The sequence below is a fragment of the Mytilus trossulus genome, chromosome 7 (assembly GCF_036588685.1).
Source record: "Mytilus trossulus isolate FHL-02 chromosome 7, PNRI_Mtr1.1.1.hap1, whole genome shotgun sequence".
Taxonomy (NCBI): domain Eukaryota; kingdom Metazoa; phylum Mollusca; class Bivalvia; order Mytilida; family Mytilidae; genus Mytilus; species Mytilus trossulus.
In genome coordinates, this window is record NC_086379.1 from 59,349,894 (window position 1) to 59,401,058 (window position 51,165).

At 31.6% G+C, this 51,165-nt stretch overlaps 3 protein-coding genes across 5 annotated transcripts; 2 read left to right on the forward strand and 1 right to left on the reverse strand.

Moving 5' to 3' along the window:
• Window positions 1-3,156: 3,156 nt before the first annotated feature.
• On the reverse strand, window positions 3,157-12,679 carry LOC134725429 (dynein regulatory complex subunit 3-like). The gene is made up of 11 exons (XM_063589236.1): window positions 12,543-12,679; window positions 10,279-10,478; window positions 9,600-9,716; window positions 8,970-9,136; window positions 7,920-8,066; window positions 7,305-7,424; window positions 6,493-6,605; window positions 5,945-6,119; window positions 5,418-5,549; window positions 4,570-4,764; window positions 3,157-3,728 (listed from the first exon to the last, which is right to left on the reverse strand). Exons 2-11 carry the CDS (start codon window positions 10,454-10,456, stop codon window positions 3,477-3,479), a joined length of 1,596 nt encoding a protein of 531 aa, XP_063445306.1. The 5' UTR covers window positions 10,457-10,478; window positions 12,543-12,679; the 3' UTR covers window positions 3,157-3,476.
• Window positions 12,680-12,759: 80 nt separating this feature from the next.
• LOC134725428 (TOM1-like protein 2) lies at window positions 12,760-35,114 on the forward strand. Of its 3 annotated transcripts, XM_063589233.1 has the most exons (18): window positions 12,760-12,901; window positions 15,047-15,131; window positions 16,548-16,632; window positions 18,039-18,185; window positions 19,686-19,820; window positions 20,411-20,467; window positions 23,126-23,155; window positions 24,447-24,632; window positions 25,700-25,778; window positions 26,160-26,311; window positions 26,889-27,000; window positions 28,609-28,705; window positions 29,026-29,098; window positions 29,955-29,978; window positions 31,251-31,283; window positions 32,875-32,940; window positions 33,821-33,863; window positions 34,471-35,113. In XM_063589233.1, the coding sequence occupies exons 1-18, from the start codon at window positions 12,844-12,846 to the stop codon at window positions 34,608-34,610; spliced, it is 1,602 nt and encodes a 533-aa protein (XP_063445303.1). In that variant the 5' UTR covers window positions 12,760-12,843; the 3' UTR covers window positions 34,611-35,113. The 3 variants fall into 3 exon arrangements, with proteins under 3 accessions (XP_063445303.1, XP_063445304.1, XP_063445305.1); XM_063589234.1 differs by lacking the exon at window positions 29,955-29,978 and having other exon boundaries at window positions 34,471-35,114; XM_063589235.1 differs by lacking the exon at window positions 23,126-23,155 and having other exon boundaries at window positions 34,471-35,112.
• Window positions 35,115-44,356: 9,242 nt separating this feature from the next.
• LOC134725430 (glutathione S-transferase 1-1-like) lies at window positions 44,357-48,652 on the forward strand. Its single transcript, XM_063589237.1, has 5 exons — window positions 44,357-44,545; window positions 45,257-45,427; window positions 46,143-46,201; window positions 46,620-46,764; window positions 47,865-48,652. Exons 1-5 carry the CDS (start codon window positions 44,489-44,491, stop codon window positions 48,147-48,149), a joined length of 717 nt encoding a protein of 238 aa, XP_063445307.1. The 5' UTR covers window positions 44,357-44,488; the 3' UTR covers window positions 48,150-48,652.
• Window positions 48,653-51,165: the final 2,513 nt, after the last annotated feature.

Here is a 51,165-nt window from a genome sequence, read left to right on the forward strand (position 1 = left end):
TTGGATGTATGGCTAAACTGTAACTTAAGGTCTGTGTTTTTCGTTAGATGTTTTCTGCTTTAAATCAATCTGATGAGTTAAGCCCTTTTCAACAGATTTTTGTGGAGCCTGCAACTTAAGTCGCAGATAGCTCGACATATATAGGGATAGTGATTCGTCAGTTGCTTTAGCTTTCTTCTTAAAAGCTTCACATTATATAATGAAGAAGGCCTGGATTTCTTTATACTTAGTATATATAGATGCCTTATGTTATGAAGTTCCCATCTTTTGTCTGTCACATGGCCATTATCCTTGACCTCATTTTCATGTTTCAGTGACTACTTGAAAAAAAAGTTAAGATGTTTTGTAAAATTAATTTCCCTCTTATTATGAGTAATAGGATAACTATATTTGGTATGTACATACCTTGAAAGATCCTCATGCCCGTCAGATAGTTTTCACTTGACCTCAACCTCATTTCATTGATCAGTGAACAAGGTTAAGTTTAAGTTTTAAGTCCATATCTCAGATACTATAAGGAATAGGTCTAGTATATTTGGTGCATGAAAGGATTGCCAGGTGTACATGTCCAACTGGCAAGTTTCATCTGACCTTGATCCCTTTTCATGGTTCAGTGGTTATAATAAAGTTTTTTGTGTTTTGGTCTGGGTTTTTGTCGAGCCTGCAACTTTTGTTGCAGAAAGCTCAACATAGGGATAGTGATCCGGCGGCAGCAGCTACAGCGGCAGCGGCGGCATTAGCTAACTTCTTAAAAGCTTTATATTTTAGAAGGTAGAAGACCTGGATGCTTCATACTTTGTATATAGATGCCTCATGTTACAAAGTTTCCGTCAGTCACATGTTCAATGTCCTTGACCTCATTTTCATGGTTCAGTGACTACTTGAAAAAAAAGTTAAGATTTTTTGTAATGTTAAATTCTCTCTTATTATAAGTAATTGGATAACAATATTTAGTATGTGCGTACCTTGCAAGGTCTTCATGCCTGTCAGACAGTTTTCACTTGACCTGGACCTCATTTCATGGATCAGTGAACAAGGTTAAGTTTTGGTGGTCAAGTCCATATCTCAGATACTATAAGCAATAGGTCTAGTATATTCGGTGTATGGAAGGACTGTAAGGTGTACATGTCCAACTGGCAGGTGTCATCTGACCTTGACCTCATTTTCATGGTTCAGTGGTTATAGTTAAGTTTTTGTGTTTTGGGCTATTTTTCTTATACTGTATGCAATAGGTCTACTATATTTGGTGTATGGAATGATTGTAAGGTGTTCATGTCTAGCTGACAGGTGTCATCTGACCTTGACCTCATTTTCATGGTTCAGTGGTCCAAGTTATTTTTTTGAGTTTTGGTCTATTTTTCTAATACTTTATGAATTACGTCAACTATATTTGGTGTATAGACATATTTTATCATCTATATGTCTGTTGCGCAGGTTTATTTGACCTTGACCTCATTTTCACGGTCCATTGCTTAGTGTTAAGTGTTTGTGTATTGGTCTGTTTTTCTTAATTTGTAAGCAATAAATCAACTATATTTGTTGTATTGAAGAACTATTAGCTGTACATGTCTGCCTGACATGCTTAATCTGACCTTGACCTCATTTTCATGGTTCATTGATCAATGTTTCGTTTTCTTGGTTCATGTTGAGTTTATGTGACAGTTGTAATAAAGCTTTATATCTAGGTCTATCTACATAATATCAATGATTAGTAAAGAAGGCGAGACATTTCAGCGTGTGCACTCTTGTTTATACTGTATGTGATAGGTCTACTATATTTGGTGTATGGAATGATTGTAAGGTGTACATGTCTAACTGGCAGTTGTAATCTGACTTTGATCTCATTTTCATGGTTCAGTGGTCAAAGTTAGGTTTTGAGTTTTTGGTCTATGTTTTCTATTACTATATGCAATAGGTCTACAATATTTGGTGTATGGAAATATTTAATGATGTACATGTCAGTCTTACAGGTTTTATTTGACCTTGACCTCATTTTCATAGTTTCTTGATGTGTTAAATTTTTCATGGTTCTACCCGTGACCATATTTTCTTGGTTTATGGTCAATTTTTCTTGGTTAAGTCTGATTCTTAAGAACTATAAGCAATAGGTCAAACATATTTAGTGTATTGCATGATTGAAGTGAACATGTATTTCTCGTTTGGTTTATATGACCTTGACCTCATTTTCTTGGATCATGTTTTGTTTATGTGATAGATGTAGTAAAGCTTTATACTTTATAGGACCATCATAATATCAATGGTTAGTAAGGAATGCAAGACATTTCAGTTTGTGCACTCTTGTTATTTGTTCATATGTGTACTGTTAAACCAGTCCTTGGTTAGGGAGACAGTTTGGTGTCAGCAAACTAGTTTCTCCCGCCACATTATTTATGTGACTTTCCCAAGTCAGGTGCCTGTATTTAAGTGGTTGATTCATGTGTGTTATACTGAGGATTAGTTTATATTCATGGATACCAATTTTTTATGGATTAGGAAAAAATGTGTTTTCATGGATACTTGATTTTGTGGTTTATTCTAAGTCTGCTTTCAATCCTATAAAAAACATGTATTTAGTTTAACATTTAAATTCATGGTTCAACATAACCAATGAAATCAATGAAAATTAGTATCCAACTAACAATAACAATTACACAATTTGTTTTTGATTTATATTGTATTCTCATTGTCTGTCCATCCTTCAAAAGCTCCTGAACAAAAGCATTTTACATTTTGTCAATAGTGATCTGTCAGACTCCATCTTGTATGCAGGCACTTTGAATTTTTCATTATAATGAATGGAATTTTTTTTGTCACACTTTCCTCAATTACTGATGAACAAAAATACTATTTTGTCAAGAGATTGACAATGATGAGTAATGTATGAGCGTTTTTCCAATATGTCCAACCACTACTTCCTGGTTTCTTATACATTAAAAATATGGCTGGCAGTATGCTAAGCAAGACAAAGCATGCATTTCTGTTTGTGAAGTTGTGGTATTTATGTACACAAAAAAAATGAATGAAAAACAAATATGATACACAGCAATAAAAGACAACCACTGAGTTACAGGCTCTTGACTTGGGACAGGCAACGGTGGACACACATCATTTTGGCCTGAAGAACTTATAAAAATTAGCAAAAAGAATAGCCTTAAATAAATATTGTATTGTAATTTATTTACAGAAATTAAAAATATACAATTTACAAATAATAACTTTATCACAGTTAGCTCTTGATCTTGTTCTCTGTTCATATTGTGTGAACAAAATGTTCCAGTTTTCCAGTAAGCCTGTATAAAATTCATCAGTTTAAGTTTCCGCAGACAGGATGTACTAAGAAAACATTTTTGCTTTTAAGCAAAAACAATTATTTTAAAATGATAAATGATGAAATAACTTTCAATGAAAAGAGATGAAAAAGAGGATGTGTAGACCTCTTCAGAGAAATAGTTTCATAGCAGTTTTAAAAATTCCGTTTAGTATCCTCCAGCATTTCCCACTTCCAGATTGTCTATTTCATCCCGTAAGTGGTCAATCAGATGATTTATTTCCACAACACGTAACCTATTTCTCTGAATTTCTTCTTCATCATGTATTTTTTCTAAGAGTCCTTTCATCCAATTGTTCAGTCTGGTCATCATATCTTCTTCTTTATTGTCTATTTTTAGTAAATGATAGTCATGTGACGTCGAAATAGCATTGATGATTGTGTCTTTGTCAACAAACAACTGAAATGAGAAAAGAAACTGGTTAAGTTGGTATAAATAATAATCTATTTTCATATAAATTTTATTCAATAAAAGGCAGGTATGTTTACATCTGTCTTCTTTTAACCAGTTTTCTTGTATTAAAGCAAATTCCAATTTTAAAATTGTCAACTGCATTAAAATTTGTATCAGGTTGGATGCTCAAGTGAAAACTAGGTGATCGAAATCATCTGATTTAAACTTTCATCTGAGCAGTATAGACCTTGTTTTAATAGTAGTTGATAAAATTTAGACTTAACTGTGGCAAGAAAATGGATTATCCCTTGCATGGTTTCTGCTATAAAATACAAATGGGCAACAAAATATTTTGTGAAGAAACTGGATATAATAATCAAAACAATTTTATACTGAGGCAGCAAATTTGACATTTTAAGACTGAGGAGAGTTTAATAAATAGGCTAGGATCAAAATAATTTCTCAGATTAAAAAAAAACATTGCTTGAGTTTTAGAAATAGGTGTTGGGTTGCTGTGTCATTAAAATGAACCTAACATCTCCTTTTATTCAAATATATTGCATGAAACAAGATTTGAATTCCAACTTCTGTTCTTTTTTTTTAACTTCCATATTTAAAATCAAGAGCATTTAATTGGTGTACTTTTTAAACAAAGAGCAAATAACTTTTCAACAATTACATTACCAGTTCTTAAGATTTTTTTGGATAAAATAATTGTCAAGATTAACCAAAACACATGAAGTTTTTGACTAATTTTATTTTAAAGGCAGTTGTTATAATCTGGTTGACTGTTTGATATGAATTCTGTACATAGTCATCTAAAAATGAAGTATAAAACAAATATTACCATTCTGACATCCTCTGAGATTTCATCATCCATTTCATTCTTAGCCAGTTTGTCTACAATAGGTAAGGCTATTTCACTAAGTTTTTCATGATGTGAGTTCTCCAGATCTCTGGCTGTTGACATGAAAGCCATTATACTCTCAATAAACATAGATACCATGTCCTGTAGGTTTCTCTCAAAATCTTTGACAACTTCCTGTAAAAGAATGTCATTCAATAAGTAAAATCACATTATTTTGAAAATGTTTGCATTTATTTTAAAATATGAACAAGGGTGATTTCCCCACATGTCATTTCTAGCAGAATCATGCTCCAAAGTTTTATTTTTGTAAGAAGCACTATATTCTTGACCCTAAGCAGCATAGCAAGATTTCTGAGAAATTGCCAAAAATCTAATGAGCTGCTTTGTGAATGAGGAATACAATTGCATGTACAGTATAGAGCTCTGTAACAGGAATATAAATCATTTATAATGTGTATTTCTAGCTTTTGCATTTATTGCTGTTATTCAATCAGCTAAACATGGTGTCACTGTGCTACAATTCAAAAAGAAATAAAAGTAGTAGAATCAAAATGATGGTATAACGTGGTCAATTACTCAAAACACCAAGATCCTGGTGCGGGAATTTCTCGCTACAATGAAGACCTATTGGTGACCATCAGCTGTTGTTTTTTCTATGGTCAGGTTGTTGTCTCTTTGATACATTCCCCATTTCCATTCTCAATTTTATTAGAGCTTTATGTAAAATGGTCTCTGACTGTTGTGATCATAAGCTGTGTTTGTGGCAGGATAGTAAAAAAATCAAAGTCCTTTCCTAATAATCTGCCCTTGTTTTAATATCATCTTACCTCTAACTGATCTACAAGTTGTAACTCGTATCCCATAAGTTTGTCCCATAGTTCTGCTATTACTTTGTTATAGTCTGATACTTGTTGTTCTAAAAGTCTTTGGTCACTTATCTGTGTAAGTTCTTGTAATACCTGTAAGTATATTAAATACCAAATTTACTCAAGATTAAAATAATTGTGACTGGTCATCATCTATATGTTCATGCTATCACATTGCTTCAAAATATTCTACTGTAGTGGAATTTGAAGAAGAGATATTTTGAAAAATTATTATTCGCTAAAAGGAAATTTCATAATTTTCAAATGTTTTAATACGTTATAGAAATGCAAATATATCTCTTTTAGAACTGTTACTCATTCACCACTTATGGCTCCCTGTCAGAGCTTCAATAATAGATTTTGACTAAGTTTTTTCCCTATGATCCCATGACTAAGTGTTGAAGACTATGTTTCCCCCTTTTGGATGATCACATGCCATATTTAAAATACAAAGATAAATGAGTTAATTTTATATCAAATATGCTTACTTTCTTCTTCATGACCATGAATTCATCAATTGCCTTCATTCCTAGAAGTTTGTTTTCATTCTTTGCCTCTTCAATACATTCCCAGAACTGGTTTACTTCTGCTTGACGTTTATCATGTTCTTTTATACCGTATTCAAAAATCTGGTAACAAACAGTCACAAACTTTTCTCTGAAGGTGAACACGGTTAAGGAAAAATAGAATGAAAAAATCTCCTTCTTAAAGGTAGGTCCTATTTCTTTTAAGCATTATAAGAAATATATCCAGATTTATTCATAGCTTTGAATACTTAAAAAAAAAAAAAACAAAAAAAACATTTAAATTTCTTTAATTTTGATTTAACTTAAACAAATATTAACCAATTTGATAAATTTTAATATTCCATATGTTGTTTAAATTGTTATGCATGATTTTCAAACTAATCTATTCTGATTATTATACTTCAATTTTGTATTAAAATAATTGTCATCACAGCAAAAAAGATGAAACCAAATACTCAACTATTAATAATTCTACTCTTGGAAATAAAATTTTGATTAAAAAAGGATATCTTTCAATGAGTTCAGAAATAGCAGGAAATTCTGCCAATTTCTTCCCTTCTGCATCTTCTGTGTACAAACTCTCAAACAAGCTGTCACTATCCATGTTCTCAACATAAGCAATCTGAAATATACAAATATTATGCTTTACTTATGCCCCTGACTATATTAAGTAACTTAGTTAGTGATTGTAATCCCACAAATACCGGTACCTGTTAATCATTATACATGTAATATCATATAATTGTATGGGCATCTGAAAATCTATATTTTTTCATTTATCTGTATAAATAAATTATTATTATTTTAACATGAATTCAAGCATCTCATAAATCCATGAAATCTTCCATTGTAAATAAAATTCAAAACAGATAAAGTCTATTAAAAAATATTACAGAGCTTAGTTGTGCTAATGACTATAACATGAAACAAGCACCAACAAGAACTTCGTTGTGCCTGTTTTTCTGAAAAGTGATACATGTACAAAATTCTATATTTCTCAAAATGCTTAAATTGAAAGAAAAATCAAGTCAATCGATAAACAAGAATGTGTCCATATTACTTAAATGCCCCACTCACACTATCACTTTCTATGTTCAGTGGTTTGGGCTGTGAAATTGGGGTCAAAACTCTTATTTGGCATTAAAATTAGAAAGATCATATCATAGGGAACATGTGAAAAGTTTCGAGTTCATTAAAAACTACCTTGACAGATGGACAATCAGATGGACAGACTGAAAACATATTGCCTAGGTGGGGTATAAAAAGAAAAAAAAGAAAAAATATTATCTGAATAAAGGAGAAATATTTGTTTGTATGTTACCTTATGTAATTCCACCTCTATCTTTCTCTTGTTATCTTCTTCTACTATAGCATTAGCCTGTTTCTCATTGTGTAACATTTCTTCTCTTGGAATCATATATTTCTCAATGGCAGCCTCTCTCTGAACATACAAAAAATAATAATAGTTAATATCATGCATTGAATACACTTTCTTTCACAATAGTAAATCTTGATTACAAAATTGAAAAAAACAGAAACTTAATTCAATAATCAAAATTATTAAATGAAAATAAACAATTAATCACTTAGTACATTTCATTTTTGTTCAAGTTTAATTGTTAAACAGGTTCAAAGACTCAAATCGCAGTCTTGCACAGAATGAATGTAAAATTATGGAAAAAGGTCTATAATGAACAGTACAATTGAGAAAAAAAAACCAATTAAATCCATTAAATAAGACTAACAACTTCTATACATGTGTCATCTTTGTATAATTTTGTAAGGATCTGGATTGAGATCAGAAGGAGGAGTCGATTATACAGAGTAGATACCACTTTTCCCCAATCCACCACCACACTTTACCATTAAAAGTTGAAAATTCCCTTTTTACTTCAGTCTAAAAGTTGATTTTTTTTCATCAAAGGATTAAACTTACCGCTTGTTGATGAACCAATTTATAATCCAGAAATCCTATGTCTGAAAGAAATGCTATCACATATTGTTTATAAGTGTCCTCTTCACAAAATGGATTCCCTTTCAGTGTTAATGTTTTAAGTTTCTTAAATTTCCTTAAATATATAACCTGAAAATAAAATAAAACTTGTTCAAGAAAACATAAGATCATTGAAAACCATGGAAATTTCATTGTCAGAAAGTCACATGTTAATGTATAAGCCAAGCTTTCAAAATATTAACTGATTGCCCCTACTATAGTCTTTAAAGTTTTAAAGATTATCCAATACTTATAGATTCTGGGTTTTGCATTTCCTTCAAGTTTGGAAAAAATGCAATTAATTGGCTTACAGTTACGATTTAGATTAGTTTTATTAAAGTAAAATTAAGAGTCAAAGCTACAAATTTTGACAGTGCTAGAATAATACATTGTATGATATGATATCATGCACTGTCAAAATTTGTTGATGTTTGTTTCATGTTACAGAAATTTGCACAACTAAGCTCTGTAATATTGTTTATTAGACTTAATCTGTTTTGAATTGATATCATATGTGCAGGTCCCTGCTCCACAAAAAAAAAACCTAAATAAATTATAGTGTCAGTCAAAATTTATGTCATTATCAACACAGCAGTATTGACTAATAAATATCAAACTTGTAGTAAACTTACAATATACAGAAAAATCACCAAGACAGAGTGGCAAAGCAAAATGCTGAGTTGCATTGCTATCAATTTTCCCACTTACTTCTGTTTAAACATAACAATTGAGGGCATGTGTAATATTAGGAAAAGTAATCAAGGGAAATAACTACATATGACATTTCATTTCTTTAATAGTTATTTGAAAAAAGGTTATTTGGCTGTCAAACTTAGACACTGTAGACACTTTTCATCAATGTACTGAGGAATAAATGTTAATTTCATTTATACTTACAATTAGAGTCATATAATTATCCTCTCAAAATGGAAAGATTATTTAAAGGAAAATAACTTCATTATTTCTTAAACCAAATACAATGCTGATACTTACATTTTCTAAATCTTTCAGGATATTGTTTCCAATGGAGAACACCTGTAAATTTACTAAATTATCCATATTTTCTATCTTTGATATTCTGTTACTGTATAAAGTAAGGTCTTCTAATTTAGTCAGATGACCCAATCCTTCTATTACTTCTATGTTGTTAAAAGACAAATCTGAAAAAAAAAAATTTGCTGTTAAAATTTAAAGTTAATAGTTATCTCCCCTTATACATAACAAGATTATAAATATATATGAACAATAGTTTAATTTCTATTGAATAAAAGTCATATTTCATTTTTAGAAGGGGGTCAATAATGATGCATGATAATGATTGACTTTTAAATGTATCTTTTAAATCAAATAATTTAAGTAAGTTAGTTACTTTGTTCTTTAAAGAATTTGTGTTAATGAGCTGATCTCTGAAATACTGTATTCAGAAGTCATCTAGACAATTTGTCATATGGTACAGAAACATGACAATTCAATTGTGCAACAGGCCATTATAATTTGTGGTTTATCAATGTTTCTGGTTGCAATCTCAGTTCTCTATACCCACATATGTTACTTCGTATTTTTCTAATCATGATAATTCTGTATTGAAAACACCTTCAGTGATTAACAAACTTAAATACTTACCCAACCAAATAAGATTTACAAGTGAGTCCAGTCCTTCTATTTTTTCTATGATATTGTTGTCCAACTGTAATTTTGTTAAAGCTGTAAATTCCCATAAGTTGTCAATTGTTAGAACATCTGGAAACATAAAAAAAAAAGGGACATTAGATAACTATTTCTTGTCACATAATATGAAAGAACAAAAGCAAAACAACAGATTAGACATATACAAAATGTATATATTAAATGACTGTACAAATAGTACAATGTACATGTATATGCAACAAAATAAAAGGGTAAATCTCTCAAAGATAATTTCTATTCTAAATAACTATACAATTATTGAGAAAAGTCAAAGAATTCACTTTAACAAATGAATTTTGATCGATAAGTTCAGTTTTTGCCAGAAGTGTACAACTTAAAAAAAACAATTTTTCTAAATGGAAAAAATACTCTATAAAATTCTTACCATAAAATACTAAAACAACCGAGAGATGACAACCCACAAGATACAATGTAGCAAAAGAACATTGGAATTTATTCATGTATATTTTTGTACAAATAAAAATATACATGTACTCGTATATGAAAATCTAATATTCTCCCACATTTTCATTTATATTCTCTTATAATTCAGATAGGACTATTAACATACATGTATCATCTTGATCAAACACAGCTTAATTATCTGTTTACTTACTTTTGAAGTCTAATCTCAAGGATGTTACATCACCAAAGTCTATTCCTTCAGCTTTGGCTATTTTACCAGCTTCTTCTTTGGGACCTTGTTCTTCAACAGCAGATCTGAGTAAATCTTCATCGATAACTGTTGGTTCTAAGTTATCGTACATACGAGACATAGAATTTACAGTACTCATTTTTGCTGCTTTATTGATGGATCTGAAATTATAAAGACCACAATATTTTAATACAAATGAAAAGAAACTAAAAGAAGATGATTGCCTTATTTTCAATTAATTATATTTGTGTTATTAAAAGTCTTAAAGCTATGAAAATTTAAAACAAATTACATAGGTCAAGTTCTTGTTTTGTTATCAAAATGGTAATACTATATAAAAAAACTGATTCAAATATTAAGTTTTATGACAAACTAAATGTACATGTACATTGATTATTAATCTGAAGGAACTCATGCATGCTGTTAAAAAATGAAAAAGGTCATGATATTATGCTAAATTCTATTGACTCTGAGCCACACTAACTTCAAATTACAAAATATTACAAGTCTTGGCAGAATTTTGTATCCATTGACATTAACACAATACACCTTATCGCTATTTGTCCGCCATTACTGGATATCACAAAGATTCCCCTAAAATATTGACGTCATAAAACAAAATTTCGGATGACACAATGGAAAAGTAATGGTTGTATGTGTCAAAAGTTCAAGCAGCAGGGTCAGCCGGGATAAGTGATATAAGGTGTATACTGCAAATCCCGGTCCGTTCGCTCTGATTGATGTTTGCCCAGGGTCCTGATTTTTATTTATTTTTTCTAATTGTTGTCTAGTTACATTATTTTAAGTATTTGAACATAATATGTTAAAGTTTGTTGAAAAATTGACAGAATATTTATATTGCCGCAATCAATTTATTATTTTCTCTTTGATTTGCAGAGTTGAATACTGGAATACAATGTCTTTATCTTTATTGACATTTGTTTACAAAATAATTGTATTCAGTCAATCACGAATGTATGCAGTATGACTAGGCTTAGAGTTTAAATAAATGAACTTGTAAATCCGTTTCAAAATTAACAGTTCGTACATCATTGTTTTAATTAATTTCAAGCTGAATATTTTATCAAAACAAAATGTTTGTTTTTATTATTTATCCATCAAAAGACAAGTATCACAATAATCAGTCATCCAAATTATTTGTCATTTAACAATTAATGATCCTAAACAAGCAATATACTTTTTAATTTTTCAATGTTTCCATAAATTTAAAGAATATACATGATATATATACGATAGAAATATCTGAATAAGTTTATTCAACGTCAATGCTCGAATATTCATATTTTTAAAGCAGGGCGAACAGACTCTATTGGCCAACATCTCAGAGCGAACGGACCTAGGGCAAACGGTCCCAATACCGTATACTGCGACCCTATCTTGATCCATTTAATGTTAAAGGGCATTACAGAATACAGCATACAGCGTCAATTTTTCATAGAAAAAGGGTATGGTGACTGAAAAAGAGGCATGGTGTCATGCCATAATTTATTGCTTAATATAAAACACTAGAAGCAATGAAGCAGTGCATACATACACCTTATCGCTATTTATCCGCCATTGCTGGACTTCACACAGGTTCCCGTAAAATGTTTGACGCCACAATGGAAAAGTGATTGTTGTTGAAAAGTTCAAGCGGCTGGGTCAGCCGGGATTAGCGATAAGGTGTATAGACGTATTTACACTTGTATGCAAATTTGTCCGCCATTACATAACATCACACATGTTCCCGTAAACTTTGACTTCATAATTCAAAACATATGACGTCACAACTAAAAAGTGATTGTTGCTTGACGTCAAAAGGTTATTTGGAGGTGATGTAAGGTCATTTGGAGGCAAGATACAGCTAAATACCAAAAGTGTAAATACGTTTATTGTGTACAATGTACATCAAATAGCCAAATTTAGATATCATAACGAGCTTGTCTGGCCAAACAAAAAACACCCCTTGACATCAAAGTTATCTCTGACAAAAATAGATGGATAGATGATAAAAGATTTCTTCTCTCTATAGATTGTAAAACACAAAACTACAGTATAGTGCAAATTGTGGTTGTACGAGATAGAAATTATAAATATATTGTCATTGATTATTTTGGTAGTGTTGAGTGCTTGTTTTTTTGTTTTAAATGTTAGTAAATGCGTGTGGCAATTGTTAATTATTAAAACCAAATCATCCATTGTGTTTTATTGAAGATGACATTAACCTTTTGAGTAGAAACGACTGTAAATTCAATGATTTATCACATTTGTCGATTTGAAAGCTTCAAATTTTGTGGGAAATGGCGTCCTGTTTCTATGTCGACTGCTATTTCCGGTTTACAAAATACTTCCGTTCCATTAAAATTTGTATTTTTATATGATTTTTGAATATGAGGGAAAAACAAGCATTTTGTAATTTGAAAGATAAATTATTATTTTAAAGTATTGATCGAAATTTAATGCCAGTCACAAGACTATTCTATAAATAGATCAAACAAATGACGTCACGCAATATTTACAAAAAAAATGGCTGCCCTCTTTGGACATGGGAATCCTCTGGCTACACCTGTAGGCCAGATGATTGGTAAGAGCTAATAGTGAGAAGAAAAACAGCTCATAATTAAAATGAGACATAATATACACTCCCTTTCATAACAACAAAACACAATGTCAATCAAATTTTAGAGAGAAAGGTAGAAAATAGAATGAAAAAGTCTGAATAAAAAAGAGACCATAAAATATATTTCAGACATTAATTAGTCAATACCCAAGTCCTTGAACACCTTTTTGCTCTAAACATTTTTTCTCAGATAAGTGAACATATTTGAAAATACTGTCATTAATGCACTTTCATTCCTGACTTCATTTCCAAACCTAACTTCCTTTCATGTTTGTAAAGATGGGGAGGGGTGACTGTTTGGCTTTCTCTATATATGTTTCACTATGTATGTATCTAAAGGTAAATCCCTCTGTTATCCGAAGAACCCCTCGAAAGCTGTGAGGGTACAGTGGCATCCATGTACACTCTTTATCGGGCTTAATGAATAACGTATTACAACTATTTTTTACAAGGACAATCAATCCCCACCAAACACAAGGGAGGGCTAGAACATAGGGAAGTCTGTTACTATTGTGAAGGTAGCCAAAATACCTTACCTGGAAGAAAAAGAAGAAACAGACAAACAAGAGAGATATACCAACCGAGGCCCCCAAAGTACCCATTCTAGTTAAACTCCAGTCTGGGTAACAGAGAAATATGTGGGAGGGTGAAAATCACCCTTGAGATGTACAATGTACTAAAATTTTAAGGGCCCTTAGTCAAAATCGAACCCGGGATGTTAGCACTGTAGCCATTGGTCTTAACCACTAGACCATGAACCCACACTATTTCAAAATCAGCATAATATGATCCAATCTATCGAAATATTTTAAATTTTGATGTTAAGAAAAATCACTTGCATTGTGACGTCAGAAATTTTCTGGAATTAAAGTGTGTCTGTGCACATACACTAGACATTCAATAATCCCATTGTCATGATTGTCAATAGACTGACTAGTGCCTGTGGTCTGTGCTATCCAATAAAGATGTACACGTATCTTTCATGTGATTAATGATTACAGATGTATTTATGTAACCACACAAATGCTTGTCTCTTCAATATTACCATTGAGCAAAAAATTAATTTCGTTTGAACATAATAATGTTGCATTGGTTATGTTTAAAGAGGTTTAAACTGTTGCAAGATACGCTAATAAATTTGATAATAACTTAATCAGCACTCAAGGTGACTTCATTGAAGTTGCAAAATGTCAACAATAGAAAAGAACTTAAGTAAGATTGTCGTTATCTTGCAACAAACTCAACAATTTTCATGAATATAATTTAGTGCCAAGTAGTTGTAACTTTATCTTGTACATGAATATAAAGAAATTAAATGCATAACATGAATTTAACACCAGTACTTGTCTCTACAATTTCAATTTTTAACTTCATCCACATGATGATATACATGTAGACAATGCAAAAAAAAAGTCAGTTTCTTGAATTCTGGTGTTTCCCTTGATAAACTAAGGTCTGGATAGTTTTAGTAGTTTATCTTCAGTAATCACTAGCCTTTCAACACTGATTTGTTTGTAACTAAAAACTCTGCATTGTCTCCACTCTCCAGCTTTCTTCACCATTAACAAGTGACTGCCAAGCCAATAATGCTTTAAGATGTGTAAAACACCAATAATTAATCAAACCTTTTACAAATTACCATAGTAGACCAATTATTCAATCACCTATTGTATTCTTAAATGCATTTATTCCTGAGCAAACTTTTAGGAGAAAGGGGTAGATTTATTTTCTCCTCCTAATGAGAGAGTACAGAGTAGTACGTACACAGTGATCTTTTTAATTTTAATTGACTTGTGGTACAAACAAATACAAATAAAAACAGTTCTACTCTGAGTCTAATTCATGTTTGGATTGGGTTGTCAGAGTTGTTTCCAGATTTGACTTCCTACATTATACTGAATCAATTTGTGAAATAATTTTACAAGTTACCAATCCTAGAACTTGCTCTTTTTCCTTGAAATTGTCCGTCATTGCACCCTATGATCCTCTTTGCACAACAATTATGATGCAATGACATGGAATTTTAAACATGAGACTCAAAAGAACTTGATGAAATATTTAAAGGTAAATAAAATGTATGTTTTGATGTTTGATTCTCTTTTTTTTCAGAAAAAAGCACTGATGGTTCACAAGCTTCAGAAAACTGGGGATTGTTTATGGAAATCTGTGATGTAATTAATGATACAGATGAAGGGTAAGATACATGTTTCTCTAATTTTTGTGCTATTTTCAAATTTCCTGACCGGTGTGAGAAAAAAATATTTCTCCTCACTAGTGAAAAATCTGTTCTCGGCAAATGATTAGTCAAAATTTGATCATATGACGTCAAAATGTTTTGTTTTCTTCTCAATTTTCCTATTGTGGTGTCATGAAAAAAGGTGACCTTGCCTGATGATGTTGCATGTAAAGGGCATGATTTTCTGAAAATCTTTGAAAAACAAATGATAAAAAGCATTAGAGAAACAGATTCCAACACTATAACTCATATTACGATATTTCTCCACTCTCCACAGTTAAATTTTAACTCGCGCTTTTAATAATAAAATTTAACTGTCTCGAGTGGGAAATATCGTAATATACTTGTTGCAGTGTAAGAATCTATATATATAGTCAACAAGACATTGATAAGTTTGTTTATGGCCTCTATTTTAATGTGAAGATACATGTATATAGTCATAAAGTCATTGATAAGTTTGATTATGGCCTCTGTTTTAATGTGTTTTGATGTCAAAACAAGTCTGGAAATATAACAGGCTGTCGTGATAAGGACGGTCAGCCAGTAGAATGAGTGAATGTCTAATATATCAGGTGCATGAAATTTTTTAATAGAAGTTGTCAGATGTTTTAACATTGGCTATAATAAAATATTTCACTATACTACATGACTACATATAGTGACAATGATATGTTCTGGTTGGAAAATTTACATATTGTAATGTATAAAAACATGTTTATTTTTTTTATTTTTCAAGTCTTTTTAACTGTACCATCCCTATCACAATAATGCTCTCACAGAAGTAATTCTCCAGTAAATATGAAAAAAGAAGATGTGGTATGATTGCATCTCTTCACAAGAGACCAAATGACACAGAAATAAACATCTTGAGATTACACCTCAGCCTTCATTCATGAGCAAATCCAATACCATTTACTCAGCTATTAAAGGCCCTAAACATGACAAGTGTAAAACACCGACCGTGCAAGGGCTGTATAGCCAGTCAAGGTCGTTAAAAACTTCCATTTGTTGTAGTGTAAAACAATTCAAACGGAGAAAACTAATGGCCTAATTTATGTACAAAATAATGAATGAAAAACATATATGTAACACAGCATGCGCTACAAACCACAAACAATAAATTACTGGCTTTTGGCTTTGGACAGGCACATCCAGAATGCACGATTTAACAGGTAATGCTTAATATGATTTGAATAGTGTGATTGGTAAAGATTCCCGTTTTAATGCAACAGTCTGTAGGTCTTACTCTTGCCACTGAAGAACAACAATTCCTACTAGAGGTCATCCTAAATTTTATCTCATGTAACTTTGATGCTTATTTATGAAGAATTTAGATTTATATAAATTATAAATGTTCTTTTGTATATTTTACAGACCAAAAGATGCTATTAAAGCAATTAAGAAAAGATTGTCACAAAATATGGGAAAGAATCACACTGCAGTTATGTACACTTTGACAGTAAGTTTCTAGACTCCTGCTTTTTTAAAGTGTTGTACAATGTATGTTAAGAGTTCAAACATGTGACATAGAAAAACTTGGCTTATTTGATCTTTATTTTACCTAGATGACATTTAAAGATGATTAAGATATAATTTAATTTGTATTGACATAAAATGTACATGCATTACAAAAACAACATGAAATTTCCTATGAAAGTAAATAAACTTGGATATTCCTAAAAATATTCAAACTTCATTATGAAAATATATTCATAGAAAAAAACTAAGTATATCAGTGTAGGACACAGCCGGTCACCTGGTCGCCAAATGCGACCAAAACCTTGATTGGGCGATTAAAAACTGTAAAAAGATAGATAGTTACTGACCCAAAAATAAATCATTGGGCGAGTGCATTATTATTCTCAAAATCGTAATTACTCCTATATAACACACCCCAACTTCGGAACAATCATTTTCGGAAATCCTCTGATCAAATCGTTTAAACGTACTAGTTGAGGAGGTATTCCATAATTGGAAGGATATACATATAGAAGAAGAATAAGTGCAGTAGAATATTAACATGGCGAATGACAAACACGTCGTGCGTGATATTGCTTATTTAGTGGGTCAAATAAGGCTTTACTGGCAATGGTGGTCGCTAAACAAATTGTGTTTAATAAAAGATAACGACAGTCATTGACAGTCAAATCTCGTCTGACGCACTATCCCAAACACGAACACAGGAATTATGAAAAAACTCCAAACACGGATACAACTGAGAAGCTGTCAAAACACTGGTATATGGTGTATCCATCAGTGATACACACTCAGTACATGTATAGCATAAAACACTAAAAGCAAAGGGAAAGTGTGTAGTTGCTGTTTATGATCTCAGAGTTTGAAAATGAATATTTTCAAAAAATAAAACTTGATCATCAAGAAAAAAATTCTTTCTGATGAAGCCCAATTAAATTGATATTGCAACCAGTCAGACCCAACAAATAATTTTTAAGACAGTAGTGACTTTGGTATATCATTGAAATGGTTATTTTATAAATCAAATGTTATCAAAACTTTAAATAGATTGTTGAGGAATAGATATTTTAGCTAATTTTTTAAAAACCTTAAGGAATTTTGAGTCTTTAATACGCTTTAGATTTGTACTTTTTTGCACTTTTAAAAAAAAAGATGTAGTATTATTGCCAATGAGACAACTATCCACAAAAGACCAAAATGACACGAACATTAACAACTATAGGTCACTGTACAGCCTTCAACAATGACCAAAGCCCATACCGCATAGTCAGCTATAAAAGGCCCAGATAAGACAATGTAAAACAATTCTAACAAGAAAACTAACAGCCTTATTATTATGTAAATCTGTTTTAGTTGTACCTAATGTTTATTATTTCTTTGTATATTTAGTGTTTGGAGACATGTGTGAAGAATTGTGGTAAAAAATTCCATCAGCAAGTAGCTACAAAAGATTTTATGGGTGACTTAGTCAAAATTATAGGTCCTAAGTATGACCCACCAACAGTTCTTCAAGAAAAAGTGTTAAGTTCTATACAGGTAAATATAGTCTTATATATATATTTTATTTTTATATATAATCTACAGTAAATCAATACATTCTACATACCTGCTGCTCACCATATAGTTTCTGGATAAGTTGGGATAATTATACCCCCGCTTTAAAAAAGGGGGGTATACTGTTTTACCTCTGTCTGTCTGTCAGTCCGTCCATCAGTCCGTCCGTCCATCAGTCAGTCCGTCCCATGAAACTTTCGTCACATTTTTCTCAGGAACTAAAATACAAGGATTTCTGAAATTTGGTTTCAGGGTTTATCTAAGTCAGCTATACCGTGTGATGCGTTTTCAGATTGATCACTTGACAACTTCCTGTTTACCGAACACTTGTATGATTTTACACATGATAGCCAAGTTGAAAATTTTCATCACATTTTTCTCAGGAACTACAATACAAGGATTTTTGAAATTTGGTTTCAGGGTTTATCTAAGTCACCTATACCGTGTGATGCATTTTCAGTTTGATCACTTGACAACTTCCTGTTTACCGAACACTTGTATGATTTTTCACATGATAGCCAAGTTGAAAATTTTCGTCACATTTTTCTCAGGAACTAAAATACAAGGATTTTTGAAATTTGGTTTCAGGATTTATATAAGTCAGCTATACCGGGTGATGCGTTTTCAGATTTATCACTCGACAAATTCCTGTTTACCGAACACTTGCATATTTTTACACTATTAATATTATCCACTTGCGGCGGGGGTATCATCAGTGAGCAGTAGCTCACAGTTTCACTTGTTGAGTCAACATCTATATGGGCAAATCATCCTTTCATTATGAGGTTAAGAGGATTTAGTCTACCTAAAAGGGCTTCCGATGCAGGTTTGTTATCTGGACAAGCCTGACAAGTCATGATACCAAGGACTTATTGTTCCGAGCCTGAATCAGATATATATTTGCTATTTCACATAATTCAGAGTGAAAAAAATGAAGTTTATGCAATCTTTTTGACATGACCTTGCCTTAAACACTCATTTATACATTTTTCATGCCTAAAATGACTATATGTGCAGATTTGAGGGTCTATTTATGTATCATCACTGACAAAAAGGGGTCTTATTTCAAAACAGGGTTTGACTCTTGAAAGGGGGTCTGTAAGTTGAAGTGTCAGTCAAATTCATGGTTTATTCTAAATTTCCCAATTTGATGAAAATAACGCATATTTTCCCAATAAAAAAGTGTAGAGGTAGTTTTGAAAAAAGTCAACAATATCACTGAAAGTGCTGCTTCCTTATAACAATTGTAAATTGTCTTGCCTCTCTTATGTTAAATGCTTGAGCGCTATGGTTTAGTTTTATGTATAGGTGAGACTGGTCAATACATGTATCTTAGATGGCCTTTATTTCGTTTATGTACACTTTGATTTCATTTTACTGATATTAAATTTCATCTTACATTTCACAGTAATATAAATGTATATTATTAGAATTCTTCATAAAAAGAATATTGGATAACAGTAAATAATTTTATTTTTATAGTCCTGGTCAGATGCTTTTAAAGGACAACCAGACCTGAAGGAAGTAGAAAAATGTTATAATGATTTGAAGGGAAAAGGAATAGAATTCCCAATGACAGATCTCGATCATATGGCACCAATTCACACACCAAAAAGGGTATGTATAAGTATAGAGAACTTTTAAAATAAAATGAAAAAAACTATAATCAGTATTCCTTTGTAAAATATTTGCATTAGATAATAAATAATTTTGTAACGTTGGTAATGAACTTACTGCCAACAAAGATAACTGCTCTCAGTACTAAAACACATTAATGGACTTCAAAGAATATTGACAAAAAGAGTTAACCTTATGAAGAAATTCAAGAAATCCAATATATTGAGAGAAAAAAGGAGATCATTCAAACCTTACCTCGAAAAAGAGTAGGCTAATGCCGCTACAAGGCAGCACTCGCACCCTCATAGTGGAAAGGGATTAATATAAGTTGCAAAACTTGTTTCCTAATCCACTATAAATAAATATGTTTAAACTAAACTAAACATTACATGAATCCAGGGAGTATCTTTCTTTGACCTCCAAATACTTTCTTCATCTTTGAAGGGCAGTTTCATGAGATGAATTATTCTAGTGAATTATGTAGGATAGTTGAGAAATATAAAACTCTGTACACATACAAAACAACAAGCAAAAATAAAAGACTAGAAAAACAATCTTGATCTACCTTGGCATTTTATCATATTTTTTAGAGTCAACCAGAACCTGAACCTGTTATCAGACAACAAAGACAACCAAGTTTACGAGCAGTGAGTTATCTCCCTTTGTTAAAAAGTTTCCCAACAAACTAGTGGTCATATCTACCATTTTAAAACTAATATCACATCGTTATTATGCATTCATATTTGTGCAGGGTAAAGGAATATTGACTTTGGATTTCTCAATCCATTTTAGTTTTTGATCCATTCAAGATAAACTTTTTTTCAAATTTTTGCAAGAATATTATGGCTGATTTGAAACGTAGGCATGTTATAGGATAAGAAACTGTTATTGAAATGAAGTTAACATTTACAGTAATTTACAGGACCTTTCATTTGAATTTGTAAAGATGAAATGAAAGTGAAAATCTTTGAATTATGGATTGTTTGACACAGATTGAGGGGAGATAACTGCTAATACCAACCAAAAAAAATGTTCACACTCAAAATATTGATTTTCTTTACTATAATATGTGGAAATAATGGAATCTAATCTTGGGACTAAATATTTTGAAAATGAAACACACTTCAAACAATTTTCACAAGATTTTTTTTCTTTTCAAAATTACAATAAAGCAAATATTTCTTTTTTATACGACCGCAAATTTTGAAAAAATTTTCCTCGTATATTGCTATCACGTTGGCGTCGTCGTCGTCGTCGTCCGAATACTTTTAGTTTTCGCACTCTAACTTTAGTAAAAGTGAATAGAAATCTATGAAATTTTAACACAAGGTTTATGACCATAAAAGGAAGACTGGTATTGATTTTGGGAGTTTTGGTCCCAACATTTTAGGAATTAGGGGCCAAAAAGGGCCCTAATAAGCATTTTCTTGGTTTTCGCACTATAACTTTAGTTTAAGTTAATAGAAATCAATGAAATTTTGACACAAGGTTTATGACCACAAAAGAAAGGTTGGGATTGATTTTGGGAGTTATGGTTTGAACAGTTTAGGAATTAGGGGCCAAAAAAGGGCCCAAATAAGCATTATTCTTGGTTTTCGCACAATAACTTTAGTTAAAGTAAATAGATATCAATGAAATTTAAACACAATGTTTATGACCACAAAAGGAAGGTTGGTATTGATTTTGGGAGTTTCAGTCCCAACAGTTTAGGAATTAGGGGCCAAAAAGGGACCCAAATAAGCATTTTTCTTGGTTTTCGCACCATAGCGTTAGTATAAGTAAATAGAAATCTATGAATTTTAAACACAAGGTTTATGACTATAAAAGGAAGGTTGGTATTGATTTTGGGAGTTTTGGTCCCAACAGTTAAGGAAAAAGGGGCCCAAAGGGTCCAAAATTAAACTTTGTTTGATTTCATCAAAATTGAATAATTGGGGTTCTTTAATATGCCGAATCTAACTGTGTATGTAGATTCTTAATTTTTGGTCCCGTTTTCAAATTGGTCTACATTAAGGTCCAAAGGGTCCAAAATTAAACTTAGTTTGATTTTAACAAAAATTGAAACCTTGGGGTTCTTTGATATGCTGAATCTAAATATGTACTTAGATTTTTGATTATTGGCCCAGTTTTCAAGTTGGCCCAAATCCAGGTCCAAAATTAAACATTGTTTGATTTCATCAAAAATTGAATACCTGGGGTTCTTTGATATGCCAAATCTAACTGTGTATGTCGATTCTTAATTTTTGGTCCAGTTTTAAAATTGGTCTAAATTAAAGTGCAAAGGGTCCAAAATTAAACTAAGTTTGATTTTAACAAAAATTAAATTCTTGGGCCTCTTTGATATGCTGAATCTAAACATGTACTTAGATTTTTGATTATGGGCCCAGTTTTCAAGTTGGTCCAAATCAGGATCTAAAATTATTATATTAAGTATTGTGCAATAGCAAGTCTTTTCACAGTATTGTGCAATGGCAAGAAATATCTAATTTCACAATATTGTGAAATAGCAATTTTTTTTTTAATTAAGAGTTATCTTCCTTTGTCCAGTATAGTAAGTAAGAAATATCTGCAAGAATTTTTTTTAATTGGAGTTATCTTTCTTTGTCCAGAATCAACTTAAATCTTTGTTATATACAATATACAATGTATATTCACTTTTTACTACCAACTGATAAATTTAAATAATCTTTACCATTCAGTGATAACAAGCAGTTTTTTTACATCTTAATATTTTATGATGTATTTAAATGAGTAGTAAGTGTTGCAAACTCCATTAGAATATTTTAATTGAAATTAGTTTTGGAATAAAGGAAAGGGGGATGTGATTAACAAATTGGGTTCAATTTTTCTCATTTGAAATTTCATAAATAAAAAGAAAATTTCTTCAAACATTTTTTTGAGAGGATTAATATTCAACAGCATAGTGAATTGCTCTAAGAGAAAACAAAAATTTTAAGTTCATTTGAATACATTCATTCTGTGTCAGAAACCTATGCTGTGTCAACTATTTAATCACAATCCAAATTTAGAGCGGAATCCAGCTTGAATGTTGTGTCCATACTTGCCCCAACTGTTCAGGGTTCAACCTCTGCGGTCGTATAAAGCTACGCCCTGCGGAGCATCTGGTTGTCATGTGTGTTGCAGTGCGTTTCAAATTTGACAGTAAACATTATTTAACTTTTCAAAATGCTGTTAAAAGTTTAAATGTGCCCACATCTCCTTGTATTCATTTGATAGCATCTTAATGAGACATATATCGTTCAGCATACTGTTTGGTTCTTATAAATGATAATTTTTCCATGCAGATGAAATATGTTGTAAGAGAAGAAATTCAGGTTTGGTTTGTTTGAATTGTTGTTGATGCATGTATCTTATTAGTAAAAATCTATCAGCTCTTTTATCCCAAAACAACGATTGAAAGTAGTCCCTTTCCGTTTTCTATTCGTCTTGTTTGGTGTCGATCTCTACCATAGGTTCAATAAATAATATTGGAAAGTTTAAAAAAAAAAAAAGAATAATAAAATCTAGGATAGAAAACATTCAAGGTACTAGAAATTTTTGACTACTTGATCTTTTCTTTGACAATAAAGTTGTAAATTTTGGCTGAGTTTATATGTGCTACCATGAAGGAAAGTTTTAATGGTGGGTAACAATCTATCATTAGGGCTGTTCCAGAAAATACTATGTCCCCTCCAGGGACGGCACTTTTTTTTAACCCCCACCACCCACAGAAATAAAATTAAATTAGAACAGCACTCCCTTTGCATTTTGGTATTTCAAATACAACCACCCACATAATATTTAAAAAAATTGCCTTCCCTGGGGGGGACATAGTATTTTCTGGAACAGCCCTTATGACATTCATTTATAGGATAGAAAACATACTGAGATTTGAAATTTGAAGCTGATGATCAATATGTAAATAATAGATATTTGTAGTAACAACTGAAAAAAAAATGTCCCCAAGCTTGCAAGATTTGTGATACATCTTATTGAATATTGTTATTTGTTAGTGAAAGTTGCATGTTATGCTTCATACATTTCATGGTTTCATACAACAAATCTGTAGGAATGTTATTTGTGAGTGAAAAAAAGCATGTGCAGGTTAAAACTTTTTTTTTCATTTGAAATTTATAATTTTATTTGTATCAGGGGGGAGTTTACATTTGTAACTTTATACATTTAGGAGTCAATAATGTATTTTAAGCTTGTGAAGACAGACATAGAATGGGTTATTATTGAAGAAATTCAGGAATTCAAAATGGTTAATTGAATTGTATGCTCTGGTTGTACATTGTATGTTCTGGTTGTACATTGTATTGTGCTTAATCCACAAAGTCTACTTTAAGATGTTATATAAAGCTTCAAAGAATTTTATCAACTTGTAATATTTTAATTTCAGAATACGTGTATATCATTTAAACTCAGTCGTCTAAATATGTTTTTCTTTCTTTCTATGAAATGTTTATGTCAAATCATACAAAATTACAGGAGCAAATATATTTGAAGAAAAAACTAGTAAATAGACAAAAACACAATCGCTTTAAGAACTTTTAAAAGAAACTAAATTGTGTATGGGCATTTATAGCTGATTATATTTACATCATTCTTTGTAACTGTTTGTAGGACCAACCACCACAAATGGCGCAAATACCAGTAGTGCCAGCAGGTCCCATTAATCCAACTACTGAACAAATGGCAAAGTTAAAAAGTGAACTAACTGTTGTCAACGCAAATATTAAAGTAATGGGAGACATGTTAACAGAACTTGATCCATCAAGTGTAGATCCATCAGATTTAGAATTACTACAGGTAACTAATTATATGATGTGTAACTTCTGCATGTAATGCATAGACCTTGTAAAAAGACTTAATCCATTCAGTATAAATCAGTCAAATAAAGGGAGATTTTACTCTGTATTTGCTTTCAAAATGCAAGTGCATTCTATTGTCATGCGCTGTCAAAAGAAGAGACCAATAATGCTTTCTGGTTGTGCATCTAAAATAAGATTGAGAATGAAAATGGGTAATGTATCAAAGAGACAACAGCCCGACCATAGAAAAAAAAAACAGCAGAAGGTCACCAACAGGTCTTCAATGTAACAAGAAATTCATGCACCCGGAGCCGTCCTTCAGCCAGCCCCTAAACAAATATATACTAGTTCAGTGATAATGAATGTCATACTAAATTCCAAATTGTACACAAGAAAGTAAAATTAAAATAATACAAGACTAACAAAGACCAGAGGCTCCTGACAGACGCAAAAATGCGGCGGGGTTAAACATGTTTATGAGATCTCAACCCATCCCCTATACCTACTACTATAAGAAACTAAAATTAAAATAATACAAGACTAACTATCTGTATATAAGTCTGTCCATCCATCCATCTTGATAAAAAAAAAGTTAAATTTTGGTGCAAGGTTGTTTATGATAAAGATTTTTAAAAGTAGACTTTGGTAAATATTTTGTTGTGAGAACAAATATCGTGTTTAAAATCAGTAAAATAATTTTAACAAATGTTTACTACAGCTATATTTTATGATTTTGTAAACATCCAGTATTTATAAGAAGAAAACATTCACAACCAAAGTTGTCACAAAATTATTTTTAACAATAAAGGTCAGCATATAGACATCTCAATCTGATTTGTGTGTCTGGATGATACCAGAACTGATTGAATGCTATGCAATTGGAATTAAAGACTCCAATATTGAAGTCATAGTCAATTTTTTAATGGTAAATAATGCTAGTTTAGCTCATTTTGGACACCAGTAGTCCAGTACACCCCTTATTAAATATGGACATACATGATATCCATATTATCAGTGGAATGACTAATTAAATACTAAATAGTATATTTTATTGTTTCCTTGCAGGAATTGAATCGTACAAACAGACAAATGCAGCAAAGATTAGTAGATTTATTAGATAAAATAGCAAATGAAGAAGTTACTAGTAAGTTAAATACTGTTAACAAACTTAATTTCCTGGATACAGTTTTTGCATTAACCTGACCTGTAATCTAAATCTAACCTTGGACTGTGATGTCACAGAAAATCATTCAAACAAATTAAAAATTAGTTCAAAAGGGAGGGGGACTCATCAGATCAGTACATAGCACAAACATAACTAACAAAAGGACAATAGACACAAAGCACACGTTTATGAGTACTCAAAGTTACCAAAAGCTAGTTCAAGTCCATTTTCTAAATAATAGATAAACCATGGTTTCCCCTAACTAAAATGTCAATCAATATCTAATGGATTTAATGTTAAGACAGACAGACTGAAAAAAAACATAGTTTAAGCACTAAGTTTTTGTCCTTTATATTTCAGATGAACTTCTGAGAGTGAATGATGATATAAATAATGTATTTTTACGGTATGAAAGATTTGAACGTTATAGAACTGGCCAATCACAAACAGACCTGAAAAAATTAGATACACCAACTACAGAACCAGTTATGTCTCCACCTTCATATAATCAGGTAAGATCTAATTAGTATTTGAACCTATTATACACTCTCTTGTTATGTGTGGGATATACTGAAATCACTCTGTCCATCTGTTGGTCCAACAAATATAGTTTTTTTTGCAGTCGGAGAAACTATGATGTCATATTTAGTCAGCAGCAGGACAGTGATAAGTTGTATAATGTCAGATACCTACTTTTTGTTTTCCCATTCTTTGAATTTTCAATATGTTGAATGATCAGTCTCTGATATTATTGAACAGAATGTCTTCAAATAAGGGCAGCAGTTTAACAGTGATAGGTTGAAAGGTGTTTCTTGTGAGGCCTGATTACCAATACTTTGAATATTTTTTTTCGTCAGGGTATACTAAAGCATTACAACCAGTCCTTTCCTGTTTTAAACATACTGTTATTCTTAATATAGATAATTTTTCATTTGGATTTTTTTACCAGAATCTCATTTGGTAGGCAGGAAACACCTATATGTATAATATTTCTCAGAGGTGATTGAATGATTACAGTGCATTCAGTTATAAAATATTATACAGTATGTATTAGGCATCTTTTAAATGACCAGAATTTTTATTTTTTAGGTAGAAGATGCATCAAATCCACCTATTGCTAATCTGATAGATCTGGGAGACGATGGAATGGTACAGGCACCTGGTCACTTACCACCTATAAATACACAGATGCAGAATATGAGTAAGTTTACTGCCTATAGATCATAAGTCATATGTTGTTTTTTTACTCACTGTAAGTCAAAATGATGGTATTTAGCGATGCTGATTCATTCAATGATGATTTAACTTCTAGTGGTTGAAATTATAAAAAAGAAGATGTGGTATCATTGCCAATGAGACAATTATCCACAAAAGACCAAAATGACACAAACATTAACAATTATAGGTCACTGTACGGCTTTCAACAATGAGCAAAGCCCATACCGCATATAGTCAGCTATAAAAGGCCCTGATAAGACAATGTAAAACAATTCAAGCTAGAAAACTAACAGCCTTATTTATTTTTAAAAAATGAACGAAAAACAAATATGTAACACATAAACAAACGACAACCACTGAATTACAGGCTCCTGACTTGGGACAGAGTTTAGTAGAATGTATGTTGTGTCTATTTGTTTTCTTTAATACTAAGCTGACTCTTAATCAAGTTTATTCATAAGTATGATTTGTTATACCCCCGCTTTAAAAAAGGGGGGGTATACTGTTTTACCTCTGTCTGTCCGTCCGTCAGTCCGTCCGTCAGTCAGTCCGTCCCATGAAACTTTCGTCACATTTTTCTCAGGAACTACAATACAAGGATTTCTGAAATTTGGTTTCAGGGTTTATCTAAGTCAGCTATACTGTGTGATGCATTTTCAGATTGATCACTTGACAACTTCCTGTTTACCGAACACTTGTATGATTTTACACATGATAGCCAAGTTGAAAATTTTCGTTACATTTTTCTCAGGAACTACAATTCAAGGATTTCTGAAATTTGGTTTCAGGGTTTATCAAAGTCAGCTATACCGTGTGATGCGTTTTCAGATTGATCACTTGACAACTTTCTGTTTACCGAACACTTGTATGAATTTACACATGATAGCCAAGTTGAAAATTTTCGTCACATTTTTCTCAGGAACTACAATACAAGGATTTCTGAAATTTGGTTTCAGGATTTATATAAGTCAGCTATACCGTGTGATGCGTTTTCAGATTCATCACTCGACAACTTCCTGTTTACCGAACACTTGTATCATGTTACACATGATAGCCAAGTTGAAAATTTTCGTCACATTTTTCTCAGGAACTACAATACAAGGATTTCTGAAATTTGGTTTCAGGATTTATATAAGTCAGCTATACCGTGTAATGCGTTTTCAGATTCATCACTTGACATCTTCCTGTTTACCGAACACTTGCATATTTTTACACTATTAATATTATCCACTTGCGGCGGGGGTATCATCAGTGAGCAGTAGCTCGCAGTTTCACTTGTTATTATTATTTCAACAAAATAAAAATTTGATTGTCACATAATAAGATTAAGTGCTATCTGATATTCCTTTATAAATATATAGTGACATGGGTTAAAAAGGAAAATAGACTTTTATTTTGTTTTATTGAAACTTTTTGGAATATATGTTGTTTTGTGAATGACATAGATTGATTCTATGAGTGGTTATATTATTTTCAAACTGACTTTTCTTGGTACCTTGTATGAACTAAGGTTGTTGTCTCTTTGAAATATTCCCCATTTCCATTCTCAATTTTATTGATTATTTTGAATTAACCTATTACTTTACTTCAGACATTGGTTCCAATACTACACCCAAACAAAGTGATGATTTTGACATGTTTGCTCAATCACGACAATCTTTTGAACAGAATAAAGTCAAAACACAAGGGTAAGCTATTTCAATGGTATTCAGATATATTCTTGAAGTTATATTTAGAAAAATACAACAAATTGATTTTAAGAAATGAAATCTTTCATGTTAGTTACTCATTAAAAACTACTTATAGTGTTCACAAACAAATTACATGAATTTAGTGATTGAAAATAGTCTTTCTTTGCCGAGTTGAGTTAACTTTCATTAAAAAAACATATATGAAGCACCAAAAAGGTAATTGGTTAAGAGGTCTTCAATATCGTAAAGAACATCATATTTCACTGAAAACAGTTCATGCATCTAAATGTATTATGAATGTTCTATGTATGTTACAGTGCATATGCTAACCAACAAGAGGACCAGTTTACTGGTGGTGGGTTAGGCCAGGCTGTCGCTGCCAAATCAGGGGTAATTATTTTATACATATTGTAAAAAGTTCATATTAATATTATTTTTAATTTTAAAGCTAATTGTTATATTTATCATATTATATCTAGCACAATCTCACAATCAGCAGATTATCCTCAGATGAAAACAAATTTTGAAGGCTTCAATGAAAGTTCAAATAACCATTGATGACTATCCCTTAAGCATTATTGATTATTCAGGTAAATCAGATTTTCCATGAGTAATCAATTAGAATATATAAAAGAAAAATATTCAGTGCCATACAGTTTTTCATTACTTTGTTAAAAACAAAATTCAAAAAAATTTCATATGAAAATTCAATATATACAACGTTCTAAAATATGTATTACAAATAGAACTCATCTAAGTTTTGGATACCAAACTAAGAATCTCTTTTTACTCATTCCTAATTTTTATGACATTGAAACAAGCAACAACCAATCCAATATTTTTTTTTATAAAACTTAAAAATATTAGGTTTATATTTATATTTATGTTATAAAAAAAAATGCTTCGCAAAGACAGCAATTCCCTGGCAAACTTCACTGTTCAATTAACATTCTGTGGATTCATTAATTCAGTGGAAACCAATTGACATGGATTTAGAAAAAAAATGTATTTTTGTTGATATTTGATTTCATGGAAGTAACAAAGTTAGAAATTTCTACTTTGTTATCTTTACCCTCAAAATCTACAAATAAAGGGATCCAAAGAATAATAATCAATCCACAGAAGTTGTATAAATATTAAACTTTAACTGATACAAGTCTATTGAACTGACAAACTTAAATGGTGGATGGTGCTATTTTAAGTGATCTCTAATCATATGATTATCATGTGATCTTGATTATAACAGGCCTCAGAGGAGGAGACATTACAGGTAACATTCAGAGTTCTCTCTCTTATCTGTCATTCACATAATCAGTTAGACTATCTTTAAGTTTGCATGTAGGGAGACAATCACAACTCTTAGATAATTTATTAAATTTAGATAAATGATGGCTGAATATAATTATTGTTTCCACTACAACTTTTAGACCAGTAAATTAATTACATATACATGTATATAAAGAAAAATAAGGGGGCTGGAATAGCAGTTTCAAGCCATATCTATGTCTTAACTAAGGATCTTTTAAACCAATGCTTTTCAAATTTTATTATATTGTTACTGATGAAAAAAAATGAGGTATGGTTCATTAGTGAAGATTTTCAGTTTTGTCTTTTATCAGAAATAAACTAGATATGGCTAATACATTTGAAAGAGCCATACTGTTACCAGCTTCTTAGTGGATTCAAACTGTGAAATAAATTGATTTTTGTCACAAAATTTCACAAAAGTTTCATAGATATACCAAATTCAGTCATCTTAAAGTTATCTGAGATTGTTGTTATGGAATGGTTATAGAACCACACTGCTTGTTACAATGCTTGTTGCTGATGGTTTATATATCAACAGGAGCTTAAAAGTTGCAAGTTAATAAGACAGTTTTTTTTCTAACCCAAATAAATCAAAAACACCACTTTTTTTCTTTCAAAACTGCAAATAATTTTCTATATTTTCTGTTATTTCACTATTAAACTTTCTGACTTTTGTGTAACTCCATTATAATTCTTTTAGATTTTTTTCACTCCACTGAAATACTTTTAGACTAACTGTAGTACTTTATATAACAAATGTATCTGCATTTTGTGACAAGTCACATGTACACAGTATAATTAACTATCTATATATATTCTTAGCTATGACAGTTATATGTAATTGTGTATTAGTTTACTATTCACCGTTAAATGCAATTCAATTTCAATCTGCATTCAGTGTTCATCTTAAGCACATGACAAACTTCTGTTATAAAACTGTATGTATACTTACACTTATTTTAAGTTGTAAATGAGTGTGTTTTACATATTAGAAAGTAATGATAATACAATTGTAGCTTACTTAAGTTGAATATTTTTTTATAAAGCACAAGTTTCAAGTTTATTTTCTTCTTTTTTTTCCGCCACGTTTATGCTGATTTTTACTGTATTAATGACAATGACTGAAACATACAGCTATCAATATTTTTCAGCAAGTTTTTACATGGCATGATACACAGATAATATATTTAGAAGATTAGATGCATGTGTTAATCTGTTTTCTTTTGTTATGTAGGAATTAAACAAAGAATTTGGTAATGTTAATAAGGTTAGTGTTGTAACATTAGACATTTTGAATGTTTGTATTCTTTCTTTGACTGTTTGATTTTCAGGATAGAATTATCAAAGTGTACTTATATTGTCTGTAGATAATCAGGTTTGAAACATTTTAGGTTACTTTTTACTCACATGTTATATTTCTTGGTATTTAATCATGTATTAAGAATCTATTGCTTTTTTGCAGGAATCTTTTGTCTGTCTTTCTGGTCCTAATCAAACGTTGAAGAAATGACATATTTAGTGACAATGCTAAAAATACCTTTAATGCAAAGTAAAACTGCCAAGTTGGAAGCTGAAATTTTTGTTTCTGACAGGATGAAATTAAAAAGCCATCAAGTTTTGAAGCTATTGAAGCCTGTTATCAAAGAGCATTTCTCTTACAGACCTATTTTATGGGAGTTAACATTCAACTATTATTTTTGTTCTAACAGTCTTTCAGCAGATATGAATTTGTTCTTAAATTTTCCTCATTATTAATGGGTAAATTGGTTTGTAAATCAATATCCTAGAGCTCTTCAGTCAGAAACCAATATGAGATCACACAGGCTTTTATTGCAATGCATGTATGCTAGCATGGGTAAAGAACACCATCATTGATAATCAGAGATTACAATTACTTTTATGATCCTTTTCATTGATATATTTAATCGTATGTAAGTCATAAATACTAAGTTTTACTCTGTATTTTTCTGTCAATGCCTTCGATTTACCCATATCAGGAGTTTTTCTTAAAATACAAAAAGTAGAATCAAGAGGAACGTAGATCATGCACACATCAACAGTTTTATATATGAAGTTGTAAAGCAGGTGTTTTAAATCATAACATGAGAAATCAAATTCTTAAAACATTTATTGCATTACTTAAACACTGATTTAAAGTTTATATCTTTTTTGAGGGAGAAGCAGACTTAATGTTTTACTTGTATTTATATGCAAATTAAAGAAAATATTTGAAAAAAATGTAATTGGCTAGGTCTTTTATATCCTACTTTTATATTGATAATGTTACTATAGAACAAACGAAAAGCTTTGTAATCATATTGAAACCAAGGATGGTCACTTTGGAAACCATATGATTAAAGAGTAACAAAACCTAATTTATGTACAAAATATAGATTCCTTTTCCAACAATTTATCTCAAATTGTCTGATAAACAATGGTATTCTAGTTTTGAGAACTTTTGATTGAGTAAGAATGACACGTAACACTAGTTTATGTTGCAGCTTTTCTATAAAAGCATGCAAGGAAAACCTTTGATTAACATGCTTGCTGATTGTTTGGATGTTTGCAAACAACAGGTAGACAGTCTGTTTCAGTCTGTTTACTATATACTGGAATTTGATTGGGCAATAAACATTAACTTCATTTTAAGGTTAAGTTCCACATTATATGTTATTTTGTTTTTGTCCAATCAAATCCCAGTATACATTATACAGACAGAAACTCTGCCTACCTATTGTTTGCAAACATCAAAACAAACAAAGCAAGCAAGTCCATAAAAGTTTTGTTTTGCATGCTTTCATAGAAAAGCTGTAATTGTTCACAGAGTTTACAAGTATTATTTTCAAATCTTTTTACAGTTGCAGAGTAAAGATACAGATTATGATGAAATGGAACAGTGGCTAACATCTGATCAGAAAAAAGATGTATGTTTTTCAATTCACTGCTCTTAATTTTCAGTTTTACAAATAGAAGAAAAAACAAAATGAAAACATCTTTGACCACCAGTAGATTAGTGCTAGTGGACCATCTTTAATGAATACATCATATCCCTTCTATTTCTGTTCTGTGAAGAGAATAAAATTAATCACAAACAAAAATAGACATTACAACAGACAACATAAATCAACATCACCTGAATCCTTCCAAAAAATATGTAATAACAACATAGAACAACACATGATTCAGATAGCTGGACTTGATATTGCCACTTATTTTTATGCCCCACCTACAATAGTAGAGGGGCATTATGTTTTCTGGTCTGTGGGTCCGTTCATCTGTCCATACTTCCGTCTGTTCGTTCATTCGTCTGTCCAGTTTCAGGTTAAAGTTTTTGGTCGAGGTAGTTTTTGATGAAGTTCCTGGCCCACTGAACATAGAAAATGATAGTGGGAGTGGGGCATCCATGTTCTGGGGATACATTCTTGTTATGGGCTTAAACCAACAGACTAATCTCCAGTATCTGATAAAATGACCTGTGAAAGTTCACATCTTTGTACTTTGGTCTCTTCTGAATAGTTTTCTCATTGGCTCTATAGCACATCTACATATTTTTACACTGATACACATATATTTGATAATGTCAGTTGGCCTGTGGTAATATTATGTTTGTTTGTATTAAATTAACTAGACACCTGAATTATGGTCAGTGAAGACAAAAATATTTGCAAAATCATCCTCTAATATAAGTTTTTAGTGGTAGATGATATGACATATCAAATTTGGCTATGACCTAATACAATTTAGTTTCTATGAATATGTTTTTAATTTATACATTTGTAGTTAATGTTAACATTCTATTTGCAGCTTGAAAAATACAAGAATCCACAAGACCAGCTGTCAAGTTCAGGTTGGTAAAGAATATAATGAAACATTTTGTGAAAAGCTTATCCAGTAGTGAAAAGCCATTTTGATAATGTATAAGTTATAAGTTTCAATATTAACAATCAGTCGACCCTCTTATTCTATTATGCAATACTTATTTAAAACTGTAACAACTGGATAATATACTTTGTTTTTGAAGGGAAAGATAAGGATACAAACATTCATTTAATGTTGCCTTATATTTGTTAATTGTTAATTCAGAAATATTGTCAATGTTTTATTATTGGGAAAATTGTGACAGTAGAAGGTAAGAAAAAATGAAAACTCATTTTGTATTTTTATGGCATTATCAGTGATGCAGGATTTCCTAAAATTGCAGTAAAAAACTGATAATAAAGTCAAACAGACTAAATGTTCATGACAATTTAATAAGACCCCCTGTACTGGCATCAATATTTTAATAATATTGGGGCCAGTACAGGGTGTCCCAATTATCTGTTCTGAAAATTTAGTCTTTTTTACTTCAGAATTTGAATTTCACTGCAATTTGCTGATTGTAGCATATAGTAAGAATACTCTATAGATATACCTACTGTATAACCCTATAGTAAATGTTTTATTAAATATTTCAGAATTTGACCAGTTCTTGGCAGAAAGGTCAACAGGAGCTAATTCAGTACCAACCATTGCTGCAGCTGCAGGTCAAAGGTCGGGAAGTCGAAATCGTCAACTACAGAAAGACGAGGAAGAGAATCCATTATTTGCATTGTAACATCCAGTTTGTTTGTGTTAAAATGTGAGATATTGTATCCTTGTACATCCTGGTGTATGTATGTGTTAAACTGTGGCTTGACTGATTGTGACAGGAGGGGAGATGCAAGGGGCATGAAGGAACATTGTATATTTTATATAAGTAGGAAAGACAGTTTTGATAATTTGCATAATCAGTGTTGTGCCTTTATTGAGATCTTAAACTATGAACAGTATGGAAAGCAGGATTCTGTTTACTTGGTTTTTTTTTCAAAATAAGAACAGATTTTTTCCTTCACCCAAAACAATATTTGTGAATATATCTAATTTAATTAAAAACTACATCTTTAGAGTAAGACTTTTTTGTAATGTGTTTAATAGAGTAAGATAGTAACCTCCTGTTTCTCATGTGATGTGTATATTTTCATATAATTGGTCAATCTTTATATCTAAATGATATATTAGCTTTGTATATTACATGGTACACATTTATACATTTACCACCTAATATTGTAACCGTTTGGTATTGGTGAATTATCTTTTGCTTCATTAAAGTTCTGCTAACAAATGACATGCTTAATTTTTCAATATTCAGGTTACACATGTATTTACGGGATGATTATAGCGGTTAATTACAAAATATTTAGCTTATGTACCCTTATAATATAAAATAAAAATAACAAAAGAAATTTTCCAGAAAATATGGCAGACATGAAACAAAACTAGATTTTTAATTCTTCTTTTTTGATAGTTATGAAAATTTTATTATGCATGCCTAGCTTTTCTTATAGATGTAAAACAAGGTCATAAATTAACAAATTGTGTTAATTTTATGTTGAATGTTTGTTTTGAAGATGTTGATACATGTATGACTATTTCTTTTGATATTGTATGTATTATATAACAAAATCAAAAAGATATGTTTCATTTAAGAGGATAGTGAAATTTATATTCTAGTGTGATAACATAATAATTGGCTGTTTGGTGCATGAATGAAAATTTATATGAGAGAGGAATTTTAATTATGTAAATGAGTGTTCTCAGTTTATGTATCTGACCTGTAACTTGATGTAGATTTCTACATACCTAATTAATATTTTTCTACAATGTTACAAGTTTATCAAAAAATACTTTGATATGATAAACGTGTTGATATTTTAATGTGTTGTAAGTTTGTTCTTTAAATCTTCCATTAAACTTGGAAATAATTGTCTTACTTTATAGGAAATGACTTTTACAGATTCTTCTAATAACCACATATTTTACCTAATGATTTCAAATTCTGGAATGATTTATTCATTCAGTAATTTGTATTGAAGCTAAAATGGCACATATCTAAAATATCAGACAAGTCAAAACCAGAATGATTGCCTCCAATTATATCCATTTGTTATAGGCTGTGAGACGAATTGTGTATATTTATGTTAAATAACTGGACTATATACAGATCATGTAAATCTACAATCCTACTATAACTCTATTTATAGCCCTTTATAAAGGATGGCATTTAGCTTTGTTATATAACATTATGGTGTAGTTATACATTAATTCGTTAGTACATTTGTTATTTATATGTAAATAATAACTTAGATTGTTTGTAGACTACTGTTACACCAAAATAATTTTCTGATTTTGAAAATTTTACACTTTATCAATGTAGTTTGACAAGAAACTCAAAAACCAGTTTGAAATATTTTGCTCTTAATTGAAATCAGCAAATAAACATTTTTGTAGTTAGATTTGTTACAACTGTGTGAAGTTAACAAAGTATCTTCCTTCATTTGAAAGAAAACATTTAATAATTGAGATTGCAAATACTGCATCTAAAAACACATTTTAAAGCTAAAAATTATTCACAGCTTTAGGCTTAGGCTTTTATTTTTTTTTTATTTTCAATAAATTTTGCTTTTTGAATTTTATAAAGTTGAGTATCATTTATTTAAATCTTTAGTAGTCAATAAGACCAATATCTTGAATAGTTGTTTCCTCATCTTAGTAAATATTTACAAAAGATTTCTATTTATTCAGCTGTTTAGGTGAAAGATGAAAAGTGAAGAAAAAAAACCAATGCTTATTAATTAAGATTTAAATAATTGCATACTAACTATTATTTTCAGCAAATTTATTTTATATGTTCAGTAAAACTTGGATTATTTCATCTCAGTTTTTCATTTACATCTAAGAAGTGCTTGCAATTATATTAAATTGATTGCCTATAATAAGTTTATAACGGAATATAGTAATGAATCATTCGAAAGTATTCCAATGTTAAATGAACAGTAGATAAACCACAACTCTTAGAAGGTTTTTTTGCCTGTAAAATTGTAATGACAGGAAAAATGATAATAAACAGTATTGTTGATTAACTATATGTCTTGTTTTATCTCATCTTGAAGGAATGAGACTGGGTATGCATTAGGGTTAGCATCAACAATATATTACTGTGGAATCCTTATTATTGGTTGGATACCAATTTAAGTGGATTTCATGGTAATCCAGTAACCATGAATTCCAATGTACAACAAATTACAAAATTTTCATAGGAATATCTGCAGATTCTGGCAAAACTATAAAATCAAATATCCACAAAAGTGACAGTTTTCCTCAATAGATGAATTTTGGTACCAAAGAAAATAAATGAATCCAAAGTAATTTGTGATTCGGTCAGTTTATTGGGAACCACTAGTGGTAGGTCAATAATATTTGGTATGTAGTTGTATTAGCATTGATACATCTTACTTCCATGGAGATTATTTGGCCCCATCCTGTCAGTCATTGTTTAAATGTGTTCCAAAATTTACATGTTACAGTTTGTGATTAGATTAGTTCAAAAGGAACGCCTCACAGTAATTCAATGATATTTGATATGTAGCTGTTTTAGTATTTGAAAGTCACTTTTTCATGGAGAATATTTGGTCATAACTCTTCATCATTTTTCATTGACTTGACAATTTTGTTTACAAGTTAAAGTTTGTTTAAAGGGCAACTTTATTCAAATCTGAGTTAATTGATTTGTATGAAAACCTATGTTGGTGTATATAATCCATGTTTCTTGAACATGTTTACTAGAGAAAGATTAGTAAGTAAGTCAAGCAACATAGATATCACTTATTTTATCTTGTGCTGTCATTATAATAGCATTTTGCTCTTGCTTGAGACACAACCAGATTTCATCTTTCACCTTGTCGATACCACTGCTGGTGGACGTTTTGTCCACCAGGGTATCACTAGCCCAGTAGTCACTTACTTTAATTATCCTCTTCATCCCCAGTGGGACATAAGGCCACAACGAACTGCCTCCACTTCTTCCTGTTTTTAGCCATGTACTTGACTTGGCCCAAAGTGTAGCTAATTGCTTCTAGTTCTGCTGTAACAGTTTTTCGCAAGGTGATTCTAGGTCTCCCTGGATTCCTTTTTCCTGGTGGTATTCAATATAGAGCTGTTATTGGTGTGCGGTGTTGTGGCATTCTCAGTACATGGCCTAACCATCTAAATCATCGTTGTTTACCAAAAGGCTCTTGTTGCTGATCGTATCTGGTCAGAATATTCTATTGCTTAGGCAGCTAGTATGTAAAGCATCTACTTTTTGAAGGTCACCAACTAAAACACGCCAAGTTTGTAAACCATACAGTAGGACAGATTTTACATTGCTGTTGTAAATTCGCAGTTTGGTCCTTAAACTGTACTTGTTGGACTTCCAGATTGTATGAATGTCTTGTAAATGTTGCACATGTCTTAGATAGTCTTTGCCTTTATATCCTATCCTACCCCATTATCTTTACTTATGATGCTTCCGAGGTAGGTGAAATCTTCAACACTGTCCACTGGCAGATCATTGATTGTTATTGGTGTTGTATTTCTAGTGCTTCTTGACATTACCTTGGTTTTCTTGGCATTGACATTAAGACCAGTTCGCTTTGCATAGTTGTCAAGTATGTTGCTCTTCCCTTGGAGGTGTTCAATTGTTGTTGTTAATATGCCAATGTCATCAGCAAAATCAAGGTTTTCTAGCTGGTTAAACATGGTTCACTGGATATCCCTTTTCTTGTCTGATGTTGTTCTTCTTTGTATCCAGTCAATGGCCAATCAAAATATGATTGGTGACATTATACACCACTGTCTTACACCAGATTTAACTTCAAATGAGTCTGGGATAGAGCTATCAAGGATGACACTGCATTCAAAGCTGTTGTATAAGGCTTTTATAAGCTTCAAAATTTTAGGTGGAATTCCGTATAATTAAACAATTTTCCAAAGAGTTTCTCTATGTATACTGTCAAAGGCCTTTTTGATTTCGATGAAACTAATGAAAAGCGGTGCGTTCCATTCAATGTTTCTCGGAGTGAAAATTTGCAATGCATCCTCTGCCTCTTCTAAAGCCTGCTTGTATATCTAAGCTTTTCATCCACAATTTTATCAATTCTTTTTAGAAGTATTTTGCAAAATACCTTACTAAGGACAGAAAGTAGTGTAATTCCTCTCCAGTTGTCACAGTTGCGTAGATTACCTTTCTTTGGTAATTTCACAATCGGGCCTTTACTCTAGTCTGGTCGAATGTCCCCTTCTTTCCAGATGACAAGGAAAAGGTTGTGGAGTACTTCGGATGATGTATCTAAGTCTGCCTTAAACATCTCTGCGTGGATGGAATCAATGCCTGATGCCTTCCCTTTCTTTAATTATTTAATGGCCTTTCTTACTTCTTCTATAGTTGGTGGTTCTGTGTTGATGTTTAAGTCATCGTCTGATGGTTCAGGAATAGCTAAGATATCAGGCTCAGGGCATTTTTTTATACCTCTTTGAAATGTTAGACCCACCTTTTTTCTTGTTACCTTTCTGTTTTCAATGCTTTGCCATTTTCGTCGTTTACATGTGCTGTCTGTGCATTAGATGTTCCACAGAGTTGTTCTCAACTCTCACAGAATGGATGCCGTTTCTGCGTGTTTTGCCAGGTCCTTCAGGTATTGTCTTTTATCTTTTATAGCACTTCTTTTAACCTCTTTGTCGTTTGCTCTGTATGTTAGTTGTAGTTGATCTTGTAACCTTTTGGATTTTTCATTTACTGAATTTTGTTTTATAGTCTTTCTTTCTTCATTTTTTTGCCAGGTTCCAGATGTTAACCAATCTTTGTTCTTTTTTTGTCTTGTGACCAACTGTCTTTTCTGCTGTTTTTACACTATCTTTGATGTTAGCCTTCTTCCCTTGTACACTATCTTCTCCATCGTCAGAAGTTATCTAGCACATTAAACCGATTTTGCGATTCTAAACAAAAAGCTTTCTTGACCTTTTGTTACTTCAACCTTGCTGTGTCTAGTCTTTTTGTTCTGGTTTTCAGTAGGTGCCTTTCTTAATTTTAATTTGATGGTAGCTTTCAGTAGATAGTGATCACTGTTTACATCTGCACCCCTGAGTACTCGTACATCTCTTAATGTTCTACGCCACTTATTGTTCACCAATATGTGGTCAATCTGGTTAACTATTCTTCAATCAGGTGTTTTCCATGTTACTGTGGATTCATTTATTTTCGTGGGCACAAATTTTCGTTGATGAAGGAAAACTTGCATGTTCGTGTGTTTTTGAGTTCTTGGTTTTGCGGAATTCTTTATACAAGCAGTTAGAAAATTTGCAATTCCGGTTCGCCTAGACACACGAAATCCACGAAAATTGGTTTCCAACGAATAATAATTAATTCACAGGAGTTTATGGATGTTTTTTTATGTGAAAAGATAGTCCCTCCTATCACCAGTTTATTGCAAAGGCAAAGATTTATAGCACGTTCAACATTCTCATTTTTCACCCCACAACCATGACTGCCCATGACATTTTCAGCATCAGTTTTGTCAGATCCTACTTTTGCATTAATATCTCCCAATATTACCAGCCTGTCGTGAGGAGGTACGTTAGACATAAGTCACTGATTGATTTCTATTTTAGTATTATTTTTGCCTCTTCTTTGCATATAATTATTGTTACACTTTTAATATATCTGTCATTGTTTCCAGAGTGTAGGATGATGTTTCCATTATTTGTTATCATCTTTCCTGTGCCAGTTCAACGACATTCGACATTGTGCTTGGCCCTAGAAGACTCATTTCCATTTTCATTTTCCTACTTTCCACAAAAGGACCTTCACTAGGAGAAGTCATTCCGCTGTGGTTTGAGTCCCTATAAAAGAGGTTAATCTTATTTCATTTGTTTTGGTTTCTGTAACTGTAATAGTTTTACAGGATGGGGGGACTCTTGCCCAAAACTCCAACCAGGAGGGCCAGGGAATTTGTCGTCAAGGTATCCATCCTCTAGAAGGGCTGATGTGCTGAGCTAATGAATCTATTCTATCCGGGTTTGTTTTCGAAGTTTACCAGCTTCTAGATGAATTGCCTTACTTGGCTACGACTCTCATCTAACCGCCTATTTACCCATAGCTGGGATTAGGTTGGTGAGTGCATGGGCATGTCCACACACCGGTGGGCCTACACACTGCACCTCTAAGGTCCTTGCTGCTCCGAGATCTCCTGCAGTTTAGCCTGAGGTACTAGTCCCCAGGTTACGTGTACTGTCGCGGGAGACACTGGCCTGCAGGAGTCTTTGTAGTGTAGAGACTATGTACTGACAGGAAAGACTTACACACTTTGCTTTCTTTTCACACAGCAAGTTAGCATTGATTTGCAACCATAATTTACGCATATCATATATCACTACCCTGTGGCATAAACGTGCGTCTGGCGTATCAAATTAAAAGCCTGGTACCATTGATAACTATCATCTTGGGATGCCTTATATAATCCAGCTTTCACTAGGAACACATTGGGATCACTTCTGTCATCTTGTGTTGTCATTATAGTGTTGCCTAACAGAACACAGCTCTTGTTGGAAATACATAGATATCACTTGTGTCATCTAGTGTTGTCATCATTTTGTTGCCTATCAGCATCCAGCACTTGATTTTAAAACACCCTTCTGTAATCTTGTGTTGTGATAATGTGTTGCTTAATGGCTTTCAACTCTTTATTTTGGCGCATAGATATCACTTATGTCATCTTGTGTTGTGATTATGTGTTGTCGTACGTCATCCAGCTCTTGCTTTGGACAAATATATATCACTAATGTTATCTTGTGTTGTCATTATAGCGTTGCCTAATAGCAATTGGCTCGTGCTTGTGACACATACATATCACTTCTGTCATCTCTTGTTGTCCTCATTGTGTTGTCTAACAGCATCCGGCTCTTGCTTTGGACACATATATATCACTTATGTCATCTTATGTTGTCACCATTGTGTTGCCTAACATGATGTAACTGTTGCTGGCCTCTGCTTCATTTGCAAAGTTCATCAGTCATCGATTTGCTTTTTTGGTTATGTCTATTTCTTAGATAATACTTTTTAGTAGTATTTTACCATGTTTAAGTCAACTATATTTGGTTTATGGTATTATTGTGCGATGTAGATGACCGTCTGACAGGGTATGTCTGGCCTTTACCTTTTTCCATGAGTAACTTTGTCCTGATATTGACATTTCGGTTGCAATCATCTTCTTTACCAAACTTGTGTTAATGATCATAAGAAAGAGTTATAACTGTTGAATGACTATGCAAAAGATTAAAGTCACATCAGCTATCAATCTTCTCATACATGTATTTGTAATTCTTTGTTTATTTCAGAATAACGTCTTTATAACCACTATTCCTACGTTTAATTAAAAAAAAGTTGTTTCATAGTGTTCCAAGGTAGGAAGAACATATTTGTTTAAAGGTCATTAAAGCAAAGGTTAAGGTCATCCTGGTGATAGGATGAAACTTTTGTGTATTTTTTGTTTTTGATGATATATTTTATACCTTTTGTACATCTTTTACCAAACATTAATCCCATTGGTATGAACACTTGTTACAAGGTCAAAGTTAAAAGTCACCCCGTTGTTTGTAGTCCTAGACATTTGCAGAATGTTGCATTCCATGCAGATTATACCTTTATGACCATATACCTCACATTTGACAAAATCCCTTTGATATGAAAAAGAGGGAAAAGAGTTAAAAGAGATCACAGGGTCAAATTAATTATCACAGAAGATATTGATATTGCTGTACATGTGTATACTATTGGTTTCCAGATTATATTCATATACCATATGTCACATATGTAAAAATAATCATTTGAAAAATAAAGAAGACCTCTGTTGATAGTTGGGGCATATGTCAAAAGTCAAAGTTCTAGATAATAGACTGTAACTTTGTGAGAAGTTTTGGTACGAGCTGTTACAATTCCTGGTTTGATAATGCCCCGATAGTTGATAAAAAAAAAATATATATATATTTAAGTCACTGTGTCAAAGGTCAAGGACATGAAAGGAACTGATTAAAATTAGGGCTAAAATCAGGATTTTGTATGATATATTTTTTTTAGCGAAAATGATACAACTTTATTCGCACCATGGCTTGATGGGTTAAAAATATCCTTAGTGATTTTGAGGCTATAAGGAGTTGGGTGCAACAACGTATTTGATTTGAACGAATGAAATCTCTGTATAAATGACACCAGGGTTTCAGATATTACAAACTAATCAAAGCATTTACTAAATTTTATCATATGTACAAGGACATCAATCGTAAATATAAAGCAACATGCAGACTTATTCAGACGTTCAGGTATTTGACATTCAATACTTTATGGTGAAGCACAAAAAAGTCGGCATTCACCTCAAAAGCTAACCAAACCTTTAAAAAGACTTTAATTAAAAGGGAAATAGTTACAATACTGTTGTCAAGTCATTATTTTAGATGGCATATTGGAAATAAACACTTTTATTCGAAAACCATGCAGTTGTTGTCATGGTGCGGGTTATGTTCTTCTCATATATTTTATGATGTTATGATACTAAACCCCGAACGGCAAGGATTGTGTTAGATTTTCATATGATGAAGACATAATCTTTCAATCAGATTAATTGAGGTCTGCAGATTTCAGTAACTGCTAGAAGTCCTTTGCTAATTTATGTATTATTGTTATTTTGTGACATTACCTATATATTGTCACTCAACTTACTAATAACATCATTCCCATTTATTAATCAAGTGATAATCAAACACAAATTTAAAGTACAAGTACAGTCTTTATCGCAGGTGAACTTATTTTAATGGTACCCTCACAATGGTCATGGAATCAAGTATAGAACAACCGTCTGTTAAGCTCACGACAATGCTTACACAAATAAATTTTTCTAATTCTACAACTCAAAACAACGCTTATTAATGCCAATCAAAGGGAATGGCAAGCAGGTCCTTCCAAAGAAATATGAATAATGCAATAAGGAAAATAGGTTAAAATGTGATCCTAATAAAAAATAGAAATAATCAAGATAACGATTATTGTTGGCTGTCTGATTAAGATGTCCATTCAGTATACTATAGTAGTTATATGTCAATAGACCAAAGAAACTTTCCGCATTTTCATTCAGTTGTTAGGAGCTACATTTTAAGTGTCGACGCAATTTGGGATACGATTTCAATTGAAATGTGTTGAAAAAGATCGTTTGATTCTCTTTTCTTTTTACTAGACTCAAAAACTAAATAACTCACGAAACCAGGGTTTGAAAACAAATATTATTTTATTAAAATCCACTGTAATTCCATTGAAATAGTCCTGCAATTAAAATCCTATTGTTTCAAAAAGACAGAGATGTGTATTCGCCGTTGATATCACATATTCAATCGAGCGGAAATTTAAAAAGCTCTAGTGAAATCACAACTAGATTTTGTGTTCCGGAACATGCATTTGTATTTCTTGTTATAGATATACTTCGTCGCTAGCTTAATTGTTTTAGCCTGTTAGTGTCACGATTTTGGTTGATAAAATAAATGGACATTATCACATAGATCGACGAATGAAGTTGAAAGAAATAATTCTTCCTCATGTTGGTGTGTTTGTGCTTTAGACAGAAACCGGAGGAAATTGTAGTCAGAACAAAGGTAATTATTCCAATAAATATAGAGATAATACAAAATATAGAACGAACCATGTTGCTATGGAAGGACATAGCAATCAAATTAGTCAGTGCAACTGGCACTACAGTTATGCTTCTTTTTTCTTCAAAACAAACTTGTTTATTTCTTTATAACCGAAATCTTAATTAATACATATGTTCCGTCAATAAAATATATCAGTATAAGGATGTTTGAAAACCGCGGCAATATGACGTTCAGTGACAACACTTACTAGTTTTATCTAACCTATTTCATGAATTCTTGCAACATTAGAAATAGTATTTCGCTTGTTTCTGAAATAATTTGATTAAACATTTATCCACAAAACTAGTGATTTTTGCTTTTTAAATCTTTTAAGATCTCATAATATTGATGCCAACACATTTTGTTAATAAAAAAAAGATTGTTTCGTGGTGAGGTAGGTCCGGTTCCACGTGCTTTGTCCACGTCATTTTTATTCATATCTTATTTAATTAAATTATAATTGGCTACCACCAGTATATGAACACTTCACAAAACGACATCAAGCAACCACCATCACAACAAAACCAACATGGCTTTGTCAAACTGAAAAGGCTTATTCAAAAACCTTCTTCGCTGTAAAAATAGCAAATAAACTTTAGTTAGCCGAAATAACAGAATAATCTATATTCACAAAAAATGATATAAAAACAAAATACTATCCTATAATTTCAGATGGGAAACGGACAGTCTGGCGGAGCAAAAGGCACGCCTACCTTATATATTCATGGGCTTAGTGCTCCAGCGAGGGCAGCATGGATGACCACAAAAGCAGCAGAAATACCGGTTCATTTGAAATACGTGGATCCATTTAAAGGCGAACATAAAACTCCTGAATTCGCAAAGGTAAGTTATAATAGTAAACTTATGTAAAAGACTAAAATTTCTGCACAAAATTAAATTCTACATGTCTATTGGGTTTTTTTTAAGAAGGGGGAAAGTTTCCAGAGCAAACGCAACAATAGACACACAAAAGGTCTTATAGGAAAGACTTTCCTCCCCGGTTTGGTGATTGAGTCTTTCAAACAACGATTTTTAACCCAAATAGCAATGATTAGCAACCCAAAGAACGCGAATTGATGTCAAACAACCATGACTTGATGGTAAAGTCTTTGAAAGGAAGTGTTTTAAGACTATGCAGATAAAAGAGGCTTTACAAAAGGCAAACTGATGAATTGAACTGGAATAATAGATAACATTGTTGGTGTTTTGCTGCAAAGAACATTAGATGTTAGGTTCAGTTTTCCTATGCACAATTGTTTCAGATTCGTTTTTAGCGAATTTATTCTGACAAACTTTATAAAACTCGAAGATAACATCGATTGTACCCACCAACATGTACTGACGATATTTTCAATTGCGATACCAGAGAAGTACTTGTCAATGCAAAATTGTAACCTGGAACATGATACTCATTTCACATATTTAAAAAGCGTCTGTTATAATATATATATATATATCTGAGCACCTAAATTCTAAATTCAAAATATGATAGTCCCAGGTGAAGTTGCTTCAAATATGCGTGAAAAATATGTAATCCTACTTGATGTTTGTTTTGTAGATAAATCCTGACATGACACTACCTACCTTAGTAGATGGAAACTTTTCTTTATGGGAGAGGTATGTATCTGTCGGAAAGTATGTGTGAACAAGCACAATCTAAGCTTGCAACAGTCAATTCTTATTATTCAAAATAACATGTAGAAAAGTACTAGTACTACATACTGGATAGGATATGACATAACATGCAACATTGAGATAATAATTTTGGGATACGGTGAGAATCAGTGTTTTGTAAAGAGTACTCAGCAGGTTTTTAAGCAGATAGCAAACATGTGCTGTTAAAATGTCATTATTATACGCTCTTAGACTTTGCAGCTAGACACAAATCAATAAATTCTGTTTTGTTTAATGTGAAATTTAATTTTGATTGCACTTTCATCCACATCGTTACTGGTATGTCCAAATCAAACAAAATCGAAATACTAGTTGAGTATTCTTTGAAATCTGATTAAAATTCATTGTGATCCCTTTTCAGTCGGCCTGTCATGCAGTATCTAGTGAGCAAGTTTGGAGGCAGACATTCCTACCTATATCCTAAAGATCTACAAAAGAGAGCTATAGTGGACAGATTACTATACTATGATCTAGGATCAGTGTACAAAACAGTCACAGAATACATGGTAATTAATAGAAAATTTATGTTTCTAAATGCTCCATACAGAGTCTGTATTGCTGATCTGAATTTTTGCCTATTATGAACTCTTTTAACCCTTTAGAAATATTTAAAAAAAAAAAAAAAAGGATAAAAGCTTTATTTTGAGTCTAAATATTCAATAATATTCACTTATGTATCTATTCCATCTACTGAATTAAGAATTACTTCTGACTGTGATGGGAGTGCCTTGCTTTCTGTCGGACTATAAAAAAGTAGAATTGACCAGAATGTCAGGAACACAAATAGGGAGAAGCTTCAAAAACCATAATTCATTTAAAACAAACAATACCATGATCCTAAAGAATTATGAAAACCATTTACCAATTGTCAATAAATTTTCTCCTTTATATCATTTTTTTTCTGGATACAGAGGCATCAATGTATCAAGCTGATTGGATGCATTAAACAAAGTTCAAAGACTACAGTAAAGTCAGATCTATCTAAAGTTTGTGATCTCTAGGTGCATCACATGATTTTCTAGGTTTTGTTGATCATTTTTTGGGGGGTAAAATTTTCTATCTTAAGAGATCTTTAGAGACAATGGTGAAAACGTTTGAGGTCAAAGGGGTCACCAGTAACAACTTTCAAATAAAATCAAAATAAGAATAATTTTACTGAAGAGGGGAGTTGACAATTTTTTACCATGCTGGCCATATTTGATAGCAGCTCATCATACATTTATGTTAAAGAGGATCATAGATGCATTTTCAGATATACAATTTTGTAGATATTGACTCTCAGAAAATTTAATTTTGAAATTCTTTGTTAAAATTTCTGTTGTTGTTTTTTGGGGGGGTAAAAAAAGTTAAAACAATTGGAGGGAGTTTAGATGATACATATTCCTTTAATTAAAGAGTATAATCTGTGCAAGTATATACTTGGTTCAATATTTGAATTGTCAAGCATCATGGGTACTAACAGACATGACAATGTTAGATAACTTATAAGATGTCTATAGTGTATAACTAAAATGAAATCTATTGCAATACAATTCTTATTTTTATAAAAAAAATCTATTCACAGTGAAATCTACAAAAATAGTAACTTTTATTTTGAACTTTTCAGTATCCTCAGCTCTTCCAAGGCAAACCCCCTGATGCAGAAAAAGAAATGGCAATGAGAGCAACATTTGACTACCTGAATCGTCTGTTTGATGGTGGTGGCCATTATATGACTGGAGATAATCTAACCATAGCAGATATTAGTATGGCTTCAAACATTTCATTAACTGAAATTAAAGGTTATCGCTTAGATGCTTGGCCAGACCTTGCCACATGGTACCAAAGAATGAAAGCTCAGCCATGGTGGCCAGAATGCAATAAAGGCCTTTATGAATGGAAATCGGTTTAGACCAACAACAGAAAAGTGCATTTCAACATTAAAATCGTTCACAGAATTATAGACAGCAATTTCACAATTATTTATGTGATTAAAATCCTGAATTCTTCATTTAACATAGAACTGAATGGCTCATATAATTGTTGTTTTAAGGAGAATTTTAGTAGGATTACTCAGTGAATTCTCTAGCATGATAATTATTTTTGTTTATATTGATTTTTCAGTTTTGATTTGGAATGGTAATCTTTTGAACACAAATAAGAACTAGTAAATATAATTTTTTTTAATTTATAATTTCAAGTGTTGTGCAATGTTTCATTTATAGAAGATGTTCATATATCTCCTTTTGTATATTGTAACTTTGACATACTATGTATTCAGTTAACAGTTGTGCCACATTCTTGCCCCGTTTTTGTGATACAAATGTATATACTTTCAAGTAGGTAGAAACACATTAAAAATTCATATAAATTATTTATTATAAAATCAAATCAATAAATTACAAAATACATTTATATTCATAGTACATAATTATTTCACAGAAATGAGAGCAGTGTAAGACATATATTTAGTTGATTTGTTACATGGATTACAATAGATTGATTTTGTGTTTTTGGATTGTTGCCGCCTTGGCATATTCCAAACAGTTCCCATGTCCATAGAAAATGAAAAGTCCATAGAAAATAAAAACATAATAAATAAAACCTAACAGAAATTAACAATACTGGCAAAGCCTACAGTACATCTAAAATGTAATGTAATACCAAAAAAATATTAAAACTAAAGTATTGTCAGCAACAATAAAGCTGAATAGAGAATGACCCATTTGTGTAAAGGCTAGATACACTTTACCACATAGATGTTCTGATATTTGTGTTGTTTGATCATTGCTTCATTTACTGACATCTCATTGGTTCATATTTTTGTCAGACACAGAATAACATAATCTGCAGGAAAACTTCCTCAGGTTTATCATTAACAAATTGTAATAAAATATTGTATGCCTAATAATACGTCATCATGGTATTTGATACTTAATTTAGTAAACTAATATGTAGAGAATAGAAAGGAGAATAGCATACAATATACTGAAACTTTTTCAGATTCTTCTCAATAACTAATTTATACAGTTTGTATTAACTAAATTGCAAGATTTTCAACCACAAAAAATGATGTAAAAGGTAATATAGAGAAATTATCAGGCCAATGTACAAATCTGCTTTTCTTATGCCTATTGCAAAATACATAATTAGGAATGATAATTTAAAAAAAGAAATTACCAAAATACAAATACATGTATGCATAAAAGATAGCAGATACATTTACTACTGTGGTGACTCAACTGCAAGAGACAAGTCATTAGATCTCTCTTGTTTTTCTGGTTAAGAGATTAAGAGATGACAGAGCATTTAGCTTATCAACTGAATCACAACTCTAATACCAGTACTCTGGTTATCAACATACACTTAGTTTTTCAGTTACCAATAAACTCTACTGCAAAAGATTATAATATGAAGAATAAGGGTTGGATATGATTGCCAATGAGAAAACTACCAAATAAAGCAAATTTAAGCATATAAATAATCATCTTCAACAGGGAAAAAAATTATGTAAGTGAACAATCTTTTCTGACATAGGGATAGTGATATTTTCTTCAATCTTTCACCTCTTTACTTTAACTCAAATCAGGGTCCAGAAAATTTGATACAATTGTTCCCATTGTGGATGTTTCTAAACAACAATGAACATACAATTTTAATCATACAGTAATCCTAAATTATGCCAACTATCACTGAGAAGCCTTAATAGCATATACCAGATAATCTGACTGGTTTTTGATTCAAGCACAATATATATTAAGTAGACCAATACATACAGTTATATATCAAAAGATATTTATAGAACTGTTGCATTTGCTTCACATATGTTCAATTCCCATATACAGAATTGTAGTTCTGATGTAGTAAATCTTCCTTCAATAATGGATGGATTGTTTTGATCAGTGGATCTACCACCTCAAAATAATTTAAAAAAAAATCACTAAAAAGACTCTTTTCCTCCACAAACACAACAATACTGAAGTTCTACACTGGATGGCATGAGTCTAATAATTGTCTGTCTTTATTATATTGCTGGATATACATCAGGGTCATCTTAAATCTGCAACCTCAATTTTCTCTGTATCTACAGTCTTGGCATGTGAACTATCCTGCAATAATGAAAAGAGATGTGTAATATAATATCTTCATTAAGACATTTGCTTCTGCAGCAGTACTTATATACTGTCATGCCTGTCTTATTGGATATGACCAGACCTTTGGATGCATTAATGAACTGAAATTACAAATGGTTGTCACACAAGTGGGAGGTTTGAAATACCAGTGTAATCATCCTTTATCTCTCTCAAAATATATAGTGAAATTCATATGGGCGTATGACATTTGCGCCGATTTTATTTGTTCTCCTAATTGGATTTACAGGTAAGTTACAGGTAAGTTAATACTTTTACAGGGGCTTAGCGCAGAGTATAAAGACAAATTAAGCAACATTGGAAAACAGCTATCCCATTTTTTCGGGTGACCATTGTTTCCTTCCCCCAAATGAAATCGATGACTGCTTCACGTTTGACAATATGTCTTACGCGCCTTCTGATGACAAATGTCTTACATTCTTAGCCTACAGACTAAGTATATATGCACAATGTAACGCTATCCACCTCATTTCTGAGAAGCTGCAACCCAACTTATATGTTTTTTTATAGATTTTATCAAGAAAATCCAGGCCGTTACGTATGTTAAAATGCAAACTCTAGGAATGCCTGCATCATTACGTAAGCCAGACAAAGAAAAGATGGACCTCGTTATCGACAATTATAGGAATATATAAGATGTGTTGCCTATACATACTCGATTAGAACAGATATATAATTTGAATGTATTTCGTTTTAATGGATTTGAATCCTTCATTTTAGCATTAACAGAGTGCTTTTATCTTAGGTTTTAACTTCTTGATTTTAAAGTATGTAAAT

Bases quoted from the DNA above. Each gene is read 5' to 3' on its own strand.
- LOC134725430 (XM_063589237.1), top strand. From the start codon at position 44,489: ATGTTGGTGTGTTTGTGCTTTAGACAGAAACCGGAGGAAATTGTAGTC. The intron at 44,546-45,256 runs GTAATTATTCCA...CTATAATTTCAG, and splicing joins AAATTGTAGTCAGAACAAAG to ATGGGAAACGGACAGTCTGG. The intron at 46,202-46,619 runs GTATGTATCTGT...ATCCCTTTTCAG, and splicing joins AACTTTTCTTTATGGGAGAG to TCGGCCTGTCATGCAGTATC.
- LOC134725428 (XM_063589233.1), top strand. From the start codon at position 12,844: ATGGCTGCCCTCTTTGGACATGGGAATCCTCTGGCTACACCTGTAGGC. The intron at 15,132-16,547 runs GTAAGATACATG...TATATTTTACAG, and splicing joins ATTAATGATACAGATGAAGG to ACCAAAAGATGCTATTAAAG. The intron at 26,312-26,888 runs GTAAGATCTAAT...TTTATTTTTTAG, and splicing joins CTCCACCTTCATATAATCAG to GTAGAAGATGCATCAAATCC.
- LOC134725429 (XM_063589236.1), bottom strand. From the start codon at position 10,456: ATGAGTACTGTAAATTCTATGTCTCGTATGTACGATAACTTAGAACCA. The intron at 7,425-7,919 runs GTAAGTTTAATC...TTGTATGTTCAG, and splicing joins AATTGGTTCATCAACAAGCG to AGAGAGGCTGCCATTGAGAA. The intron at 4,765-5,417 runs GTAAGATGATAT...ATTCTTTTACAG, and splicing joins AACTTGTAGATCAGTTAGAG to GAAGTTGTCAAAGATTTTGA.